At 43.4% G+C, this 62625-nt stretch overlaps 1 protein-coding gene across 6 annotated transcripts; it reads right to left on the bottom strand.

Moving 5' to 3' along the window:
• Window positions 1-5451: 5451 nt before the first annotated feature.
• Window positions 5452-47180, bottom strand: LOC112251171 (volume-regulated anion channel subunit LRRC8C-like). Of its 6 annotated transcripts, none has more exons than XM_024421972.2 (7): window positions 47023-47180; window positions 23223-23368; window positions 18305-18688; window positions 17540-18138; window positions 16812-17133; window positions 9415-9777; window positions 5452-9213 (listed from the first exon to the last, which is right to left on the bottom strand). In XM_024421972.2, the coding sequence occupies exons 2-7, from the start codon at window positions 23358-23360 to the stop codon at window positions 8647-8649; spliced, it is 2373 nt and encodes a 790-aa protein (XP_024277740.1). In that variant the 5' UTR covers window positions 23361-23368; window positions 47023-47180; the 3' UTR covers window positions 5452-8646. The 6 variants fall into 6 exon arrangements, with proteins under 6 accessions (XP_024277740.1, XP_024277739.1, XP_024277743.1 ...); XM_024421971.2 differs by having other exon boundaries at window positions 23223-23365; XM_024421975.2 differs by having other exon boundaries at window positions 18314-18688; window positions 23223-23365.
• Between the last annotated feature and the right edge of the window lie 15445 nt (window positions 47181-62625).

The raw sequence follows: 62625 nt of genomic DNA, 5'->3' as shown, positions 1-62625 counted from the left end.
CAGTTCACAGGAGACAACATTTATCACACTAATGTAGACTAGAAACAGGCCCGGTCCTGTCCACTCTGCTTCCCTAGGCGAGACCAACCTCCTCCTACACGCCCAGGAACACTAGAAAAGTCCTAGTAAGCAAAAAATGATGCTGAAAAGACATCTAAAAGGCATATATTCCAAAAACAGACATAAATTCTCCTTAGTTTGATCAGCTGTCTGGGTGGCTGGTCTCAGACGATCCCGCAGGTGAAGAAGCCGGATGTGGTGGTCCTGGGCTGGCATGGTTACACGTGGTCTGCGGTTGTGAGGTCGGTTGGACATACTGCCAAATTCACTTAGACGATGTTGGAAGTGGCTTATGATAGAGAAATTAACATTTAATTTGATGGACATTCCTGCAGTCAGCATGCTAAATACACACTCCCTCAAAACTGGAGACATCTGTGGAATTGTGCTATGTGACACAATTGCACATTTTAGAGTGGCCTTTTATTGTCCCCAGCACAAGGTGTTCCTGTGCAATGATCATGCTGTTTAATCAGGTTCTTGATATGCCACACCTGTCAGGTAAATTGATTATGTTGGCAAAGGAGAAATGTTCACTAAGAGGGATGTAAACAAATTTGAGCACAGAATATTTGAGAAATAAGCTTTATGTACAGTTGAAGTCGGAAGCCTACATACACTTAGGTTGGAATCATTGAAACTCCCTTTTCAACCACTCCACAAATTTCTTGTGAACAAACTATAGTTTTTGCAAGTCGGTTAGGACATCTACTTTGTGCATGGCAAGTGATTTTTACAACCGTTGTTTACAGATATTTTACTTACAATTCACTGTATCACAATTCCAGCGGGTCAGAAGTTTAAATACACTAAGTTGACTGTGCCTTTAAACAGCTAAGAAAATTCCAGAAAATGATGTCATGGCTTTAGAAGATTCTGCTAGGCTAATTGACATCATTTGAGACAATTGGAGGTGTCCCTGTGGATGTATTTCAAGGCCTACCTTCAAGCTCAGTGCCTCTTTGCTTGACATCATGGGAAAATCAAAAGAAATCAGCCAAGACCTCAGAAACAAATTGTAGACCTCCACGAGTCTGTTCCCTAGGATGAAGCAATTTACAAATGCCTGAAGGTACCACGTTCATCTGTACAAACAATAGTACGCAAGTATAAACACCACGGGACCACGCAGCCGTCAAACTGCTCAGGAAGGCGACGCGTTCTTTCTTCTAGAGATGAACATACTTTGGTGCGAAAAGTGCAAATCAATCCCAGAACAACAGCAAAGGACCTTGTGAAGATGCTGGTAAAACAGGTACAAATGTATCTATATCCACAGTTAAACAAGTCATATATTGACATAACATGAAAGGCCGCTCAGCAAGGAAGAAGCCACTGCTCCAAACCCGCCATAAAAAAGCCAGACTACGGTTTGCAACTGCACATGGGGACAAAAATCGTACTTTTTGGAGAAATGTCCTGTGGTCTGATGAAACAAAAATAAAACTGTTTGGCCATAATGACCATCGTTATGTTTGGAGGAAAAGGGGGACGCTTGCAAGCCGAAGAACACCATCCCAACTGTGAAGCATGAGCGTGACAGCATCGTGTTGTGGGAGTGCTTTGCTGCAGGAGGGACTGGTGCACTTCACAAAATAGATGCATCATGAGGATGGAAAATTATGTGGATATATTGAAGCAACATCTCAAGACATCAGTCAGGAAGTTAAAGCTTGGTCGCAAATGGGTCTTCCAAATGGACAATGACCCCAAGCATACTTCCAAAATTGTGGCAAAACGGCTTAAGGACAACAAAGTCAAGATATTGGAGTGGCCATCACAAAGCCCTGACATCAATCCTATAGAAAATGTGTGGGCAGAACTGAAAACGTATGTGCGAGCTAGGAGGCCTACAAACCTGACTCAGTTACACCAGCTGTCAGGAGGAATGGGACAAAATTCACTTTATTGTGGGTAGCTTGTGGAAGGCCTCCCGAAAATGTTTGTCCCAAGTTAATCAATTTAAAGGCAATGCTACCAAATACTAATTGAGTGTATGTAAACCTCTGACCCACTGGGAATGTGATGAAAGAAATAAAAAGCTGAAATAAATAATTCTCTCTACTATTATTCTGACATTTCACATTCTTAAAATAAAGTGGTGATCGTAACTGTCCTAAAACAGGGAATTTCTACTCAGATTAAATGTCAGGAATTGTGAAAACTTAGTTTAAATGTATTTGTCTGAGGTGCATGTAAACATCCGACTTCAACTGTACATGTGGAACTTTTCTGGGATAATTTATTTCAGCTCATTAAACATGGGACCAACTCTTTACATGTTGCGTTTATATTTTTGTTCAGTATATTTTTCTAGACATTTTAGTTTTTTAATGAAAGTGAAAATACATATTTTCCGGATGTTGGAAATATGTATTTTCCGGACGTTTAAATCAGGTTAATTTCCGGTTCTGAATAAAAGTTGAAAAGACATATTGAGTAGAGTACATTAGAGTAAGGCAGGATACAATGCAATCAATGACTGTATATATGAATGGACAAAGCCATTGATCACGTGACACCATTCACTCCTATGTGAAGACTCAATTGTGTATTGAAGCCAAATGAAGTTGGTTAAGATGGCTTCTCATAGAAACATAACATGCGTAGTTTGAGCTACTTCAGAAAGTGCCATTGCAGGCTAGCTCAGTGCTGCTCCCGCTCATTGAGTAACTCAAGTTGAAAGCCGACCAGGGCCGACTGCAGGCTGCCATTAGCAACTAAATCATAAATTATTATTATTACTTATTCTGTGTGAGGTTTTAAAATAATTTGTTCAAGGACATACATCGGATTAGATTAGAGGACTTTATTAGTCACATGCACAGGGTCACAGAAGTAATTGCAGGGTACAGTGATATTCTTAAACTCCAAGCTCCAACAGTGCAGGTCAAAAATATAATCTGGTGTATTAGAATAAATTATTGGTACCATGATTGTCTCGAAAACAAATTTTATGTACACGAAGATTGACCACTATTATTGACATTTTTCCATTCACTATAATGGGGGATGTTTTCTGATAACAATGTCTGCAGTACAAAAGTTGGCCTTGAACTTCCGTGGTTTGAATGAGGGGGCAGTCGCTCTCCCCTGAATACGGTACTATAATCTACTGTGCTGGACTGTTGAACTATACTTTATTGTACTTTACTGTGCTCTATTGTATGTTGCTGTATTATACTCTTATTTTCTTTACTGTACTGTAAATGTACTCTGATGTGCTGTACTTTGCTGTCCAAATTTGTGAAACATAGATTTATTTATTTAACTAGGAAAGACAGTTAAGAACAAATTCTTACTGTCATTGATGTCTATGATTGGTTCATATTTGGTTCGGTCAAATGTTTGAGCCAAATCACGATCGGTCCGGACACACCCAAGAAATACCCACATCAAACCACACCCCCAAGCTAACTCACGTTCGGCTTCTGTCATGGGCCGCCAGCATTTCTTGAAGAGCAAGCCAAATAAACAAAGTGAAATCAGCAGGTGAAGTTCCCCTTTAACCTTTTACTGCAGTGGGCTGAATCAGGGTCACAGCGAGTGTTTTTTGGTAGTCTTAAACAAATCTACTTTGAAACAAAAGTATACACCTCACACACATGGTTATTGGCTTAAAAAAAGAAGACACCTGTACCTTGTCAGATATAGAGTTGAAATGTACTACATTTTGTGAATTTTTATATACATCACAGATGACTGAAATATAACAACCCGTTTGACATAGAAACACTGGATGTTCTGTTTAAAAAAATAAAAAGTTTATTAATTCTGAAATTCTGAAAAATATGAATAACAGGCCGCCCATGAGGCCACTAAGTAATTCGACTGCAGGAAAGGGCTACAGATCATTTCCTGCAATTCTACACATTTTGCCTTTTTTAATGATATCAGAGTTGAGAGTGACAAACAAAATAAAAGGGAGCAGCTTACTGTAGGTCGGTGGATACACTAACTTACCAATCTAAAATATTTTAGCCAAACATGGGCTAATGGAGTGACTGTCAGTAACTGACATAACATGAAAAAACAGGTGATGCACAACCAAATTAGAAATTGTACTATTCTAACTCTCCACAGTAGGTTGAGACCCTGAATGAAAAACACCAAAAGAAAGATGCCCAGGGTCCCTGCTCATCTGCGTGAACGTGCCTTAGGCATGCTGCGAGGAGGCATGAGGACTGCAGATGTGGCCAGGGCAATAAATTGCAATGTCTGTACTATGAGACGCCTAAGACAGCGCTACAGGGAGACAGGACGGACAGCTGGTCGTCCTCTCAGTGGCAGACCATGTTTGTTTTTTTTACCTTTATTTAAATAGGTAAGTCAGTTAAGAACAAATTCTTATTTTCAATGACGGCCTAGGAACAGTGGGTAAACTGCCTGTTCAGGGGCAGAATGACAGATTTGTACCTTGTCAGCTCAGGGGTTTGAACTTGCAACCTTCCAGTTGCTAGTCCAACGCTCTAACCGCTAGGCTACCCTGCCGCCGTGTAACAACACCTGCACAGGATCGGTACATCCGAACATCACACCTGGGAGAAAGGTACAGGATGGCAACAACAACTGCCCGAGTTACACCAGGAATGCACAATTCCTTCATCAGTGCTCAGACTGTTCACAATAGGCTGAGAGAGGTTGGACTGAGGCCTTGTAGGCCTGTTGTAAGGCAGGTTCTCACCAGACATCACCGGCAACAATATCGCCTATGGGCACAAACCCACCATCGCTGGACCAGACAAGACTGGCAAAAAGTGCTCTTCACTGATGAGTCGCGATTTTGTCTCACCAGGGGTGATGGTCGGATTTGCGTTTATCGTTGAAGGAATGAGCGTTACACCGAGGCCTGTACTCTGGAGCGGGATCGATTTGGAGTTGGAGGGTCCGTCATGGTCTGGGGTGGTGTGTCACCATCTCATCGGACTGAGCTTGTTGTCATTGCAGGCAATCTCAATGCTGTGCGTTACAGGGAAGACATCCTCTTCCCAGGCTCATCCTGGCATGACCCTCTAGCATGACAATGCCACCAGCCATAGTGCTCATTCTGTGCGTGATTTCCTGCAAGACAGGAATGTCAGTGTTCTGCCATGGCCAGCGAAGTGCCCGAATCTCAATCCCATTGAGCACGTCTGGGACCTGTTGGATCGGAGTGTGAGAGCTAACGCCATTCCCCCCAGAAATGTCAGGGAACTTGTAGGTGCCTTGGTGGAAGAGTGGGGTAATATCTCACAGCAAGAACTGCCAAATCTGGTGCAGTCCATCAGGAGATGCACTGCAGTACTTAATGTAGCTGGTGGCCACAACAGATACTGACTGTTACTTTTGATTTTGACCCTCACTTTGTTCAGGGACACATTATTCAATTTCTGTTAGTCACATGTCTGTGGAACTTGTTTAACTCAGTTTAATCGTATGTTCATACAAATATTTACACATGTTGAGTTTGCTGAAAATAAAAGCAGTTGACAGTGAGAGGACGTTTCTTTTTTTGCTGAGTTTATTTGAACCAAAATGACGGAATCTTATAGCCCCGAGATCTCGAGTTACTGGTAGGTAGGTATGTGTGGTTTATCTACAAAAGTAAAAAGGTACAAATAATAACACGCAATAATGTGCATAATTATGTGGCTGTTAACTTGTATAATATGAATATCAATGCAATGACAATATACAAATACAATGTAAATGAGTAAAGTTATACATAATTAGTGCAGTAATGCAACAAATCTCATGGCCAAGAGGCTGCAATAGCATAGAAGACAAAAGCTAGAGCAAGCTAGCGGTGGCTACATAGGATAGCATATGGCAGGCAATCAAACAATATAAAGCTCACGAAAATATTTCAAGCAGCAATGCAATAGCCACAAAAAAGAGGCCTTAATTAGCATAATATAAACAAATGCTCAAAAGGTGTGTACAGTGATTTAAGGTGTGTCAATTAGCAACTACATGTAACAGAAAAAACAGATAAATTAATCAAAATGGTTACGTTACTTGGTGTTGGTACCATAGAGATAGTTAGAGGACGAAACATTGTAGATCCCATTATGTCGTCTGTGAGAGAACAGAATCCTTTCTGTGTTTGCAAACATTGCTGCACAAGGGTAACCGAACCTAGAAAGTGAAAAGAATCTGTGGATGTGCCCTTGAGCAAGGCACTTAACCCTAATTGCGCCAGGGTCGCCGTTGATAATGGCCATAACCCCACTCTCCGAGGGTGTATCAGGGAGAGTTGGGATATGCAAAAAACATTTCCAAAAGGAAAAATATAACCCACCATTTATTATATTGGTTGCAGAACACGGGGGAGTTCTCATAGAGCACCAGCAAAAGAAGCCTCCATTTACATGTTGCTTATGAGTACATTTCAGACTACTTTAAGATTAAAATTAGATTTTAAGACTCGTATGAATGTCTTGCTTAATATAACGTAAAAACTGCATTATACTTAAAAAGCTCAACTTCAACCAGTAAAATGGGTGTTAGCATTCTAGCTAACAACTGCTGGATCCAAATAGGTATTTTTGCAAAGGTCACAAACAAATATAATCTTAACGACTGCTCATGCAATAATCAAAACAACATTGTAAGTATACAAGAACCCAAAGTAGGGTTTTTGTTTAGACGTAAATCAAGATATTACTTATAAACAAAAATGGGCGCAGTTGACAATGGGGTCTTTCTGCCTCCAAGAATCCTGTGCATCCTTGCCTGATGTGAGTGTGTCATGTACTGAAGAGTGGACTATGGGCAGCGCCATTGAGGGTATCTCCATTTTGAAGTAGTACATTTTCTTCTTCTACTACTTGAAGTTAGGGCTGGGCATGGCCTAAAAATTATATCTCGATTTTTAAAAAACTTGTGGGTGATTTCCGATGTATATATCTTTCAATTTAAAAAAATGTTTTCTCTAAATATGCTTTGTTGTATTAATGGTAAAATACACTGCATTTTAAACAGTCAGCAAAATTATATTTAGGCTCAATATAAGCCTTCCACAAGCATAAGACCCACTAATAAATGCAGTATTTTATCAAAAACTACTAACAATTAACTATGTAACACTTATCATCAAAAAATATTCTCAGACAAAAGTCAGATTCACTCCAATGTTGGTCTTTGGACTCATCACAATAGTCCCTAAAGAGTTAACATTGATGCATTCAAAAGATATTCACACTATACCAGCAGATGCACAGTAGCACATACGCTAATATGCTCAAATATGCTAAAAATACTTTAAGCATGCTTTCCAGTGTGAGCTCACTGCCTCTATAATATCGGGCAGGCTCACATGAGAGGGAACAACTGTCGCTGGTCTACTTATTGTCCCCTATCCCACTCGCTCCACCCTCCCCGACCAAAAAAAAAAAGCGTGTAAGATATCTCCTTTCCCTAGTCTCTGGGGCACCCCTTCCGCAGGGTGAGGGCAATAAGTAGACCAGAGTGGCCCCACCTAGATCAGGAAAAATGTGGGTGTGGGATGTTTAGCTTCTCTGCCGGAATAGAAAAGAGGTGCCCTCAAACCTGCCCGTTTTTGTACCTGGCCATAGAGCTGGTTAGAGGGCACACCTGTCATGAATGCCATCTGTCCTCAAGTGACCATAGAGATGGCTAGAGGACACAACTGCCTTGAATGCTTCTCTCCACTTTTACCCCACAGACTAGAGAATTCTTAACGATTTCCATTCTAGTATGCATTCTAATTTTCTGATTGTAAGCCTGCAATCCATCCAGTTTATGTTGAATGAAGCATGTTAGACAAACTGCACAATACATTACAGTGTAATAAATACAAGAACAAGCAATCTAGTAATTGATATCATCTGATGGACAGTATACCTTAGCTTGGTCCCATATCTGTTTATGCTATCATTCCACTCCTTGCCACTCCATGTCTTCCAAAACATTCCAAGTACAAGCAGTCGAATGTTAGCACAAATCAATGACTGTATATATGAATGGACAAAGACATTCATCACATGACACCATTCATTCCTATGTGAAGATGCAATAGCGCATTGACCACGAAGATTGACATTTTTTCATTCACTATAACGGGGATCCTGTTTTTTGCTATCAATGCCTGCAAAACTGCAGTCAGCCATGAACTTCCGTGGCTTCAATGAAAGTGGGCATTTGTTGTCCTCTGGCACAAATAGGCTGGTACCAGGGCTTCGTATACCTTGCCTGTGACTAATTATATTGTTAAGAACCATTAACTTACAACATAAAGCCATATTTCCTTCTGTTATATAGCAACACTTAGACATAATACTCAAAAACATACACCAATGAATATCATAACTGTTCCCCATTACGAACTGAGGGTATAGTTTTTAAGAGTTTGATCATGATGAGCTAAGTATACAGTAAAATCTACCATTTTGGTCGACTATGATTGTCAGATTAAGACAAGATTGGCATTTTATTTTTGCACAGACATGTAAATTGGCTTGTCCAATGACCCATATGGCAGAAGCCAATCTCCTGTTTATGTAAGGCAGCTTGATGTGAAAGTACACCCCCTGGACAGGAAGCTAGTGTATGGCAGGGCCTTTTGCATAGATACTGTAAAGCATTTCACTCAGCCTTCATTTTGTCTCTGATATCCGAAGGCAAGGTTTCAAACAGGACGTCCTCTACCACTAGGCCGCCACGCTTCAACGCTCGGCAGAATCGCAGCTCTGGAGGTAGGAGCTCAAAATGGTTGCCCTTCAGTTCCAGGTGTGTCAATAGAACCAGGTATGAGATCTTTGGTGAGAGCAAAGACAGCATATTCTTGCCCAGCTTGAGGGTTTTGAGCTTCTTGCAAAAGAAGAGCTCGTCTGGGAGGTTCTCGATCTTGTTGCACGTGACAGAGAAATACTGAAGACTCTGTAGGACGCCGATCTCCGGCGGAATGAACCGGATGTCGTTGTTGGACAGGTCCAGGTAACGAAGCTTGTTGCATAAGAACAGGTGCGGGGACAAGATCTCTATCTTGTTGTGGCTGAAGTAGAGGCGCTCCAGGCTGCCAAGCTTCTTGATGTGCTCAGGGATGTAGCAGATACTGTTGTGCCAGAGTTTCAGGCACGTCAGCTTGTGGAGGTGCTGGCAGCTGACTATCTCCTCAATGGAGCGCAGGTTGTTTTCCTTCAGGTCCAACTCCTGTAGAGTTAAGAGTAAAACATTTTTATTATAAGTGTCATTCCACAAAATTACAGCAATTGGCCAAACATATATTTTTTTGTGTGACACTATGCAATCATAGCAGGCAGTTATAGTAAATCACGCCTGTAGGCTGACTACTCAGAGTTTTGAGACACTGTAGACGATCATATCAGGCAGTCATAGTATGGTATATCATACCTGTAGGTTCGTGAGGCTAAAGACAGCATGTGGGATGCGTTCCAGGTCACAGTGCACCAGCTCCAATTCAGTCAAGTTCACCATTTTCTTCAGGTTGTTGAGCATCACCAGCTTGGTGCCATCATTGTAGATGTACAGCCTCTGCAGGTGGCTGGACACATCTACGATGGACTGGGGGATCTTTGTAAAGTTACTTTTGAGCGAGAGTGTCTTCAGGTGCTTCAACTCCCTCAGGGACTCCAGACCCACATTCTTCGAAGCGTCAGGACTCAATGAGCCAATGAGGTAGAGTTCCTCTAGATTCCGCAGGTGGTACAGCCAATGAGGCAGCTCCCTGCTGTCATCAAACTTTACCCTGAGCACCTTAGATAGAGATAGATAGATACTTCATTAATCCCTGTGTGGAAATTAAATGTCAACGACAACAGCAGACAAAATACACATGGGTTGTTCCAATTAATTGAGTGCCTTTTGAGTCCCTTTGATATTTTAAGTATAAATTGTACACAAATGTTGAATTTTAAAAGCATCCCTGAGTCGCCTCTACACTGTTGATGTTGAGACTGGTGTTTTGCGGGTACTATTTAATGAAGCTGCAAGTTGAGGACTTGTGAGGAGTCTTTCTCAAACTAGACACTAATGTACTTGTCTTCTTGCTCAGTTGTGCACCGGGGCCTCCCACTCCTCTCTATTCTAATTAGACCCAGTTTGCTCTGTTCTGTGAAGGTAGTATACAGCGTTGTATGAGATCTTCAGTTTCTTGGGAATTTCTCGCACATTCATTTCTCAGAACAAGAATAGACTGACGAGTTTCAGAAGAAAGATCTTTGTTTCTGGATATTTGGAGCCTGTAATCAAACCCACAAATGCTGATGCTAGTCTAAAGAAGACCAGTTTTATTGCTTATTTAATCAGGGGAACCGTTTTCAGCTGTACTAACATAATTGCAAAAGGGATTTCTAATGATCAATTAGCCTTTTTAAAATGAATAACTAGGATTAGCTAACACAACATGCCATTGGAACACAGGAGTGATGGTGGCTGATAATGGGCCTCTGTATGCCTATGTAGATATTCCATAAAAAATCTGCCGTTTCCAGGTACAATAGTCATTTACAACATTAACAATGTCTACACTGTATTTCTGATCAATATGATTTTCTTTCAAAAACAAGAACATTTCTAAGTGACCCCAAACTTTTGAACGGTAGTGTACATTCAACACCGAGGCGCATACGCTGATTACTCACATAGATGCACATATTCCTTCAGGTTACAGACCTTGTACAGTGCCTTCAGAAAGTATTCACACCCCTTGACTTCTCACATTTTGTTGTGTTACAGCCTGAATATGAACTTGATAAAAGTATGTTTTGGTCACTGGAATACCCCATAAAGTGAAATTATGTTTTACATTTTTTACAAATTAATAAAAAATGAAAAGCTGAAATGTCTTGAGTCAATAAGTATATACCCCCTTTGCTATGGCAAGCCTTAATAAGTTCACGAGTAAAAACATGCTTAACAAGTCACAAAATAAGTTGCATGGCAATAATTGTGTTTAACATTATTTTTTTATGACTACCTCATCTCTGTACCCCACACTTACAATTATCTGTAAGTTCCCTCAGTCGAGCAGTGAATTTCGAACACAGATTCAACCACAAAGACCAGCCAGGTTTTCCAATACCTCGCAAAAAAGGGCACCTATTGCTAGGCGTATCAATACTTCCAGTCACTACAAAGATACAGGCGTCCTTCCTAACGGAGTTGCCTGAGAGGAAGGAAACCACTCAATGGTGACTTTAAAACGGTTACAGAGTTTAATGGCTGTGATAGGAGAAAACTGAGAATGGTTCAACAACATTGTAGTTACTCCACAATATTAATCGAATTGACAGAGCGAAAAGAAGTAAACCTGTACAGAATGCAAATGTTCCAAAACATGCATCCTGTTTGCAACAAGGCACTAAACTAATACTGCAAAAAATGTGGCAAAGCAATTCCCTTTTTGTGCCGAATACAAAGTGTTAAGTTTGGGGCAAATCCAATGCAAGACATTACTGAGTACCAATCCATGTTTTCAAGCATAGCGGTGGCTGCATCATTTTATGGGTATGCTTGTAAGCGTTAAAGACTGGGGAGTTTTTCAGGATAAAAAACAAAAACAGAATGGAGCTAAGCACAGGCAAAATCATAGAGGAAAACCTGGTTCAGTCTGCTTTCCACCAGACACTGGAAGACTAATTGTCACGCCCTGGTCAAAGTATTTTGTGTTCATCTTTATGTATTTGGTCAGGCCAGGGTGTGGCATGGGGTTTTTGTAATTGTGGTGTGTTTGTCTTGGGGTTTTGGTGGTGGTATTGGGATTGTAGCTTAGTGGGTTGTCTAGCAAAGTCTATGGCTGTCTGGAGTGGTTCTCAATCAGAGGCAGATGCTTATCGTTGTCTCTGATTGGGAACCATATTTAGGCAGCCATATTCTTTGAGGGTGTCGTGGGTGATTGTCCTTAGTGTCCTATGTGTACTCGTTGTTAGTTTGCACCAGATAGGCTGTTTCGGTTTCGTTTATTGTTTTTTTGTAAGTTCGTGGTTCTTTGTTATATTAAACATGGATCGCAATCGACACGCTGCAGTTTGGTCCGACTCTCTTTCATCACCACTAGAAAACCGTTACAGAATCACCCACCAACCAAGGACCAAGCGGCGTGGTAAACAGAGGCAGCAGCAACAGCAGCAGCAGGAGAAGCGACAGGTGCAGCAGGAGCAACAGCAGCAGCAGCAAAGGCAGCAGCAGGAGCAGAGGCAGCAGCAGGAGAAGCAACAGAGGCAGCAGCAGCAGCATTGGGAGAGGCTGCACTCTTTGGATAAATGGACTTGGGAGGAGATCCTTGACGGACAAGGACCCTGGGCAGAGCCATGGATGGAATTGGAGCTGTCGGCGAAGCAGAGTGCTGAGTCTGAGAGTGTGGAGGATGTATTGGACAGAGTAGAGAGAAAGGTGTGGGCTTGGCATAGCATGCACGGCATACCAGTGCCAGCACCACGCATCAGGCTTACAGTGTGCCTCGCCTGTTCAGCGCAGCCAGCGCTTTTCTCCTCTCCTGCGCTGCTGGAGTCTCCCGCCTGTTTAACGCAGCCAGAGCTTTCCTCCTCTACAGCGCTGCCGGAGCCTCCCGCCTGTTCAGCGCAGCCAGAGCCTTTCTCCTCTACAGCGCTGCCGGAGCCTCCCGCCTGTTCAGCGCAGCCAGAGCTTTCCTCCTCTACAGCGCTGCCGGAGTCTTCCGCCTGTTTAGCGCAGCCAGAGCCTTCCTCCGACACAGCGCTGCAGGAGTCTCCCGCCTGTTCAGCGCAGCCAGAGCTGCCAGTCTGCAGGAAGCAGCCAGAGCTGTCAGTCTGCATGGAGCAGTCAGAGCTGTCAGTCTGCATGGAGCAGTCAGAGCTGTCAGTCTGCATGGAGCAGTCAGAGCTGTCAGTCTGCATGGAGCAGCCAGAGCTGTCAGTCTACATGAAGCAGCCCGAGCTGCCAGTCTGCATGAAGCAGCCAGTCTACATGGAGCAGCCAGAGCTGTCAGTCTACATGAAGCAGCCCGAGCCGCCAGTCTGCATGAAGCAGCCAGTCTACATGGAGCAGCCAGAGCTGTCAGTCCGCATGGAGCAGCCAGAGCTGTCAGTCCGCATGGAGCAGCCAGAGCTGTCAGTCTGCATGGAGCAGCCAGAGCTGTCAGTCCGCATGGAGCAGCCAGAGCTGTCAGTCTACATGAAGCAGCCCGAGCTGCCAGTCTGCATGAAGCAGCCAGTCTACATAGAGCAGCCAGAGCTGCCAGTCTGCATGAAGCAGCCAGAGCTGTCAGTCTGCATGGAGCAGTCAGAGCTGTCAGTCTGCATGGAGGAGCCAGAGCTGTCAGTCTACATGAAGCAGCCCGAGCTGCCAGTCTGCATGAAGCAGTCAGTCTACATGGAGCAGCCAGAGCTGTCAGTCCGCATGGAGCAGCCAGAGCTGTCAGTCTACATGAAGCAGCCCGAGTCGACTGCCAGTCTGCATGAAGCAGCCAGTCTACATGGAGCAGCCAGAGCTGTCAGTCTGCATGAAGCAGCCAGAGCAGCCAGTCTGCACGGAGCTGTCAGTCTGCACGGAGCTGTCAGTCTGCACGGAGCTGTCAGTCTGTAAGGAGCTGCCAGTCTGCAAGGAGCTGCCAGTCTGCAAGGAGCTGCCAGTCAGCACGGAGCCGCCAGAGCGGTCAGTCTGTAAGAAGCCGCCAGAGCTGTCAGCCTATATGGAGCAGCTAGTGCCGCCAGTCTGCCCAGCGCCGCCAGTGCCCCCCGTCTGCCCAGCATCGCCAGTCTGCCCAGCGCCATCAGTCTGCCCAGCATCGCCAGTCTGCCCAGCATCGCCAGTCTGCCCAGCATCGCCAGTCTGCCCAGCATCGCCAGTCTGCCCAGCACCGCCAGTCTGCCCAGCATCACCAGTCTGCCCAGCGCCGTCAGTCTGCCCAGCATCGCCAGTCTGCCCAGCGCCGCCAGTGCCCCCCGTCTGCCCAGCGTCACCAGTCTGCCCAGCGTCGCCAGTCTGCCCAGCATCGCCAGGCTGCCCAGCACTGCCAGTCTGCCTAGCGTCGCCAGTCTGCCCAGCGCCGCCAGGCTGCCCAGCGCCGCCAGATCTGCCAGTCAACCAGACTCTTCCAGATCTGCCAGTCAACCAGACTCTTCCAGATCTGCCAGTCAACCAGACTCTTCCAGATCTGCCAGTCAGCCAGTCTCTTCCAGATCTGCCAGTCAGCCAGACTCTTCCAGATCTGCCAGTCAACCAGACTCTTCCAGATCTGCCCGTCAGCCAGACTCTTCCAGATCTGCCAGTCAACCAGACTCTTCCAGATCTGCCAGTCAACCAGACCCTTCCAGATCTGCCAGTCAACCAGACTCTTCCAGATCTGCCAGTCAACCAGACTCTTCCAGATCTGCCAGTCAACCAGACTCTTCCAGATCCGCCAGTCAGCCGGGATCTGCCAGAACTGCCAGTCGGCCAGGATCCGCCAGTCAGCCAGGATCCGCCAGTCAGCCAGGATCCGCCAGTCCATGATCCGCCAGTCAGCCAGGATCCGCCAGTCTTTCAGGATCCGCCAGAAGTGCCAGTCAACCAGGATCCGCCAGTCAGCCAGGATCCGCTAGTCTGCCAGGATCCGCCAGAACTGCCAGTCGGCCAGGATCTGCCAGTCGGCCAGGATCTGCCAGTCAGCCAGGATCTGCCAGTCGGCCAGGATCTGCCAGTCGGCCAGGATCCGCCAGTCGGCCAGGATCAGTTAGATCCGCCATTCAGCCAGGATCCGCCAGTCTGCCAGGATCCGCCAGTCAGCCAGGATCCGCCAGTCAGCCAGGATCCGCCAGTCAGCCAGGATCCGCCAGTCCATGATCCGCCAGTCAGCCAGGATCCGCCAGTCTTTCAGGATCCGCCAGAAGTGCCAGTCAACCAGGATCCGCCAGTCAGCCAGGATCCGCTAGTCTGCCAGGATCCGCCAGTCTGCCAGGATCCGCCAGTCTGCCAGGATCCGCCAGAACTGCCAGTCGGCCAGGATCTGCCAGTCGGCCAGGATCTGCCAGTCAGCCAGGATCTGCCAGTCGGCCAGGATCTGCCAGTCGGCCAGGATCTGCCAGTCGGCCAGGATCCGCCAGTCTGCCAGGATCAGTTAGATCCGCCAGTCTGCCAGGATCCGCCAGTCTGCCAGGATCCGCCAGTCTGCCAGGATCCGCCAGTCAGCCAGGATCCGCCAGTCTGCCAGGATCCGCCAGTCAGCCAGGATCCGCCAGTCAGCCAGGATCCGCCAGTCTCCCAGGACCCACCAGTCAGCCAGGATCCGCCAGAAGTGCCAGTCAGCCAGGATCTGCCGGAACCACCAGCCAGCCAGGATCTGGTAGATCCATCAACCTGCCTGAGCTTCCTCTCACTCCTGAGCTTCCTCTCACTCCTGAGCTTCCTCTCACTCCTGAGCTTCCTCTCACTCCTGAGCTTTCTCTCACTCCCGAGCTTCCCCTCAGTCCCGAGCTGCCTCAGTCCCGAGCTGTCCTTCAGTCCCGATCTGCTCCTCAGTCCAGTGGGGTTCTGGGTGAGGACTACTAGGCCATGGTCGGCGGCGAGGGTGGACTATCCAGGGACGAAGGGAGAGGGGACTAAGACATTAAATGAGTGGGGTCCACGTCCCGCGCCCGAGCCGCCACCATGGACAGACGCCCACCCGGACCCTCCCTATTGTTTTGAGGTGCGTTCGGGAGTCCGCACCTTAGGGGGTTCTGTCACGCCCTGGTCAAAGTATTTTGTGTTCATCTTTATGTATTTGGTCAGGCCAGGGTGTGGCATGGGGTTTTGTAATTGTGGTGTGTTTGTCTTGGGGTTTTGGTGGTGGTATTGGGATTGTAGCTTAGTGGGTTGTCTAGCAAAGTCTATGGCTGTCTGGAGTGGTTCTCAATCAGAGGCAGATGCTTATCGTTGTCTCTGATTGGGAACCATATTTAGGCAGCCATATTCTTTGAGGGTGTCGTGGGTGATTGTCCTTAGTGTCCTATGTGTACTCGTTGTTAGTTTGCACCAGATAGGCTGTTTCGGTTTCGTTTATTGTTTTTTTGTAAGTTCGTGGTTCTTTGTTATATTAAACATGGATCGCAATCGACACGCTGCAGTTTGGTCCGACTCTCTTTCATCACCACTAGAAAACCGTTACACTAATTTACCTTTCGCAGGACAATAACCTAAAACACAAGGCCAAATCTACATTGTAGTTGCTTACCAAGAAGACAGTGAACGTTCATCAGTGGCCGAGTTACAGTTTTGACTTAAATCTGCTTACAAATCAAAGTGGTTAACTAACAACGATCAACAACCAATTTGTCAGAGCTTGATTTTTGAAAAGAATAATTGGCAAAAAAAAAAAATCTTTACAAATGTTAGAATTTTTCTTCTATCACGTATTTTGTGTAGACCGTTGACAAAATATGACAATTAAATCCATTTTAATCCCACTTTGTAACAACAAAATGTGGAAAATGACAAGGGGTGTGAATAACTTTTGAAGACCCTATAACTAGGCCTAGGACCTCTAGACAAAGCGAGTGCATCTATATCCATAGGCTAGTTATTGGGTTCATAACAATACTTGACTCCAAAAACACTACAGTAAATACTACAGTAATGTCATCAAAAACACTACAGTAAATACTACAGTAATGTCATCAAAAACACTACAGTCCGCAAAACACTACAGAAATTACTATAGTATATACTACATGATAAACTGGGTGGTTTGAGCCGGAATGCTGACCCACATACTGTACGAGACAAAAATAGAATACAAAGTCAAGAGAAATAAAAAACCATGCCACACCAAATTCACTACCAGAAAAGCATACCTTGAGTTTCTCCTTGAGGAAGGAAGTGGCTGTGGTGTGGATCTTTAAGCAACACTGATACAGAGACAGCTCCTGGAGGTTTTCCAGCTGGGCGATGGAAGCTGGGATGGTTACGTTGTTGATGATCTCTAGCTTCAGGGACTGGAGCTCTGTCACCTCGAAGATGGTGTCCGGGAGCCCAGACAGCATGAACAGCTGCAGCTCCAGTCTGTCATTGTGGTTGGTCAGCAGTCTCTGACGCAGCTTCTCTGGCGTCCATTCATGGTTCAGGTTCAGCTGTTTCAGTTTGTTCTCGCTGACCTCAGACAGGAACACTGCGAACCTGAGAGAGAGACCGAAAGAGAGAATAAGATTACTTTATTGTCCAAAAAACAATGTAAAATGATGTGCAATGGAAACTTTTCTTCTGCTTTATTCAAATCAAAATCATATTTGTCACATGCGCTGAATAAAACAAGTGTAGACCTTAGCATGAAATGCTTACTTACAAGCCCTTAACCAACAATGCAGAGTATTTAAAAAGTACGTTTGAAAAATGTGCTAAATAAACTAAAGGAAAAATAGTAACACAATAACCCCTTCGAAGGGTTGGAGCAGAGGGCAGCTATGCATTAGCACATGAATAGTTGATTTTATAACTGGAGGCATTACATACTTATCAATAACAACAAAGAGCTGAATCACTTGAAAGAATTTACAATTGTCTAATTTAAGAAAAGGTTTTGCACCTCTTGGAATACAGTGGATCATACTGGTCGATCATGTGCAGCATGAAGGCAAAGTCATTCTTCACGTCTGGGATGTCATCGATTCCCGTTTCTTGCCTCACGTATTCAAAGGAGTACTCCTTCAGTGAGCGGTAGAAGAGCCAATAGGAAGTGTAGAGGCAGGTGAATCCGTACACAGCCACAAAGCACAGGTAACAGTACGACAACTTAGAGAACAGGTGGGCCATGGTGTGATTACAGGAGAAATGCTTATATCCCGTCATGTCCTGTATGTCCACACTGCACTTCACTGTGATCTGCACCTCAGAGACTAAAGCACTGTTATACGCGATGATGAGGAGGAACTTGAACACTTTGAGAACAGTCTGGCGAACATACATAACATAGAGGATGTCCCCCTCTTCGACATGCAGGCGGAACTTCTTCACCTTCTCAAATAGAGCTTTGGCCTGTTCTCCTTCCTTCTTATCCAGAGCGCTGGCTGTGGGCTTGTCCACTACGATCTTCTCTGGGATGGATTTGAGGGACTGGGTCTTTTCCAGGTTGTCCAGGTTCCCCTCTACAGACACATTGAGGATCGCCCTACTCTTCTTGATGTCCTTGAATCAATTCATGAATGAATGGATTAATGCATTTTATTTCAAATATATACAATATAGGACTGTTTTCCGGGATACAGATTGAGCCTAGTCCTGGACAAAACATAATTTTACGCATGCACACACCCACACACAGTAAATACATACAAGACATACAAACACATACCAACAATACCTTCTCCTCTGGGTTCTCTCCAGACACCTCAGACAGAGCTCTAGTAGTCCAGGGGGAGTCAAAGCACTTTCCCAAGATGGAGATGAAATGCTCTATCTTAGAGCTGGAGCCTGGGAACTTGAACCAGAAATTGCTACACACCATGAAGATGAGGGTGTGTATGAGGACTAGGTAAGGGAAGTACTTGGCGTACCAGTGCAGAGCTTTCTCATAGCACATCTGGTTGATGAAGCTATACTGCTGGAAGTCCAGGTTAGTTTTCCGGCCCATCATCTCGTGCACATCCGGCTGCACAGCAGTTTTATTTGGTAAGAGTATTGTTTGGTTGTACATGGTCATTTTTTGGGGAAGGCAGATGATTTTGTCCTGCCTCACCTGAAAGAAGACAAAGAACAAACAATAACTCCGTAAACCAAAATTGTTTCTGTGAAAGTTCCAAGAACATTCGTTAGGTCACGACAAATGTTCTCATAACAGAAAAACTGTCCAGTTGTGCTGATGATTATACAATGTTTGAATGTATTTAACCCTCTGTTTCCCATCATGTCCTTGTCGGAGATTGTTTGTATGTTTGTGTATTATGTATTGGTGCGCGACAGGCTCTTGTCCCCACTTTTATTTATCTTGTAATTTTGGTTATGGAGTTTTGTTAAGTCTATTAGACAACTCCATTTATACCAAGTTCGATTCTCCTGCGCATGACTTCCCTGCCACCTACACACACGCTATTACAGAATCTCCGACCAGGACATGATGGGAAACAGAGGGTTAAATACACATGTAATTCATGGGATTGGAACCAGGTGTGAAGGAAGACAAGACAAAACCAATGGAAAATGAAAAATGTATCAGTGATGGCTAGAAGACCGGTGATGTCGACCGCCGAACACCGCCCGAACAAGGAGAGGGACCGACTTCGGTAGAAGTCGTGACAATAACTATGCACTCTCCTCAAACAATTTCATGGTATTCTTTCATTGTAATAGCTGCTGTAAATTAGACAGTGCAGTTAGATGAACACAAATGAAAGCTTTCTACCCATATCAGATACTGTATGTCTATGTCCTGGGAAATGTTCTTGTTAATTACAACCTCATGATAATCACATTAGACTACGTTATCTCAACCGTCCAGTGGAGGGGACACCAATCCCATAGAGGAAGATAAATAGGTTACATGGGCCTATATATTTCAAATCATTTTGAAATAAATTCTACAGTATGTTCAATCAATTGAGTTCTATTTTGACAATAGGCTATGGTCTGTCATTTATGACTCAGTGTATTGCATGTGTAACATGTGCACAAGGATGTCCCCGATCGGTAATTTAGCGCATTCTTATTGGGTAAGCATTATAAGCCGCCTCGATATTTGAAGCCATATCTGGTAATATCTCTAGGAGCTGATCCGTCATCAGTATTGCAGCGTAAATCTAATGTTATGGGAAAATTTGAATGGAGTAAGCTGATCCGAGAGCAGCGCTGCTTTTCTTTTGATTTTATCAGTATCGACACATGGTCTAACGACACATTTACCGAACGTTCTCTCTATGTGGTGTTTGGGAAACGCATTTTACATCTTTAGCTGTTGTAGGAATGATGCATCGTTAAAAACACTCGTAAGCCTAAGTTCCATTGTTATCAGGAAACCAGGCCATGTCTCATTTTCTGCTCTGACGTCACTGGTAGAGATGTGACTCAGACAGGAAATAACCAATTAGTGCTTTAGCCAAACGCAGACTGAAGAGGAAGACACTCACTCTAATGCAATACTGTACCAAAAAATTCATTTGTTATGCTTTGACCTGCCATTGCATCTTTTATAAACACTTACAACATATAGATATTTTTTTTCTATTGAGATCATAAATGAATCATGGACCCAAGTTGTGGTGATGTAATTATAGTGAGAAAAAACAAATTTAATTTTTTTCTTCTTCAGCTTCGAAAGGTTTTACATAGATCAGGATCAGTGACATGTGGTTTATGGGACAGAGGAAATTAGCCTCCTGGTTGTGCTGCAGCAGTACAGGGCAGGAAAGGAAAGGAGAAACACAGTCAGGCCTGCTGAGTATAATCTCTGGAGAGAGGAGCAGCAGAATTATTTCTCTCCATATATACTCTCTCTCTCTCAATCTCTCATCTTGCTCACTTTCTCTCACTATCCCTTTCCCTCTCTCTCCCCTCTCTTACTCTCACTCATTCTCCTGCTCTGTCTCTCTCTGCCCTCCCCCTTCTCTCCCTATATGTGGTAGCTAGCGTGTAGAGCTATTCATTGGCTTCTCTGTTAAAATGTCCCTTTGGTGAAGGTTAACACTGGTTCTGCCAATCTAAACTCAGACACGCAGTCCCATAAAGGCAGGAAATGTATTAATTAGAGCTAGTACACTGTCTTATTTGACAAGGCTGCAGTTCACCAATATAAACTAATGGAAGTTATCACATGGGTGGTGTTTTGACAAACTGGTCCCAGGCAGTGGTGTAAAGTAATTTTTTTTGGAGTATCTGTACTTTTTATATTTTTGTACTTTTTTCCACTACATTCCAAAGAAAATAATGTACTTTCTACTCCATACATTTTTCTTGACACCCAAAAATACTTGTTACATTTTGAATGCTTAGCAGGACAGGAAAATAGTGTAATTCACGCACATAAAGATAAAATACCTGGTCATCCTTACTGCATCTGATCTGGTGGACTCACTAAACACGAATGCTTTGTTTGTAAATTATGTCTGAGTGTTGGAGTGTGTCCCTGGCTGACAGTAAATAAAAACTTGTCTGGTTTGCTTAATATAAGGGATTTAAAATGGTTTATACTTTTGATACTTAAGCATATTTCAGCAATTACATTTACTTCTGATACTTAAGTATATTTAAAACCAAATGCTTTTTTACTTTTACTCAAGTAGGATTTTACTGAGTGACTTTCAGAGGAGCCTCTTAAAGAAGAAGTTACAGGTCTGTGAGAGCCAGAAATCTTGCTTCTTTGTAGGTGACCAAATACTTATTTTCCACCTTAATTTGCAAATAAATCCATTAAAAATCCTACAATGTGATTTTCTGGATTTTTTCCCCTAATTTTGTCTGTCATAGTTGAAGTGTACCTATGATAAAAATTACAGGCCTCTCTCATCTTAAGTGGGAGAACTTGCACAATTGGTGGCTGACTAAATACTTTTTTGCCCCACTGTAGATGGAGCCCCTATGGGCACTGGTCAAAAGTAAGTCACTACTTAGGGAATAGGGTTAATTTGGGATGCAGCCCAGAATCGGCAGATCGAGCTCCACCATCTCCAATTGATCAGAGTGGTGAAGAGAAGTGACAGGTTATGGGGCAGCTGGAATCATGACTACATCCCAAATGGCCTCCTATTCTGTATTTATTGCATTACTTTTGACCAGTGCACTATAGGGAATAGGGTGCCATTTTGGACAAATCCCATTTGTTTATGAAGAGGGGGTGGGGCAGGCGTGTGTTCCCCATGTGTTTATGAAGAGGGGGTGGGGCCGGCGTGTGTCTCCCATGTGTTCCCCATGTGTTTATGAAGAGGAGGTGGGGCAGGTGGTGGGGGCCATGTTTGGTGCACGGTGTGGTCTGTGTGTGTTTCTGTGTGTTTGTTTGTGGAGTGCAGAAATTTCTTCCCCTTCCGCTGGTAAACTCCAGCCAGACTGCTGCTTATATGAACCTAACCTCCTCCCCAGGCTTGAATTGATGGGAAGTAAAAAATATAAAAAATAAAAAATGAAAATCACCCATCAAAATGAATGTTCTATCACAGCATACCTACTATTTTTGCAGTGCCCAATTTATTCTTAGTTCGGGGATATAAAGTTTTTATTTGAAAACTTTCTGAAATTCACAAACTCACTTCCTTGTTTAGCACATTACTTGCTATGCTCTCACATTGAAATCCACCAAGAGGGGGAGGTTCTAGATGGTGCTGGAGTGAAAGATCAGCCAATTAAAACCTGCAGATGTTTTCTCCAGGCCTGCCATTGACTGCCATTTAAGTCCCGTTCTGAGGCGCTCTGAAACCAGATGTCTCGCCAGAGAGAGCCCGCTGGTGGGTGAGATTAACATGAACCCAACATTGGGTTGTTTGTCACTGCAGGACCGGCCACAATAAAAGGTCTAGAGCTGTCACCCTAATTACTTCTTATTTACCATTTATTTTAATATCTGCTGTTCAGCAAGTCACTTTAAGACTTGATTTAAGCATTTCAACATATCTCGAATTATAGCTAGGTGGTACTAGCAGATGAAGTATACATAATATATTCTATAAAAACATGACTGTACTATACACAGAACATAAGGCAGACTATATGAACTACAAGAGTTAAACTTAAAATTACATAATTACAACCAGAAATCTGAAACATAACTTCAACCAGTTTTGACCTCTGGGTATAGGCGTATGCTACAAAATGTTTAGAATGCGTATGCACCTCATAGAAACAAGTGCTTGTTCATAAATACTTTATTGGAAGAGATTTTGAAGCTGTCTGATGCTACTGACCTGTCGGGTGCATCCGAACACTCCGATCATTAGCATGACCACAGAGAGGTAGTCTGTGCACTAACCTGTAGGGTGCATCCGAACACTCCGTCATTAACATGACCACAGAGAGGTAGTCTGTGCACTAACCTGTAGGGTGCATCCGAACACTCCGATCATTAACATGACCACAGAGAGGTAGTCTGTGCACTAACCTGTAGGGTGCATCCGAACACTCCGATCATTAACATGACCACAGAGAGGTAGTCTGTGCACTAACCTGTAGGTTGCATCCGAACACTCCGATCATTAACATGACCACAGAGAGGTAGTCTGTGCACTAACCTGTAGGGTGCATCCGAACACTCCGATCATTAACATGACCACAGAGGTAGTCTGTGCACTAACCTGTAGGGTGCATCCGAACACTCCGATCATTAACATGACCACAGAGAGGTAGTCTGTGAACACATCCCACCAGGGCTTCAGAACCCGGAACTGTGGCTGCTGCTCTGAGAACTGCCGGAACTCCGTCACAGGAATCATGGCTCCTGCTGGGACAGAGCTGACATTGGGATTGCTTGCAAACAATGCATTTGTAAATAAACAATGTATAGCTTAAAAATATGTTTAGTCCTTGCGTGCCAGTTATTACAACCATAGCTCCATTTATGAATTTAAGTGTGGTGACATTTCTCCATCCTCATCCCTTTGCTTTGGAGCAAACCAAGTAGCAGGGCAGATTTTATTCCCCAACAAATTAAGGATTTTGCCTTTAAGCCTCCATTTAAATCCCCTTGTCACTTTCCTTGAGGATTCTGACCTATACTTTCAATATTGTCACGTATACTCCCTCTCCAGCCTCTAGGTCATCAGGCTGCTGATTATCCCGCACACCTGTCACCATCGTCATGTGCACCAGCGCCTTATGACACAACTGGACTCCATCACCTCCTTGATTATCTTCCCTGTATCTGTCACTCCGCTTGGTTCTTTTCTCAGGTGTTATTGACTCTGTTTCATGTCGGTGCGTTGTTTGAGTTTGGCGTGTAGTGTTTTGTTTATTTTTTCAAACACTCACTCCCTGTACTTGCTTCCCGACTCTCAGCGCACTCGTTACAAATATGGCCAGCTTCCAGACTAGTTTGATAACGTTAAATATTTGACTGTACAACAACCACACTCAATAAACTGGTGTGATGTATCAATAAACTGAGGCATGATAAAAGCAACATGCATGCCTTGCCCACCTGAGGATCTGTCTTTTCCTGTGTTTAGGGGTGCCAAATCCACTTGTCGGTTAAATCTTGCTGGATTGATTACTATGATTTTACTCCTGCGACTCTTTCATACTTTTGTTTGTGACTGTCGTTTTTTTCCCGGTAACATTACGACCTCAGAAATGTTTAAGTAATGATCTGTCAAACACACCCCGGTAATGGCTGAAATGGGTTTCATGGAATACATTGGCTTAAAGTTGAATCCATAAGAACGCCAAAGCTTAGTCTAAGATTTAACACACCGTCTCGACACTTACTGTACATCACAAGAAAGAGAAGAAATAACTTTATTTTGATGGGTGTTCATTTGTGTAATTGAAAATAGGTACAATTTAATAAAGTTGATACAATTCGTCTACAAATTAGACAGAGCAAGTGTTTGGTAGTTGCAGCCAGGGACTTAGTGGAAGGGTAAATGCCATTTATGCCCCTTTTTATTTGAGAAATTTCATTTACTCGCCTTTTTATTTAGTTTATTATCGTTTACCCACATATTATTGCATTCCCGAGCGTTTATCAATGGTCAGAACGCTAATATTATTGATCTGAGTTCTAATTACGCCTGCCTCTGCAAACGAATGGAATCATGATTACGTTATGCTTGTTATACTACAGCAACTGAAATGACTGCAACACGCAGAGCTGCAGTTAGTTTGAGTGTGTGGCAAGGAATAAGTTAGCCCTAAATATTTCAAAAATTAAAAGTATTGTATTTGGAACAATACACTCACTAAACCCTAAACCTCAACTAAATATTGTAAAAAATTATGTGGAAATTGAGCAAGTTGAGATGACTAAACTGCTTGGAGTAACACTAGATTGTAAACTGTCATGGTCAAAACATATTGATGCAGTAGTAGCTAAGATGGGGAGAAGTCTGTCTTTAATAAAGTGATGCTCTGCCTTCTTAACAACACTATCAACAAGGCAGGTCCTACAGGCCCTAGTTTGTTGCACCTTGACTACTGTTCAGTCATGTGGTCAAGTGCCACAAAAAAGGACTTAGGAAAATTGCAATTGGCTCAGAACAGGGCAGCACGGCTGGCCCTTGGATGTACACAGAGATCTAATATTAATAATATGCATGTCAATCTCTCCTGGCTGAAAGTGGAGGAGAGATTGACTTCATCACTACTTTTATTTATGAGAGATATTGACATGTTGAATGCACCGAGCTGTCTGTCTAAACGACTGGCACACAGCTCGGACACCCATGCATACCCCACAAGACATGCCACAAGAGGTCTCTTCACAGTCCCCAAGTCCAAAACAGACTATGGAAGGCACACAGTACTACATAGAGCCATGACTACATGGAACTCTATTCCATATCATGTAACTGACGCAAGCAGTAAAATTAGATTTTTTTTAAACACATAAAAAACACCTTATGGAACAGCGGGAACTGTGAAGCAACACAAACATTGGCACAGACACACACACACACACAAATATATGATAAGATACGCACTACACATACACCTGGGTTTAGTACTGTAGATATGTGGTAGTGGTAGAGTAGGGGCCTGAGGGCACACAGTCTGTTGTGAAATCGGTGAATGTATTGTAATGTTATAAACTGCCTTAATTTTGCTGGACCACAGGAAGAGTAATGGAGATCCATAGTAAATACAAATACAAATGTTTGCCTGATACCCCCAGATTTGCATTGTTAGCAGCGCATTCATTCACCAACAGAAAACTGCCCACGGCACAGGCCGAGACGTGAAACAAACTACCTCAGCCCAGGCTAAAGCTGGCAAAATGTCCATCGACTCCTGCCTTGTCAACAGACATCCCTCAAACAAACCAAAAAATTGATATTTCAGTCAGGTGGCTAGCTAGCTAGCTAGTTCAAGGGCTCTAGCTACTGTTAGCCAGATAGCTAGCTAACATTAGCTATAACTAGCTGGCTAGAAGGAAGAAGTTAGAACCTAACATTAAAAGGAGCCTGACCTAAGCAGGAGCAGTTAACTGAAATTAAGATAGCTATAATCTTAACAAAAGACAGGATAAATAAATCCTCATAACAGAATACATTTGCTTTACTATCCAGGTTTCCATCCAATCGTTTTATGCGAGTAAAGTACATTCCGGATTTAAAAAAATGTAATGACATGTCTGATGGAAACAGTAAATTTTTGTTAAACTTTACAGATTGTTGACAAAACAAAATAGCCAGACAAGGTAATATCTTTTTGTCTGGGTAAAATTAATTATGCGAGAAATGCTTTTAATGTGCAAATATTGATATAATAACCATCATATCGAAGTAAACTTAGAGTCATGTGATGACGTGTGGTCCTCCCACCCCGAGAAGTCTCATAAGGCTAAAGATGAAAAAAGTTATGATAAACTTAACAAGGTGGTGAAAGTGCTAGGTGATGAGCTAGATGCTCCTTTCCAATAAACATTGAGGGTCTTATTCTGGTGACATGATCATCGATGCTTGGCTGGCATTTGACATATATACAGTGCCTTGCGAAAGTATTCGGCCCCCTTGAACTTTGCGACCTTTTGCCTCATTTCAGGCTTCAAACATAAAGATATAAAACTGTATTTTTTGTGAAGAATCAACAACAAGTGGGACACAATCATGAAGTGGAACGACATTTATTGGATATTTCAAGCTTTTTTAACAAATCAAAAACTGAAAAATTGGGCGTGCAAAATTATTCAGCCCCCTTAAGTTAATAGTTTGTAGCGCCACCTTTTACTGCGATTACAGCTGTAAGTCGCTTGGGGTATGTCTCTATCAGTTTTGCACATCGAGTGACTGAAATTTTTTCCCAATCCTCCTTGCAAAACAGCTCGAGCTCAGTGAGGTTGGATGGAGAGCATTTGTGAACAGCAGTTTTCAGTTCTTTCCACAGATTCGTGATTGGATTCAGGTCTGGACTTTGACTTGGCCATTCTAACACCTGGATATGTTTATTTTTGAACCATTCCATTGTAGATTTTGCATTATGTTTTGGATCATTGTCTTGTTGGAAGACAAATCTCCGTCCCAGTCTCAGGTCTTTTGCAGACTCCATCAGGTTTTCTTCCAGAATGGTCCTGTATTTGGCTCCATCCATCTTCCCATCAATTTTAACCATCTTCCCTGTCCCTGCTGAAGAAAAGCAGGCCCAAACCATGATGCTGCCACCACCATGTTTGACAGTGGGGATGGTGTGTTCAGGGTGATGAGCTGTGTTACTTTTATGCCAAACATAACATTTTGCATTGTTGCCAAAAAGTTCAATTTTGGTTTCATCTGACCAGAGCACCTTCTTCCACATGTTTGGTGTGTCTCCCAGGTGGCTTGTGGCAAACTTTAAACAACACTTTTTATGGATATCTTTAAGAAATGGCTTTCTTCCTGCCACTCTTCCATAAAGGCCAGATTTGTGCAATATACGACTGATTGTTGTCCTATGGACAGTCTCCCACCTCAGCTGTAGATCTCTGCAGTTCATCCAGAGTGATCATGGGCCTCTTGGCTGCATCTCTGATCAGTCTTCTCCTTGTATGAGCTGAAAGTTTAGAGGGACGGCCAGGTCTTGGTAGATTTGCAGTGGTCTGATACTCCTTCCATTTCAATATTATCGCTTGCACAGTGCTCCTTGGGATGTTTAAAGCTTGAGAAATCTTTTTGTATCCAAATCCGGCTTTAAACTTCTTCACAACAGTATCTCGGACCTGCCTGGTGTGTTCCTTGTTCTTCATGATGCTCTCTGCGCTTTTAACGGACCTCTGAGACTATCACAGTGCAGGTGCATTTATACGGAGACTTGATTACACACAGGTGGATTGTATTTATCATCATTAGTCATTTAGGTCAACATTGGATCATTCAGAGATCCTCACTGAACTTCTGGAGAGAGTTTGCTGCACTGAAAGTAAAGGGGCTAAATAATTTTGCACGCCCAATTTTTCAGTTTTTTATTTGTTAAAAAGGTTTGAAATATCCAATAAATGTCGTTCCACTTCATGATTGTGTCCCACTTGTTGTTGATTCTTCACAAAAAAATACAGTTTTATATCTTTATGTTTGAAGCCTGAAATGTGGCAAAATGTCGCAAAGTTCAAGGGGGCCGAATACTTTTGCAAGGCACTGTATATATATATATATATTTTTTTTTATCAAATCAAATTTTATTTGTCACATGCGCCAAATACAACAGGTAGACCTTAGTGAAATGTGAGCCCCTAACCAACAATGCAGTTTAAAAACAGAGAGAAATAAAAGTAACAAGTAATTAAAGAGCAGCAGTAAAATAACAATAGCGAGACTATATACAGGGGGGTACCGGTACCGGTTAGTCGAGGTAATTGAAGTAATATGTACATGTAGGTAGAGTTATTAAAGTAACTATGCATAGATGATAACAGAAAGCAGCAATGGTGTAAAGGGGGGCAATGCAAATAGTCTGGGTAGCCATTTGATTAGATGTTCAGGAGTGGCTTGGGGGTAGAAGCTGTTTAGAAGCCTCCTGGACCTAGGCTTGGCACTCCGGTACCGCTTGCCGTGCGGTAACAGAGAGAACTGTCTATGACTAGGGTGGCTGGAGTCTTTGAAAATATTTAAGGCCTTCCTCTGACACCACCGTTATAGAGGTCCTGGACGGTAGGAAACTTTGTCCCAGTAATGAACTGGGCCGTACGCACTACCCTCTGTAGTGCCTTGCGCTTGGAGGCTGAGCAGTTGCCATACCAGGCAGTGATGAAATCAGTCAAGATGCTCTCGATGGTGCATCTGTAGAACCTTTTGAGGATATGAGGACCCATGCCAAATCTTTCCAGTCTCATGAGGGGGAATAGGTTTTGTCATACCCTCTTCACGACTGTCTTGGTGTGCTTGGATCATGTTAGTTTGTTGGTGATGTGGACACCAAGGAACTTGAAGCTCTCAACCTGCTCCACTACAGCCCCGTAGCGTGCTCTGTCCTCTTTTTCCTGTAGTCCTCTTTTTCCTTCCACTCCTGCGTTGTCTTGGCTGTGTGCTTAGGGTTGTCCTGTTCGAAGGTGAACCTTCGCCCCAGACTGACGTCCTGAGTGCTCTGAGTACCCAGTCCCTGCCACTGAAAAACATCCCCACAGCATGATGTTGCCAACACCATGCTTCACGATAGGGATGGTGCCAAGTTTCCTCCAGATGTGATGCTTGGCATTCAGGCCAAAGTGTTTAATCTTGGCTTCATCAGACCAGGGAATCTTGTTTCTCATAGACTGATAATCCTTTAGGTGACTTTTGGCAAACACCAAGAGTGCTGTCATGTGCCTTTTACTGACGAGTTGCTTCCGTCTGGGCACTCTACCATAAAGGCCTTATTGGTGGAGATGGTTGTCCTTCGAGAAGATTCTCCCATCTCCACAGAGGAACTCTGGAGCTCTCTCAGTGACCATCAGGTTCTTGGTCACCTCCCTGACCAAGGCCCTTCTCCCCTGATTGCTCAGTTTGGCCAGGCGGCCAGCTCTAGAGTCTTGGTGGTTCCAAACAAATTTGTTTTAAGAATGATGGAGGCCACTGTTTTCTCAGGGACCTTCAATGCTGCAGAATCGTTTTGGAAACCTTCACCAGATCTGTGCCTCGACACAATCCTGTCTCTGAGCTCTATGGACAATGTTACTTGGTTTTTGCTCTGCCATGCACTGTCAACTGTGGGACCTTATATAGACAGGTGTGTGCCTTTCCAAATCATGTCCAATCAATTATATATACCACAGGTGGACTCCAATCAAGTTGTAGGGACATCTCAAGGATGATGAATGGAAACAGCATGCACCTGAGCTCAATTTCGAGTCTCATAGCAAAGGGTCTGAATACTTATGCAAGCATTTCTTTAAAAAAAATGTTTTGCTTTGTCATTATCAGGTAGTGTGTAGATTGATGAGAAAAAATATATTCAATACATTTTATAATAAGGCTGCAACATAACAAAATGGGGAAAATGTCAAGGGGTCTAAATACTTTCCGAATGCATTGTTTATGGAACAATTTCTGGCTCATTTTTCCAAAGACCAGCATGAAACTCTTTCTAAAGACTGACATCTAGTGGAATCCCTAGGAACTGCAATCTGGGAGGATTTCGCCTTATAATAAAAGTGACAGGCATTGAAAACAGTGGCAGGCTGAATTTTTTTATATTTTTTAGATGGTTTGTCCTCGGGGATTCGCCTGCCATATCAGTTATGTTATACTCACAGACACTGGAAACTTTAGAGTGTTTTCTATCCAAATCTACCAATTATACGCATATCCTTGCCTCTGGGCCTGAGTAACAGGCAGTTTACTTTGGGCAAGCTTTTCATCCGGATGTGAAAATACTGCCCCCTACCCAAGAGAGGTTAACAAGAAATTTATGGAGTGGTTGAAAAACGAGTTTTAATGACTCCCACCTAAGTGTATGTAAACCTCCCACTTCAACTGTAGGTACAATCGCCCCAGCGCCTCTGTTAGATGGTGTGCCAATACCAGTAGGAGACGGATGCACAGAAAACATTTTATTTCACACACACACACCAACATAGCAAGAGGGCCTGGTAATAGTGGTAGTGCTGGTGGTATCTGTAATGGACAGAAGATAGAGAGTATGCATGCAGAATAGGCATAGAGAAAGATATAGGCCTCTAGTGACCAAAAGGCCATTTTAGCATAAGCAGCGCCATTGAGGGCGTCCACCATTTTAAAATTGTCAAAGAAGTCAACTGGGTTGGGATTCCTATGGGTTGTAGCCTCATTGGTGCTGCCCATGCTGTCACAAATGCTATAAGGGTACAGATATAAAGATGAGTCCTCTATTTTAAACATAACACTCAATATAAACTATATAGCAGTGGGCTAGCACGTTAGGCCAGGGGCTTGTAAACTAGGTACAGTACAAGGCATACAGGGAAGCTACAATTAGCAAGGCTAACAGAGATGGCTACCAGGAAAAAGAGCTACCATTGACCAAAGGACTAAGACGGCACACAGAATGGCAATATACAATAGCAGATAGCTTAGGGCTAGTATGCTATGTGACTATGCTATGTAAAAAACAAAAGGCCATGGGGCAGCCATCACAACACAGCAGCCATCTTGAGGCCTATATGATCAGGCCTGGGGTGTATTCATTCTGCCAATTCTGTTGCAAAATGTTTCTTAAGCGGAAGCAAGCAGAATGAAACGGGGATGGACCTACCTGAATTTGTCCAATAGAAACTCGTTTGGCTTTGTTTGCTTCCATTTGGTTCTTAAACGGTAAACGATTCCCATAATGACTACACCCCCGAAGACCTACTGGCTGGCCTAAACATAAACAAGCAGTTTTAAATACACCCACACCCAGCAAAGTCCACTTACTATATCATGGACGCACACACTAACACTAGCGTGTGTTGTCAGAGTCCAGGGCACTGGAAAAAGGTCAGTTGGGTGTGTCCCAGCTGTTGGTGTGCAGGGCAGAGGTTTATAAGAGAGCTCCTCACTCTGCCACTGCTTGCTGAAGACTGAGAGAAAGTGGCAGGAATTGGGTATCTGTGACCCCAGATGACTGGCTGTGATTGGCTGACCCCACAGTTGAATAAGACAACCCTAGCAACCTGGCCTGGCAACAGAGGTGTGAAGTGCAAGTTTATGGCCCCTTAGGCTCCAGTGGGAGTGGGGGGCCTACTTTGAGCAGTTAGAAATCCCAAAGTTGTGCCTCTTTGGCCCAGTTTTTCTCTCTCTCGCAATTCAATTCAATTCAATTCAATTCAAGGGCTTTATTGGCATGGGAAACATGTGTTAACATTGCCAAAGCAAGTGAAGTAGATAATATATAAAGTGAATATATAAAGTGAAATAAACAATAAAAATTAACAGTAAACATTACACATACAGAAGTTTCAAAACAATAAAGACATTACAAATGTCATATTATATATATACAGTGTTTTAACAATGTACAAATGGTAAAGGACACAAGATAAAATAAATAAGCATAAATATGGGTTGTATTTACAAAGGTGTGTGTTCTTCACTGGTTGCCCTTTTCTCGTGGCAACAATTCACAAATCTTGCTGCTGTGATGGCACACTGTGGAATTTCACCCAGTAGATCTTTATGGGAATTTATCAAAGTTGGATTTGTTTTCAAATTCTTTGTGGATCTGTGTAATCTGAGGGAAATATGTCTCTCTAATATGGTCATACATTGGGCAGGAGGTTAGGAAGTGCAGCTCAGTTTCCACCTCATTTTGTGGGCAGTGAGCACATAGCCTGTCTTCTCTTGAGAGCCATGTCTGCCTACGGCGGCCTTTCTCAATAGCAAGGCTATGCTCACTGAGTCTGTACATAGTCAAAGCTTTCCTTCATTTTGGGTCAGTCACAGTGGTCAGGTATTCTGTTTTTTTGTTAATTCTTTCCAATCTGTCAAGTAATTACCTTTTTGTTTTCTCATGATTTGGTTGGGTCTAATTGTGCTGCTGTCCTGGGGCTCTGTAGGGTATGTTTGTGTTTGTGAACAGAGACCCAGGACCAGCTTGCTTAGGGGACTCTTCTCCAGGTTCATCTCTCTGTAGGTGATGGCTTTGTTGTGGAAGGTTTGGGAATCGCTTCCTTTTAGGTGGTTATGGAATTTAACGGCTCTTTTCTGGATTTTGATAATTAGTGGGTATCGGCCTAATTCTGCTCTGCATGCATTATTTGGTGTTCTACGTTGTACACAGAGGATATTTTTGCAGAATTCTGCGTGCAGAGTCTCAATTTGGTGTTTGTCCCATTTTGTGAAGTCTTGGTTGGTGAGCGGACCCCAGACCTCACAACCATAAAGGGCAATGGGCTCTATGACTGATTCAAGTCTTTTTAGCCAAATCCTAATTGGTATGTTGAAATTTATGTTCCTTTTGATGGCATAGAATGCCCTTCTTGCCTTGTCTCTCAGATCGTTCACAGCTTTGTGGAAGTTACCTGTGGCGCTGATGTTTAGGCCAAGGTATGTATAGTTTTTTGTGTGCTCTAGGGCAACAGTGTCTAAATGGAATTTGTATTTGTGGTCCTGGTGACTGGACCTTTTTTGGAACACCATTATTTTGGTCTTACTGAGATTTACTGTCAGGGCCCAGGTCTGACAGAATCTGTGCATACGATCTAGGTGTTGCTGTAGGCCCTCCTTGGTTGGTGACAGAAGCACCAGATCATCAGCAAACAGCAGACATTTGACTTCGGATTCCGCGCCAATTCGTTGATATATATGTTGAAGAGGGTGGGGCTTAAGCTGCATCCCTGTCTAACCCCACGACCCTGTGTGAAGAAATGTGTGTGTTTTTTGCCAATTTTAACTGCACACTTGTTGTTTGTGTACATGGATTTTATAATGTTGTATGTTTTACCACCAACACCACTTTCCATCAGTTTGTATAGCAGACCCTCATGCCAAATTGAGTCGAAGGCTTTTTTGAAATCAACAAAGCATGAGAAGACTTTGCCTTTGTTTTGGTTTGTTTGGTTGTCAATTAGGGTGTGCAGGGTGAATACATGGTCTGTTGTACGGTAATTTGGTAAAAAGCCAATTTGACATTTGCTCAGTACATTGTTTTCATTGAGGAAATGTACGAGTCTGCTGTTAATGATAATGCAGAGGATTTTCCCAAGGTTACTGTTGACGCATATTCCACTGTAGTTATTGGGGTCAAATTTGTCTCCACTTTCGTGGATTGGGGTCTCTCTCTCTCCCTCCCTCTCCCTCTCCCTCCTAGACTTCTAATCATTGCGCTAACGCTAGTTAGCATTGGCTCGCAAAATGAACTTCCTTCATACTGGATGCAGAGAAAAATGGTATCCATGAGTTCATTTGACTCTGGGGAAGAAGATAAAGGGATCCATTGCCAAAATCCCAAAGTATTCCTTCAGACACAAATAATCCAAACATATAATGTGCAATTTACTATATAAAGTCCATAGTTTCAGCTTAAAGCTGCAATATGTAACTTTTGGGTGACAGACCAAATGCACATAGAAAGGTGAGTTACAGATCTTCACAGTAAAGTCTATGAAGTGGTAGATGTGTTCTATGTGCACTATTTCTATGCATCCTGTTTTTAAGTTCAGTTTATTAAAATCTTTTACATTTAGTTTTTTATACTAGCTTTAAACAGCTAAAAATAAAATACTCTATTTTGGGTTGTTGCAGCAGTTTACATGGTACAATGATTATCTACACTTGTATTGTCACAGAAACTGAAATAAGGTGAAATATTACGTGCAAAAACAAAATAATCACCCATAACTCATAACCCATAACACAAGGGTGAAAACAGGCTGCCTAAGTATGGTTCTCAATCAGGGACAACGATTGACGGCTGCCTCTGATTGAGAACCATACCAGGCCAAACACAGAAATACCAAATAATAGAAAAAATAACATAGACTGCCCACCCAACTCACGCCCTGTCCATACTAAAACAAAGACATCACAAAGGAACTAAGGTCAGAACGTGACAGTACCCCCCCCCACCCCCAAAGGTGCGGAGTCCGCAAAACCTGAACCTATAGGGGAGGGTCTGGGTGGGCGATTCCGGCAGCTCCTGACTGGCGGGCGGCTCTGGCAGCTCCTTACTGGCGGGCGGTTCTGGCAGCTCCTGACTGGCGGGCGGCTCTGGCAGCTCCTGACTGGCGGGCGACTCTGGCAGCTCCTGACTGGCGGGCGACTCTGGCAGCTCCTGACTGGCGGGCGACTCTGGCAGCTCCTGACTGGAGGGCGGCTCCGGCAGCTCCTGACTGGCGGGCAACTCCGGCAGCTCCTGACTGGCGGGCGACTCTGGCAGCTCCTGACTGGCGGGCGACTCTGGCAGCTCCTGACTGGCGGGCGACTCTGGCAGCTCCTGACTGGCGGGCGACTCTGGCAGCTCCTGACTGGCGGGCGACTCTGGCAGCTCCTGACTGGCGGGCGACCCTGGCAGCTCAGGACAGACGGGCGACACCTGGCTCGATGCCCACTCTAGCCCGGCCTATACAAGGCGCTGCGATGTAACGCACCGTGCTATGCCTGCGCACCGGGGACACCGTGCGCCTCACGGCATAACATGGTGCCTGCCCGGTCCACCTCTCTCCACGGTAAGCAAGGGGAGTTGGCTCAGGTCTCCTACCTGACTTAGCCACACTCCCCGTGTGCCGCCCCCCAATACATTTTTGGGGCTGCCTCTCGGGCTTCCTTGACCGACGTGCCAACTCCATTCTCCGGGTATTCCTCCTCGCACTGTTCCAGAGAATCCTAGGCGGGCTCCGGCACTCTCCCTGGGTCGACCGACCACCTTTCTATCTCATCCCATGTTGTCACCTCCTCCAGATAGCGCTGCTCCTTACCACGCTGCTTGGTCCTTTGGGGGTGGGTGATTCTGTAACGGTCGTCGGTGGAAGAAGGTGAGGACCAAAGCGTAGCGTTGTACTTGTTCATGTTATTTATTTAAACTGAACACTATCAAACAAAGAAACAAGAAGCACAACCGAAACAGCTCCGTCAGGTGCAAAACACACTTAACAGAAAATAATCACACACAACTCAAGGGTGTAAACAGGGACAATGATTGACGGCTGCCTCTGATTGAGAACCATACCAGGCCAAACACAGAAATACCAAATCATAGAAAAAAGAACATAGACTGCCCACCCAACTCACACCCTGACCATACTAAAACAAAGACGTCACAAAGGAACTAAGGTCAGAACGTGACAGCTCCGTCTGCCCCTTTCTGCGGCGCCATTGTTTTGTGTCGCCTTCTGGGATCCGATCCATTGTCCTGGGTGGTGGACCAAAACAGAGGATCCAATTCGGGAAAGTCGTATTCCTGGTCGTAATGTTGGTAAGTTGACGTTGCTCTTATGTCCAAAAGTCCCACCCGGCTGTATGTAATAAGACTTAAGATTTCCTGGGGTAACAGTGTAAGAAATAATACATTAAAAAAAAAATACTGCATAGTTGCCTAAGAACGCGAAGCGAGGCGGCCATCTCTGTCAGCGCCGGATACAATCATAGCCATCACTATGGTTGTAATTCCGATAGTGTCCACAAGATGGCAGCAGTGTATGTGCAAAGTTTCAGATGGATAACTTGAAGTCCCCAGGTACATTAGGGCAAATCGTGAAGGAAACATTCGCATTCATATTCCATTTTTCTGCAAGAATATTGTCAAATCTGTATACTTTCCAACTATTAGTAGCTATATTATATGTTCAACGTTTGCAAAACAACCAGTTTTCATGACTTCATAACTGAATATCCTCATAATGTCCAAAATAAAGGTTAGAAGCTACATGTTATGACTTATACATGGTTTCCGGATTCTCCAGGGAAGCCCAGCGCATTGGCTATCTAGCTAGCTTTGTTTGACAAAGATACAGTCATTCAAGTGATGGCCGCCAGTGTCATCGGCGTGCCATGAAGGCATCGCTCTCTGACCAAATATGGTGTTCTATAGGATATACTATACCCCTAATGAATAAGTGAAGTCCTGTTACCTTCTAGTATCTCAAAGGAATAGATATGAACATGATTTGAATCTTAGAAACAATGTTTATGGTGAGATTTTCAGATTCATTTATTTGCAAATTGAACGAGTGGAAATACAAAATCAATCGTGCATGCTATATGGACCTTTTTAGAATATGAAAAATGAGTTTATCTAACAAAACAACACTTCATGTTATCTCTAGGACCCTTTGGATGATAAATCAGAGCAAGATTTCAGAATGTAAGTACACATTTCACCTTCAGAGGTGAATTTATCAAACCTATTGCGGTGAAAAAACTGTTTTGTTGTTAGGAGCTCTCCTCAAACAATAGCATGGCATTTTTATTCCCGCGGTAATAGGTACTGTAAATTGGACAGTGCAGTTATATTACCAAGAATGTACGCTTTCAGACGATTTAAGACACTTCTATGTACAGACATTTGTTGTTACTCTAAAATCTGCGATCTTGACATAACGCGCTGAATGATTTACAACCGTCCTGTGACGGGACGCCGATCCTTAATTAAGTATGATGCTACAAGCTTGGCACAGCAGAGAATCTTGTTTTTCATGGTCTGAGAGTCCTTTAGGTGCTTTTTGGCAAACTCCAAGCGGCCTGTCATGTGCCTTTCACTGAGGAGTGGCATCCGTCTGGCCACTCTACCATAAAGCCCTGATTGGTGGAGTGCTGCAGAATGGTTGTCCTTCTGGAAGGTTTTCTAATCTCAAAATGATGGCGGCCACTGTTTTCTTGGGGACCTTACTTTAAGGAGCAGTTCTCTCTTTGTGGGCCTAACCCCAAGAAGTACTGGAAAGCGGTTAAAGACCTGGAGAATAAACCCTCCTCCGCACAGCTGCCCATGTCCCTTAATGTTGATGATGTGGTTGTTACTGACGAGAAGCACATGGCTGAGCACTTTAATCACCACTTCATTAAGTCAGGATTCCTATTTGACTCAGCCATGCCTCCTTGCCCGTCCAACATTTCCTTATCTCCAAACCCTTCTAATGCGACTAGCCCCGGCGCTCCTACCACTTTTTCCCCTGCCCACAACAAAGTTTCTCCCTGCAGGTGGTCACTGAGTCCGATGTACTAAAGGAGCTCCTGAAACTTGAACCCCCAAAAAACATCTGCATCAGATGTACCTTTCTTCTTTAAGGTTGCTGCCCCTGTCATCTCCAAGCCTATCTTCAACCTTTTAACCTGTCTCTCCTTTCTGGGGAGGTTCCCATTTCTTGGAAGGCAGCCACAGTTCGTCCTTTATTTAAAGTGGATGATTAAGCTGATCCTAACTGTTATAGGCCTTCTATTTGGCCCTGTTTATCAAAAGTGTTGGAAAAACGTGTCAATAATCAACCGACTGGCTTTCTTGATGTCTATGTTATTCTCTCTGGTATGTAATCTGGTTTCCGCTCAGGTTATGGATGTGTCACTGCAACCTTAAAGGTCCTCAATGACGTTACCATTGCCCTTGATGCTAATCAATGTTGTGCTGCTATTTTTATTGACTTGGCCAAAGCTTCTGATATGGTAGACCATTCCATTCTTGTGGGCCAGCTAAGGAGTATTGGTGTCTCTGAGGGGTCTTTGGCCTGGTTTGCTAACTATTTCTATCAAAGAGTGCATTGTATAAAGTCAGAACATCTGCTGTCTCAGCCACTGCCTGTTGGCAAAGGGAGTACCCCAAGGCTCAATCCTAGGCCCCACGCTCTTCTCAATTTACATCAACAGCATAGCTCAGGCAGTATGAAGCTCTCTCATCCATTTATATGCAGATGATAGTCTTATACTCAGCTGGCTCCTCCCCAGATTTTGTGTTAAACTCTCTACAACAAAACTTTCTTAGTGTCCAACAAGCTTTCTCTACCCTTTATCTTGTTCTGAACACCTCCAAAACAAAGGTCATGTGGTTTGGTAAGAAGAATGCCCCTCTCCCCACAGATGTGATTAATACCTCTGAGGATTTAGAGCTTGAGATAGTCACCTCATACAAGTACTTGTGAGTATGGCTAGATGGTACATTGTCCTTCTCTCAGCACATATTAAAGCTGCAGGCTAAAGTTAAATCTAGACTTGGATTCCTCTATTGTAATCGCTCCTCTTTCACCCCAGCTGCCAAAATAACCCTAACTCAGATGACCATCCTACCCATGCTAGATTACGGAGACATAATCTATATGTAAATGGTGAGGGTGCTCTCGAGCGGCTACATGTTATTTACAATTCAGCCATCAGATTTTCCACCAACACTCCTTCTAGGACACATCACTGCAATCAATATTCCTCTGTATACACGTTGCAAGACCCACTGGTTGATGCTTACTCATAAAACCCTCTTAGACCTCACTCCCCCTATCTGAGATATTTACTGCAGCCCTCATCCTCCACATACACCTGTTCTGCCAGTCACATTCTGTTAAAGGTCCCCAAACACACACATCCCTGGTTAGCTCATCTTTTCAGTTCGATGCAGCTTGCGACTGGAATGAGCTACAACAAAAACTCAAACTGGACAGTTTTATCTCAATCTTTTCATTCAAAGACTCAGCCATGGACACTCTTACTAACAGTTGTGGCTGCTTTGCATTATGTATTGTTATCTCTACCTTCTTGACATTTGTGCTGTTATCTGTGCCCAATAATGCTTGTACCATGTTGTACTGCTGCCATGTTGTGTTGTCATGTGTTGCTGCCTTGCTATGTTGTTGTCTTAGCTCTATCTTTATGTGGTCTTGTGTTGTCTCTCTTGTCGTGATGTGTGTTTTGTCCTATATTTTAATTTAATTTACACATACAACCATTCAAAAGTTTGGGGTCACTTAGAAATGGCCTTGTTTTCGAAAGAAAAGCAAATTTTTTGTCCATTAAAATAACACCAAATTGATCCGATATACAGTGTAGACATTGTTAATGTTGGAAATTATTATTATAGCTGGAAACGGCTGATTTTTATGGAATATCTACATATGTGTACAGAGTCCCATTATCAGCAACCATCACTCCTGTTCCAATGACACGTTGTGTTAGCTAATCCAAGTTTCTCATTTTAAAAGGCTAATTGATCATTAGAAATTCCTTTTGCATTTATGTTAGCACAGCTGAAAACTGTTGTTCTGCTTAAAGAAGCAATAAAACTGTCCTTTTTTAGACTAGTTGAGTATCTGGAGCATCAGCACCTGTGGGTTCGATTACAGGCTCAAAATGGCCAGAAACAAAAAAAAATCTTCTGATACTCGTCAGTCTATTCTTGTTCTGAGAAATGACGGTGCGAGACATTGCCAATAAACTGAAGATCTCATACAACGCTGTGTACTACTCCCTTCACAGAACAGCGTAAACTGGGTCTAACCAGAATAGAAAGAGGAGTGGGAGGCCCCAGTGCACAACTGAGCAAGAGGACAATGAGGTGACTGTTTTTCTAAAAATCTGTTTTCACTTTGTCATTATGGGTTATTGTGTATAGATTGCTGAGGATTGTTTTTTACTTAATCCATTTTAGAATAGTCTGTAATGTAACAAAATGTGGAAAAAAAATATTAGAATAAACATTCTATTTCCATGATTCCAACAGTGAACCCATGTGTTTTCCTCTAAATTGTAAGTCAAATTGCAACATTTGGTTAAAAACAAGGCCCAGATTGCTTGCCCATATTGTGCAGCCCTATGTGGCAGTGTGGAAATTAATGAAAAGTATGACTTTTTTGGGGTTGAAGTTGAATTGAACAGTATAAAACAATCAGAATGGAGAAAGACCCATTGAAATCACTTAGAATGTATGTGTTGCTACCCTAGGGTCACGCACTGCTCATAAAGCAAATGTACAACTTTTATTATTAAAAAACATAAAATATCGTCATACTGTAATTTTTTGGGAAAATACTGTGATATAATATTTTGGCCATATCGCCCAGCCCTAATAGCATGTATAAGGAATCAGCTGAAGAATTAACAGATGTATCATATTCTAGAAAGAAGATTAGCAAACTAGATGGTCATTGTTTGACAGTAATTTTCATTTTGTTCTTGAATGTTTCAATTTGAAATCAGGACAAAGAAAAATCATGATATTGGAGATTTTCACGAAATGTAATCCATAGAAGGGTCCTTTGGAGGAAGGATTGTTGACATATACACTTAAGTGTACAAAATATTATCCATGACACAGACTGACCAGGTGAATCCAAGAGAAAGCTATGATCCCTTATTGATGCCACTTGTTAAATCCACTTCAATCAGTGTAGATGAAGGGTAGGAGACAGGTTAAAGAAGGATTTATAAAGCCTTGATACAATTGAGACATTAATTGTGTATGTGTGCCATTCAGAGGGTTAATGGCCAAGACACAATATTTAAATGCCTTTGAACGGGGTATGGTAGTAGGTGCCAGGTGCACCGGTTTGTGTCAAGAACTGCAACGCTGCTGTGTTTTTCATGCTCAACAGTTTCCCTTGTGTATCAAGAAGTGTCCACCACCCAAAGGATATCCAGCCAAATTGACACAACTGTTGGAAACATTGTCGTCAACATGGGCCAGCATCCCATTAATGTGTATGTAGTCTTTAGCACTAAACAACTCTATCAAAACATGTCTCGAGTGCTACAGCAAAATATTTTCGTACATCAAATAACACTAAAATTTTAGCACTTTCAAGCCCAAAAATGTGATATTTCTGTTATAGATGTTTCTATAAGCCAAAATATGAATTTATCTGTAGTGGGATTTAGAGCATCCAGACCAGGCCTGGTCTAAGGGATGGCTTACTCTGGAGATTCCTTCAATATTTTTGTAATTACAAGACTGCTCTGAAACAGAGACCTTGGTCTCAGCATGACTCTGTTTTAAAATAAAGGTTCAATTAAAAACAGCTGCACTGTTTTAAATAGACCACCATGCCAGTAAAAAACAATCATCTTTAACCAGGGTTGGTCAGCATACAACTTTGTCTGAAAGTCACAGACAGATTCTGAGTATTTCACTGTGGAGACTATACAGTACTACTAACATCTCTAATTGTACTTCACAATATTGAGTATGTTTACATGCAGAATAATAATTAGATGTTAAACCGATTGTAGCAGTAGGCCCAGTATTGAAATAGTCATGTTAACACCTTACCTTGCTTATCTTAATTGGCATATGGTTAAAATTGAAGTAAGCGTAAGCCGATTAAAACATCTAGTTTTCTAAGCAATCTTTCAAATTATTCGGACATGTAAACAGCTTAATTGGCATTCCAGCTGTGTATTTGATCTACACATATGCCAGCACCGTTGGCAAAGCCTCCCTTTTATGAGTGAAGTGATTTCGGAAAAACTGAAAGCATGCATCTTAGAAATAGTTTTCACATACAAACCTTATATGTCCCAACTCAGAATCAAAAAGGTTTCGCAAAAATAACATGGTCACTGTGGTAGAATTTTTATTTTGATTGCCGATGTTCTGCATTCATCGAAAGTCCCATCAGGTAGCCTGATTTTTATTATATGAATTATATTAATCTGACAATCCACAATAATCATGTTATTATGTGTTTGCTCATTGTTTCTTTGAAGAGTTCATGAGTAAAAGGACCACCAAGTTAAGGAGTAAAAGGACTACCAAGTTTACCCATTTCATGTAAAAAAAAATATGTAAAACTGCTATTGGGTAAACTATAGCTACTTGAATATAACGTTGAATCTCCCTTTCTCTTAAAATCAATGTATTAAGATGATTTGACGTTCATTTATTTTTTCAGTTATTGTCCATGGATGCTGGGTTACACTATAATACGACAATTGTGTCAGCGCTAGATCACACCCAGTCCCCAGTCAGTCCCCAGGATAACACATCCTGTTCAATATCGGTTCATTAGTTATTCATTAGGACCAGGGAAAAACACTGTAGAAAATATTAGTCTCTAGGGTCCCTTTGAGAGAATAGTGGAGTGAACTTGTAACAATAGGTCTTAAATGTTAACAATAATGCAATAACGTCAGACTTACGTAGGACAAATCTTTTAACAATAACTTGTACAATGGAAACCGGAAATATATTATAAGCTACAACTGGTAAATATTATTCAACTGCATAATGCAAACTGCTGAGCCTATTTTCTGATCTTAAAGCAGACTGTTATCCTTGTTCAACTTCAAAACACATACTATGAATGGTCTTTCCCAAAAAACAACCATAAACCATCCCCTCTGGACAGGATATTGACAAACTCAAAGGTGTTAGTATTAGGCTATACAGTATAAGGCTAATCTATGGTGTGAATTCTCTGCCTCGCAAAAATAGACACTCATTCTGCTAACCAGTTGATCATATACTCTGTGAAGCCATGGGGTGGAGAAGCAGAGGGGTAGGAAATGGGGAATAGGTGATATCATTATCCACTAGAGTAATCCCCACCACTTTCATATTTCTACCCTTTTAACAAAATATAGGCTAAGTGTGAGCAGTCAACTAATTGAGTTATGTGGTATATGCTAAACTCAATATCAGCACTCTTTAGTAGCAGTACCAGAGTGCAGAAGGCTCAGGTTACATGGGCTATAGACAGTAAAATCTTTATATTTCTTAAAATAACACGGTCTCTGTGGTAGAACGTTTATTTTGATTTCCCCATCAAGTAGCCTATTTCAGATGTGTCCATGTAAACAGGATTATTAGGTCAATTGCTGTTCTTGCAACGGATGTAAACATTAAAATCAAACTATCAAATGAATCTGACTATTCACAACAATCGTATTATTGTGTGCATGCAACTACACATTCTAACGAAATATGCGCTATGTAAACAACATGGACCTTTACAATCAATCATAATACAATAACAAAATGTGCCTTATGCCTAATTCACATTATATCTGAGCAGTCCGTTGCATGGCGCCGGATGTCATTAATTTCAAGGGGGACCGTCGCAACGGAGTCGTATCGCAATGTTTCAGTTGAAGGCTCTGTTGAGAAACGGATGCCGCATACATATAATTTTTTACAAACTTTGAGTTGTCTTTATTGCAGCTAGAGTCCGTCAAAAGAACAGGAATTACCAAACCACAGAACAAGATGAAAATGAGGTTTTCGGTGATGGCTTTATCGAATAAGTAGCCATGTGTAAACAATTACCCATTCCTATAAGTGAACACTAAATTAATAGTAATGTTAAATAATACACTTTGGCTGTAAAGCAAATTACAGTGCATTCGGAAAGTATTCAGACCCCTTGACTTTTTCCACATTTTGATACGTTATAGCCTTATTCTAAATAGCTTATGAAAAAAAATCATCAATCTACACACAATATCCCACAATGCCAAAGCAAAAATAGGCTTTTAGAAATGTTACACATTTCATAAAAATTTAAAACTGAAATATCACATTTACATAAGTATTCAGACCCTTTACTCAGTACTTTCTTGAAGCACCTTTGGCAGCAATTACAGCCTTGAGACTTTTTGGATATGACGCTTCAAGCTTGGTACACCTGTATTTGGGGAGTTTCTCCCAGTCCTCTCCACAGATCCTCTCAAGCTCTGTTAGGTTGGATGGAGAGCGTCTCTGCACAGCTATATTCAGGTCTCTCCATAGATGTTGGATCGGGTTCAAGTCCGGGCTCTGGCTGGGCCACTCAAGGACTTTCAGAGACTTGTCCCGAAGCCACTCCTGCATTGTCTTGGCTGTGTGCTTAGGGTCGTTGTCCTGTTGGAAGGTGAACCTTCGCCCCCAGTCTGAGGTCCTGAACTCTCTGGAGCAGGTTTTCATCAGGGATCTCTCTGTACTTGGCTCTGTTCATCTTTCCTTCAATCCTGACTAGTCTCCCAGTCCCTGCCACTGAAAAACATCCCCAAATCATGATGCTGCCAACACCATGCTTCACCATAGGGATGATGCCAGGTTTCCTCCAGATGTGAGGCTTGTCATTCAAACCAAATAGTTCAATCTTGGTTTCATCAGACCAGAGAATCATGTTTCTTATGGTCTGAGTCCTTTAGGTGCCTTTTAGCAAACTCCAAGCAGACTGTCATATGCCTTTTACTGAGGAGTGGCTTCTGTCTGACCACTCTACCATAAAGGCCTGATTGATGGAGTGCTACAGAGATGGTTGTCCATCTGGAAGGTTCTCCCATCTCCACAGAGGAACTCTGGAGCTCTCTCAGAGTGACCATCAGGTTATTGATCATTACCCTGACCAAGGCTTGTGGTTCCAAACTTCTTCCATTTAAGAATGATGGACCACTGTGTTCTTGGGGACCTTCAATGCTGCATTTTTGTGGTACTCTTCCCCAGATCTGTGCCTCGACACAATTCTCTCACAGAGCTCTACGGATAATTCCTTCAACCTCATGGCTTGGTTTTTGTTCTGACAAGCACTGTCAACTGTGGGACCTTATATAGACAGATGTGTGCCTTTCCAAATCATGTCCAATCAATTCAATTTACCACAGGTGGACTCAAATCAAGTTGTAGAAACATCTCAAGGATGATCAATGGAAACAGCATGCACCTGAGCACAATTTAAAGTCTCATAGCAAAGGGTCTGAATACTTATGTAAATAAGCTTACTTTGTTTTTTATTTGTAATAAGTTTGCAAAACTTGTGGCCGCCTACGGCTATTCTTCAACAGAAATGCGTAAAACTACGTCACAATGCTGTAGACACCTTGGGGAATACGTAGAAAGCGTAAGCTCGTTGATGGCACATTCACAGCTGAATTGGGACTCATTGGAACGCAGCGCTTTCAAAACCTGGGGCACTTCTGGATTGGATTTTTCTCAGGCTTTCGCCTGCAACATCAGTTCTGTTATACTCACAGACAATATCTTTACAGTTTTGGAAACGTTAGAGTGTTTTCTATCCAAAGCTGTCAATTATATGCATATTCTAGCATCTTGTCCTGACAAAATATCCTGTTTAAAATGGGAACGTTTTTTTTCTCCAAAAATGAATATACTGCCCCTAGAGTCGCAACAGGTTTTAAATGAAAAGGTTTAATTTTGCAATCTCCCACACCAAATGCGATCACTGACGAGAGGCTCTCCTCCATCATGTTCTGCATTGTGAGGCTTAGTCCCATGTGACTCAGTTGGTAGATCATGGCACTTGCAATGCTAGGGTTATGGGTTCGATTCCCACGGGGGACCAGTACAAACAATAACGAAAATGTATGCACTCACTACTGTGTGTTGCTCTGGATAAGAGTGTCTGCTAAATTACTAAAATGTCAATCTTATGCTCTCCGTAGCAGAAGATTGTATGAAGATGATGTACGGTGTAATGAAATAAGTCACAATGTGTACAGGGCTTGTCCCTAGTGATGTCCGTCCGACAGCCTTGGTTCTATAGTGGATGTCGATGGGTGTTTTTTAGGGCAGCTGTGTTCTTGTGGATCCAGGCTGCGTTCAGTACAAAAAAATCAGAATGCAACATTCAATTAAAACGGAAATAGTGCTGTTCTGAACGACTAGTTGAAAAATGGTGAGGGGTTGGGTTGTGGAACACTGTCAGAATGGGCATTGCCTTTTAAATACATCACTCATTGCTTCAAGCCACACCCCGCCACAAGAAAGGAAAAGGCGTACCTAGTCAGTTGCACAACGGAATCCATTCAATCTAAATGTGCCTTCTGCATTTAACCATACCCTCTAAATCAGAGAGGTGCGGGGGGCTGCCTTAATCGACGTCATCAGTGCCCGGGAACAGTTGCTGTTGGGGGTTGACTGCCTGGCTCAAGGGCAGAAAGGCAGACTTTTCCACCTTGCCGACTCGGGGATTCGAACCAGTGTACCTTTCGGTTAATGGCCCAACAACCTACCGAAACCCGATTATGACAATACTTTTTGGGGGGTTCAAGGTTATTGTCAATAATTGTCGTTACACTATTATACGATAGTCTATAATATAAGATATACATTTTTAAAAATAACATTCCCTCTAGACAGGATATTGACAAACTCAAGGAGTTAGTCATAGGCTATACAGTATAAGGCTAATAATCTATGGTGTGAATTATCTGCCTCGCATAATAAATAGGCACTCATACAGTTAACCAGGTATTCATATGGCCTGTGAAGACATTTCACAACTACTTTTCTCCTATTTTCTTTTTGAGAAGAGGGTTAGGAGATGCGGGAATAGGTGATATAATTATCCAAACTTGAGAAATCCCCACCACTTTTCATATTTCTTGCCTTTAAACAAAAGAATAAAGCCTAGACGATGTGTGGTCATAAAACTAATTGAAACATGTGGTGTTTGCCTAACTCAATATTAACACTCTTCAGTAGCATTACCAGCTAGTGCAGGAGGCTCAGGTTACATGGGCTATAGACAGGCGAAAGTTTAAATGTTTATCTATATCGCTTACCGGCAACAATGTGTAGGCTAATTTACAGTAAAACCCAAAAAGAGTCACAGATAATGTTACGAAATTTGCCCTATGTAAACAACATTGACCGTTACCATCAGTACAATAACAAAATAGTCCTTACCCTTGCTGTTCGTCCGCCTATAGGTACTGTTTTTTTAGTGTAACGGCAGCGATCATGTCATTGTGGACCAGTGCTGCGTTCAGTAGGCTACGAAAAATCGGGGTGCAACGTTCAACTTAACGGAAACGGTGCTGCTCTTTATGACCAGTTGAAAACCGGGGAGGGGTTGGGGAATGCTTTCGGAATGGCTGCTTCCCTTTAAATACGTCACTAATTGCTTCAAGCCACACCCCACCACACCCATCAAGCCAAGCAAATGTAGACCTGTCGAAAGTCTGTTCAAGAACGTTGAAGATCGTTTTTGGGAAACGTGTCTTCCATTATAAACAACCACGCAATATAGCAAACGTTTAATCTAACTGAACTCACCAGTGGCGTGTCCTCCGTTTTTTGTGAGCTAGCTAGTTCAATGCTAATGGAAAATTGCTTGTGGGGTAGACTGTTGTATTATCTGGAAGACCATCTCAGATTTGTTCCAGAAAAGGAAGGACTACCCTTGATTGGTTCCAGTTAGAAATAATCAAAGCTTTGGCAATGAAGGAAGTGATGTCAATAGTCAAGGCTGTGCACAGACCTTTTGGGGGGCAAGTTCTCAAACAAAAAAAAAGGTCACTCTTTGAGAAATTATTATTTTAAATTAAGAGGGGAAAGTAGCATGAGTTAAGTATTTAGCAAAAACTTTTTTGAACTGCAATAAATGCTGCACTTATTATTAACAATGACCCAACACAATTCCAGTCAAAATAAAATATTGTAAAAAATACTGTAGCCATCCGTTATACACTGTAAAAATAGAAAGTCTTAAAACACCATGATTGTGTATTGAAATCATGAAAAGTAGGGACTCTAAACTGAGATCTTGGGAGGGTGTTTGAATGTAAACCCAATGTAAGTGGGATTACACACAGAATGTGTTTTAAAACAGAAATGCAGTACTCTGAAACACCATAAGCGTTTTTAAGAAAGCTTTGTGAAAGCCCTTCTTGGAGTTTCATCGCATGTAAAAGAAAGCATAAAAACACAAAAACTGTTTCTCATACAATCAAAATACAAATGGTTTATAGCCTAAATGTTGATTGATGAGGCTCTATGGAGAATATTTTTTGGTAGAATACCACCTTTAATTATTTATGTTTTATTTTGACAGATCAGAAACAGGAGTGGCAGTACGATGGTACATTTCATAAACATTTTACCCACTCAACCACATAGCCACACTGTAAGAAATTATTCTGAGGTGAATTGAAACTGACCCCCCAAAACATAAAACATACATTGAGTGTACAAAACATTAAGAACACCTTCCTAATATTAAGTTGCACCTCCTTTAGCCCTCAGAACAGCCGCAATTCTTCGGGGCATGGACTCTATAAGTTGTCGAAAGCGTTCCACAGGGATGCTGGACCATTTCGACTCCAATGCTTCCCACAGTTGTGTCAAGTTAACTGGATGTCCTTTGGGTGGTAGACCATTCTTGATACACACGGGAAACTGTTGTGAAAACCCAGCAAAGTTCTTGACACACTCAAACCGGTGCGCCTGGCACCTACTACCATACCCCACAATTCAATCTTTTGTCTTGCCCTTTCACCCTCTGAATGGCACACATACACAATCCATGTCTAAATTGTCTCAACGTTTCCCACGCCAGTGAGGTTGGGACAGACAGCTGTTTTTATGGCGTTTCTATTGGATATATGGGATCATCAGATCATGATATGTTGTTCTTTCATTCTGAGGCTTGGTTATTATCGAGGCCTGGGAGATTTTGGAAAAATATTTTTTCAGATATTGTGAGGACATATTATCATTTGCAATGGATGTTGAAAAAATTAACTTTGTTAACTTACTGTGTGCGGTGAAGAAAAACTGAAAAGCTTAGCTTAATAGTGGTGAGTTAAGACAATCAGAAATCAGACATCCCCAAATGGGCACTTTCCTGCATTTGCACACAGCAGACCAAGTAGGCCAATTTCTATGCATGCTCAGGTGTGTGCTTCCTCAACGTTATCAGGACAGAGAAACCAGACACATGCCCGTTGCTCACATGGAGCACTCCAAACAAAAGACAATGCAAAAATTTACAAAACTCGTAAATGATGGATGGTCAGGAAATAAACCAAAACTTGATTCTCACAAGTGTAGCAGATTGTGAACTCTGTCATTAATACATTAACAGAAATTAATGTAACCAAATGATGGAGATTAACAATACATTTACTAGGCCTACTGGTGACAATAATGGGGCAGTGATAAAAATAAACAATCAAAGGGCAAACAATTCACACAATGAAAAATGAATGCACAAGAATTGACGGGAGACCGTTGAGTGCATTCTGGAGAGCTGAGAGCATGCATTCTGGAATGGAGAGAGACCCACCATATCTTAGCCACACGTCTCCCCTTCTTCTTGTCTCAACATTTTAAATTATACTCAAGACACACAGAGCCGGCACTGGGCATAAGAATGGAAAAAAACAATGTATGTATATTTTTAAGATCTCAGTCGGGGTCTCCACTTACTGTTGAGAGTTAGAATAGTAGAATACACAAGGTGTTAGTTCGAAATTGGGTTCCCTTGTCATGTCAGTCACTGACAGTCACTCAATTAGCCATGTCAGCTAACAATTTTTAGATTGGTAAAGTAGTCGAGCCAGCTATCTAAACTTGTAGTAATCATGGCCTGATACCTACCGGTTACGCAGGGCATGTGCCCAGGGGCCCTGACCCTCGGGGAGCCCTCATTAATTTTTGTAAGCTAAGGCAAAATGTGTAGAATTGCAGGAAATTTGCTTTATAACTGAAAACATGTCTCTCCACCGCATGGTGGTGCAGTCGCAGTAAATTAGCTGTAAAACTTAAAAATGTTTCTCTGTGCCCCATTGCAAAATGTAAATTTCTCTCTCCGCCATCAAGAGGGGGAGACCACAAAAATGTTTTACCCGCAAGGTGCCCAATCAAATCTCGCTTAGGGCCCCGAAAAGACATAGAGCCGGCCCTGAAAACACATTATCTTCACACATAGACAGCTCCAACTCAATAATCAGCTAGGCCTGTGGCATGTGCTCAGCACAGGTAGAGCCCCATCTGTGCACGTGCCCTTGGCCGGCCCGCCCATTAGGGGCAGATTGATGAGGGCGGCAGTTTGACTGAATAAGACACACCTCCAACAACACATAAAACCAGTCACTACAACCAGTCACTACACCCAGTCTCTACAAAGAACAGGCGTCCTTCCTAACTCAGATGCCAAAAAGGAAGGAAACCGCTCAGGGATTTCACCATGAGACAAATGGTGACTTTAGAACAGTTTCAGAGTTTAATGACTGTAATTGTAGAAAACTGAGGATAGATCAACAACACTGTAGTTACTCAACAATACTAACCTAATTAACAGAGTGAAAAGAAGGAAGCCTGTACAGAATAAACATATTCCAAAGCATGCAGCCTGTTTGCAATTAAGGCACTAAAATGTGTCAAAGAAATTAATTTTATGTCCTGAATACAAAGCATTACATTTGAATTCAACACAACACATCGCTGAGAACCACTCTTCAAATTCTCAAGAACGCTGGTGGCTGCATCATGTTACGGGTATGCTTATCATCGACAAGGTCTAGGGAGTTTTGTAGGATGGAAATAAATGGAATAGAGCTAAGCATAGGCAAACTCCTAAACGAAAACCTGATTCCGTTTGCTTTCCAACAGACACTGGGAGACAAATTCACCTTTCAGCAGGACAATAACTAAAACACATGGCCAAATATACACCGGAGTTGCTTACCAAGACAACACTGAATGTTCCTGAGTGGGCTGGTTACAGTTTTGACTCGAATCAGCTCAAAAATGGCTGTCTAACAATGATCAACAACTAACTTGACAGAGCTTGAAGATTTGTAAAAATAATCAATTGCAAATATTGTAAAATCCAGGTGTGCAAAGCTCTTAGAGATTTACCCATATTTAACTTGCGGTGCCGACAGAGATGGCTGCCTCGCTTTGCGTTCCTAGGAAACTATGCTGGTATTTTGTTATTTTATGTGTTATTTCTTACATTGTTACCCCAGGAAATTGAGGTTTTAATATATAAAGTCGGGAGTAACTATTAGATATAAGAGCAATGTCCAAGAAGATTTGTAAAAATAATCAATTGCAAATATTGTAAAATCCAGGTGTGCAAAGCTCTTAAAGACTTGCCCAGACAGACACACAGCTGTAATCGCTGCCAAATGTGATTCTAACATGTATAGACTCAGGGAGTTGAATACTTATGTAATCCAGATATATTCGTGTTTTATATTATATTCAATATATTCGGATATTCGTGCTTTTATATATATATATAATAATTTTTCTTACACTTTCACATTCCACTATGCATATTTTGCGTAGATCTTTGACACAAAAAAGACAATTAAATACATTTTAATCCCACCTTGAACACAAGAAAATATGTAAATAGTCAAGGGAGTATGAATACTTTCTGAAGGCACTGCGCTTTGATAAGAAAACAAAAAAGAGCTTTGATGTAAATATGGCATATTAACAAACATCCTAAAACCAGGACAGGTCAAAGTAAAATGGACAATATGGAACGGAAAATCAGGCTACTCACAACTGCTGTCCAGGAGGTTTACCCCGTGGGCTAAATTGTCATGATAGTCAAGGTTTCAAGCTAGTATCCATCCATTTTGTGACGAGATGATTGAATGTTTTTGCATTTCCTAATGTGTAAACACTTAGATTCCCATTGCAATTAGGCTCAGCAAAACTCCTGATAAAGTTGGGTAGCTGATATTTAGCTTAATTAAATAGCCAAAATTATTAGTCACAGGAATCAGGACTAATAAAGCCAATGGAACTGCCTGTTTTACAAATGGTAGGCCTACCACGTTGTCACGCCCTGGTCTTAGTATTTTGTGTTTTCTTTATTATTTTGGTCAGGCCAGGGTTTGACATGGGTTTATTATGTGGTGTGTTTTGTCTTGGGTTTTTTGTAGGTATTGGGATTGTGAATTAGTAGGGTTATCTAGAAAAGTCTATGGTTGCCTGAAGTGGTTCTCAATCAGAGGCAGGTGTTTATCGTTGTCTCTGATTCGGAACCATATTTAGGCAGCCATATTCTTTGAGTGTTTCGTGGGTGATTGTTCCTGTCTCTGTGTTTGTTTGCAACAGATAGGCTCAGTCACTTTGGTTTTTCTTTTTTCATTGTTTTGGAAGAGAAGAGAACGAGCGCCATTCTCCTTGCGGAGATGGTGCTAAATCCATCAACACGGTCGGTCCCTGGGATTGGGCTGGCCAACACGATTTGGTTTGCTTGGAAGGAAAAGGAGTTGGAGCCTTTAGGACGGGAAACTTTTGGAAGGATAATATTGATGGGGATTCTAAAGCTGACGGTGAAGGACGTGTTTTGTTTCCAAGGCAACTCATTGGAGGGAGCATACGACGTGGCACTATATACAGAGGAGAAACACGATGATATCCTGAGAAGGGCAAGAGCAGTGGGAGGTGAGAGGCCGATGAGCCACTATGAAATAACAAGCCTGGCGAAGAACAACTTTAGGGTTGTAACTGTCAACATTTACAACCCATACGTTAAGGACGAAGAGGTGAGGGCCTTTCTGGGGAGATACATGGATAACGTCTCCTCAGCAAGGCACCTCAAAGACTCCCTTGGGTTTTGGAATGAGAGGAGAGGCTTCCAGGCCCTCCTCAGGGAGGACCCAAAGGGACATGGTGGCTACCTCCATCCTCCTGCTATGTTCTCCCTAGGGGCTGACAGGGGGACGTTGTTTTATGCACGTCAGCCCCCATTTTGCAGGCGTTGTATGGCCTACGGCCACATTTTCGCCTCGTGCAGCACAAGAAAATGCCGATTTTGTGGATCTGAGGAACACGAGGCGAGGGATTGTGACAAGCCTAAGGCGTGCCACGGGTGTGGCTCGTCAGCACACCTGTGGCGGGGGTGCCCGGCTCGTCAGAGGTCATATGCATCTGCGGCTGGGGGGGAGCAGGAGCGGGGGATGGGGGAAGAAGAGGAGGGGAAGGAAGCACGCCTCATGACCAGAGTACAGGTCCAGAGGGGAAGGCCGCAAGGAAGGGGGAGGAGCAAGAAGCGGCGGATGGAAGAGAGAAGGAAACAGAAGGCACGGGAGTAGGAGAACCAGGAAAAGCGGCGGAAGAAGGCAACCGAGTGGAGGAACATGTGAGAGAAGAAAGCGAGGGAGGAGTGTTGGAGAAGGAGACGGTGGAAGAGCAAGTGGAGTGGGGGGAAAGTGCCCTGGTGGAAGAGATGAGGGGTATGGTGGAGGAGCTGGCGGGGGGGAGGGTGGTATCTCTCCACTGCCGCCATCACCAAAGAAGAGAATGAAGAGGGTGCGATTGGCCGACAGTGAGAGGGAGGGGATGGTCAAGAGAGTGATGGGGGTGGGAGAAACCTCTGGGTTGCTGCTGGTTTCCCCAGGCCCTCAACTTCTGTTGGGTGGGGACACACCTAACAAGACTCAGGACTGGGTACAGGAGGAGGTGGGGAGTTTTTTGTTTGGGGACTCAGCCTCCCAGATTTTTTTTTTCCAGCACTGGGGAGGGGGGGAGTGTGGGGGTAGACCCAGGGTGCAGGGCACCCTGGAGCCAAACACTATTCCTGCATCCTGGGTTGGTGAGATGGAGGAAGATGGGGGGGATGTCGAGAGTACGGATGGTGTTTTCACCGGTAGATATGGAGCAGGGGAGCATCGGGTGAGTCCCCTGTTTTAGTTTTTTTCTGTCTGGGTTTAGAATTTGAGTGTATTACATGTTTTATTTTATTCTTTCATGGGGTCTAATTTTACTTTTGTTAGTTTAAATGTAAGGGGTTTAAGGGATTTTGTTAAGAGGAGGGCGGTTTTTAGTTATTTGGAGGGTGTGGGGTTTGATTTTTGTTTTTTACAGGAGGTTCACCTGAGAGTTGGGGGATGTTAGTAGGTTTAAGAGGGAGTGGGACAAGGGGGAGTCGGTTTGGGGTATTGGGGGTGCACTCATCGGGGTAGGGATTTTGTGTGGGCACAAGGAGGTAAAAGTGGAGGATTCTTTTGTGGTAATGCAGGGGAGGGTTATAGGGGTGGATGTCACGATAAGGGATTGTAAATTTAGATTAGTGGTGGTGTATGGTCCACAAGTGGTGGCAGACAGGAGGGAGATGGTGGACTGTCTGACGCCCCTGTGTGTCACAAATAGGAAATTAGTGATGGGGGGGATTTTAATACAGATTTAGGAATAGGGGGGGATAGCAGTGCAGGCGCCATTACCGGGCTAATGGCTTGCCATGGTCTGGTTGATGGTGGTCTGCACACTACTCCGAAAATGGCCGGTCCTACATGGCGCAACTCCAGGGGGGTTGAGCGGAGGCTCAACTATATTTTTGTACCCAGGTCTTTGGGTAAGTTGTCTGGGAGGCTGTTGCCTGTTTTCTTTTCAGATCACGACGGGGTGCTCCTGCAGGTGGGGTCGCCAGTCTGCCTCTTTGGTAGGGGGTACTGGAAGTTAGATCGGGATGTGCTGGAGGAGCAGGCTTTTGTTGACGGGTTTTATGGTTTCTTTTGGAGGCTTGAAGGTCTCCGGTCCATGTGCGAGGGGGTGTTAGAGTGGTGGGAATTAGTTAAGGTGAGGATTAGGGCTTTTATAATAGGGTATTGCAAGAGGAAAAAAAGGGAGGAGAGGAGGGAGGTGGATCGTATCCAAAGGTTCATTGAACTCGAGTACGAGGCAGGCAACCTGGTGGGTCGTTTGACTGGGAGAGATCCGCAACCCTAAAGGCGCAGCTCAGGGAGTTGCAGGAGCGGAAGGCTCGAGCTTTCCTGGAGCGTGGGCATAGTGGCTTTCTAGAACACAATGAGACTTGTTCTGCTATGTTCTTTAAGTCGGTTAGGGCCAGACAGAGTAGGAAGGTAATGCATGGCGTTAGGGAAGAAAATGGTAGTATAGTTAGAGAACCAGAGGATATGGTCAGGGTGACAACTGATCATTTCCAAAGTTTATTTAAGGAAAGGGAAATAGATGTAGAGCAGGGAAATGTGTTTTTAGAACACTTGTCCAGGCGGTTGCCGGAGGACATTAGAGAAGTGATGGAGTCCCAGATTTCACTAGAAGAGGTTGAGAGCGCTCTTAGGAGGATGGGAAAAGGGAAGGTGCCTGGGATGGATGGGCTGCCGGCTGAGTTTTATCTCAAGTTTTGGGGTATACTTGGACCAGTGGTCCTCGAAGTCTTGAAGGCCATCCTTGAGACGGGGGTCCCAGGGGGATCAATGGCTGTTGGTGTGCTGTCACTTTTATGTAAGAAGGGGGAAGTAACAGACCTTGGCAACTGGTGGCCATTGACCATGCTGTGTGTAGATTACAAGCTACTTGCAAAGGTTTTAGCAGACCGGTTGCGCACAGCCCTTCCCTACGTCGTCCATGAGGATCAGACGTGCGGGGTAGAGGGACGCTCTATTAGATGGAACCTACAGTTAATCAGGGACTCCATCGCTTGGGTTGAAGATAGAGGACTGCCTTTAATGGTAGCAGCGCTAGATCAGGCGAAAGCCTTTGATCGCGTGAATAGATCCTTTTTATTCAGAGTGTTAGGTCGATTAGGATTTGGGGAGAAGTTCATAGGATGAATTCGTACATTATATGTCGGAGCGGGGGCCGAGTTAGTGTAAATAGTCACTTGGGTGACGTTTTTGGCCTCTCGTCTGGGGTCAGGCAGGGGTGCCCACTCTCGGCTCTCCTCTTCGTTCTGTACATGGAGCCTCTGGGGGCTGCCATTAGGGCAGACACAGGGGTGGAAGGCTTGTTGATCCCTGGAAGTGGTGGGCTGCGTGTTAAGATGACGCAGTACGCCGACGACACTTCCTTGCTGCTGTGCAAGGACTTGTGCCTGACAAGGTCCCTTGCCATCTTTGGGGATTTCACCCGAGCGTCGGGAGCGGTTCTGAACCATGCAAAGTCTTCCGTCAAGTTTTTCGGAAGATGACGCGGTAGAACGGATGTGCCTGGGGGGTTATCTCTCTGTGAGGGGGCCCTGAGGATTCTCGGGGTCCATTTTGAGACCTCCGGCTCAGCGACGCTAAACTGGAACATGCGTATCGCAGTGGTACAGAGGAAGCTAGCAATGTGGAAGTCTAGGTATTTGTCTTTTATGGGCAAAGTCCTGGTCCTAAAGGTGGATGTGTTGCCGTCTCTTTTGTATTTGGCGTACATCTACCCATTGCCGGCTTGTCTGAGGAGGCCTCTAGTGAGGCTTGTGTTTCAGTTCATGTGGAGTGGCAGGTGCGAGTGGGTCGCCAGGGCACGCATGCTCTGTCCCATCGGGGAGGGAGGTAGGGGGGTACCACATTTCCCTCTCAAGCTGGACACAATTTGTGTTTCTTTCTTGTTAATGGAGCTTGCTCATCCAGTGATACACCCGTCCGGTTACCTCCTGCGGGTGTTCTTCTCGTATCAGGCGAGAAGCGTAATGGTGTGGTCTAACACGGGTCCTCGGGCGGAACAGCTGCCGTGGCACTTTGGTCATTCGTGGCTGCTGCGCACCCTGAGGTTGAAGTTGCCTGAGTAGGTTTAGATCACAGGCACCTGTACGAGGAGGTCAGAAAGGCAGGGAGTCCGGCGCCTGTAGTGGGCATCTCGGAAGTGGTCTGGGAGGGAGTGCAGGCGCGGGGTCTGGACAACAGGCTCAAGGACATGAATTGGTTGAGCCTCCATAAGTGCTTGCCGGTACGTTCCATCATGTACCGGTATAGTTTGGTGCAACCCCCACCTGTCCAAGATCCTCCTGTGGCAGGGAGGAGACTGTGCGCCATGTCCTTTGGGACTGTGCCTTTGCCGGAGTAGTATGGGCTAGGGCACGGGTGTTGTTAGGTTTGGTAAGGGGGGATTTTGTATTGATGTGGGCCAGGTTAGAGAGAGGTGTAGGGAGAGCGAGAGATGGACGGATAGGGACAGGTTTCTGCTCTGGCTTCTCATGAGTCTCTTTAAACGGGGGCTGTGGGAAGCCAGGCAGAAAGAAGACAGGGAGAGATTGGGGGTGGAAGGGATAGTGAGGAGGGTGGAAGGAGATTTGAGGGGGAGGATGAAGAGGGAGGAGAGGAAGTGGGGGCAGCATGCTGCTCGGGAGAGGCGGAAGGGGGGTTTAGGGCTGGGTGTCATTTAGATTTGTAAGGGGATAGATTAGGGACCGGGAGAAAGGTAGTTTGTAGGGTGACGGGGAGGGAAGATGCTCCCCTGAGGTTTTGTTGGGGGTTTTTGTTTAGTTAAATTAGTTAAATTAAAATACCATTATTTGAGTATGTATGAGAATTATGAGTTGTAAAGAATGAATGGTATTGAAGATAATAAATGATTATTTTTTTTTTTTTTTAAATAGGCGGTTTAGGTTTTCACGGTTCTTGTTTTGTATTGTTCATGTTCTTTCTTAATTAAACATGTATCAAAATTACCATGCTGCATTTTGGTCCGATCCTTGCTACACCTCCTCGTCAGAGGAGGAGATCGTAACACACGTTGATGGGAAACACAACCAAGAAACACTCTGCGTGACCCTGATTCAGCCCACTGCAGTACAAGGTTAAATTAAATGGAATGGGTAAGCTATTGGTGGGAGAATATATAAATGAATATTGGATTTCTTGTTTGATCAAACTGCTGTTTCAGCAGTGGAAGAATGGTCAAGCTACACTACCTGATCAAAAGTATGTGGACAACTGCTCATCGAACATCTCATTCCAAAATCATGGGCATTAATATGGAGTTGGTCCCCCCTTTGCTGCTATACCAGCCAACACTCTTCTGGGAAGGCTTTCCACTAGATGTTGGAACATTGCTGCAGGGACTTTCTTCCATTCAGTCACGAGCATTACGTTGGGCCGATTAGGCCTGGCCCGCAGGTGGCGTTCCAATTCATCCCAAAGGTGTTTGACGGGGTTGAGGTCAGGGCTCTGTGCAAGCCAGTCAAGTTCCGATCACAACAATCACAAAAAAAAAATCTGTATGGACCTCGCTTTGTGCACGGGGGCATTGTCATGCTGAAACAGGAAAGGGCCTTCTCCAAACTGTTGCCTCAAAGTTGGAAGCACAGAATAATCTAGAATGTCATTGTATGCTGTAGCGTTAAGATTTCCCTTCCCTGGAACTAAGGGGCCTAGCCCGAACCATGAAAAACAGCCCTAGACCATTGTTTCTCCTCCACCTAACTTTACAGTTGGAACTATAGAGTTCTCCTGGCGTCCGCCAATGCCATATTTGTCCATTGGACTGCCAGATGGTGTGATTCAGTACTCCAGAGAACGCATTTCCACTGCTCCAGAGTCCAATGGCGACGAGCTTTACACAACTCCAGCCGATGACTGGCATTGTGCATGGTGATCTTAGGCTTGTGTACAACTGCTCGCCCATGGTAACCCATTTGATGAAGCTCCCGGCGAACAATTATTGTGCTGACGTTGCTTCCAGAGGCAATTTGGAACTCGAATGTGAGTGTTGCAACCGAGGACAGACAAGTTTTACACAATACGTGCTTCAGCACTTGGTGGTCCCATCCTGTGAGCTTGTGTGGCCTACCACACAGCTGAGCTGTTGTTAATCTTAGACATTTCCACTTAACAATAACAGCACTTACAGTTGACTGGGGCAGCTCTAGCAGGGCAGAAATTTGACGAACTGACTTGTTGGAAAGGTGGCATTCTATGACGGTGCCACGTTGAAAGTCACTGAGCACTTCAGTAAGGCCATTCTACTGCCAATGTTTGTTAAGGAGATTGCATGGCTGTGTGCTTGATTTTATAAATCTGTCAGCAACGGGTCTGGCTGAAATAGCCAAATCCACTTGTAGGGGTGTCCACATACTTTTGTATATATAGTGTATCTCTAGGAGCTGATCCGTTGTCAGTATAGAGGAATAATTATAATGCTAAGGTAAGATTTGAATGGAGAAAGCTGATCTGAAAGCAGCCCTGCCTTTCTTTCGATCCTATCAGTATCAACCCAATGTTGGGGAGTAAAACAGCCATCACTAACACCGAGAGGTTGCTGCCTACATACAGACTTGAAATTATTGGCCACTTTAATAAATGGATCACTAGTCACTTTAATAATGCCACTTTAATAATGTTTATATACCTTGCATTACTCATCTCATTTGTACAGTTCAAGTCGGAAGTTTACATACACCTTAGCCAAATACATTTAAACTTAGTTTAACACAATTCCTGACATTTAATCCTAGTACAAATTCCCTGTCTTAGGTCAGTTAGGATCACCACTTTATTTTAAGAATGTGAAATGTCTGATTAAAGTAGACATAATGATTTATTTCAGCTTTTATTTCTTTCATCACATTCCTAGTGGGTCAGAAGTTTACGTACACTCAATTAGTATTTGGTAGCATTGCCTTTAAATGGTTTAACTTGGGTCAAGTGTTTCGGGCAGCCTTCCACAGGCTTCCCACAATAATTTGGGTGAATTTTGGCCCATTCCTCCTGACAGAGCTGGTGTAACTGAGTCAGGTTTGTAGGTCTCCTTGCTCGCAAACACTTTTTCAGTTCTGCCCACACATCTTCCATAGGATTGAGGTCAGGGCTTTGTGATGTTCACTCCAATACCTTGACTTTGTTGTCCTTAAGCCATTTTGCCACAACTTTGGAAGTATGCTTGGGGTCAGTGTTCATTTGGAAGACCCATTTGCGACCAAGCTTTAACTTGACTGATGTCTTGAGATGTTGCTTCAATATATCCACATAATTTTCCTTCCTCCTCATCATGATGCCATCTATTTGGTGAAGTGCACCAGTCCCTCCTGCAGCAAAGTACCCCCACAACATGATGCTGCCACCCCCGTGCTTCACGGTTGGGATGGTGTTCTTCGGCTTGCAAGCATCCTCCTTTTTGCTCCAAACATAACGATGGTCATTTTGGCCAAAAAGTTCATCAGACCAGAGGACATTTCTCCAAAAAGTACGATCTTTGTCCCCATGTGCAGTTGCAAACCATAGTCTGGCTTTTTTATGGCGGGTTTGGAGCAGTGGCTTCTTCCTTGCTGAGCGGCCGTTCAGGTTATGTTGATATAGGACTTGAGTTAAACTGTGGAAATAAATACTTTTGTACCTGTTTCCTCCAGCATCTTCACAAGGTCCTTTATTGTTGTTCTGGGATTGATTCGCACTTTTTGCACCAAAGCACTTCACCTCTAGGAGACAGAACGTGTCTCCTTCCTGAGCGGTATGACGGCTGCTTCGTCCCATGGTGTTTATACTTGCGTGCTATTGTTTGTACAGATGAACGTGGTACCTTCAGACCTTCAGGAAATGGCTCCCAAGGATGAACCAGACTTGTGGAGGTCTACAAATTGTTTCTGAGGTCTTGGCTGATTTCTTTTGATTTTCCCATGATGTCAAACAGAGGCACTGAGTTTGAAGGTAGGTCTTGAAATACAACCACAGTTACACCTCAAATTGACTCAAATTATGTAAATTAGCCTATCAGAAGCTTCTAAAGCCATGACATCATTTTCTGGAATGTTCCAAGCTGTTTAAAGGCACAGTCAACTTAGTGTATGTAAAATGTTGACCCACTGGAATCGTGATACAGTGAATTATAAGTGAAATAATCTGTCTGTAAACAATTGTTGGAAACATTACTTGTGTCATGCACAAAGTAGATGTCCTAACCGACTTGCCAAAACTATAGTTTGTTATCAAGACATTTGTGGAGTGGTTGAAAAACAAGTTTTAATAACTCCAACCTAAGTGTATGTAAACTTCTGACTTCAACTGTATTTCAACAGTTTTTTTATACCATCTATTGCACTTTGCCTGTGTCGCTCTGTTATTGCTCACCCATAAATTGATATTCAATCTTTGGCAAAGGGAGTGGGATGCTAGTAGTAAAGGGAGGCAATTGTATCACGTGTACCGGTCAGTTAAGGATGAGGCAGGGAGTATGGGATGTAGGAGAGATGAATTTGTGTGGAGTAGAACCCTGTTAGGGCACACAGGTTTGAATGCCAAGTTGTGAATGATAGGGAGACATGAAAGAGATCTGTGTGATGAGTGTTTAGTGGAGGAAACAGTGGAGCATGTGTTGATTATTTTGTGAACTGTATGACATAGATAAATCAAATCTAATTTTATCTATCACATGCGCCGAATACAACATGCTTAATTACAAGACTTACAAGACCTTAACCAACAATGTAGTTCACGAAATATAGTTAATAAAATACTTACTAAATAAACTAAAGTCAAATCTAATCCATCAAAAAGTAACACAAGAAATGTACATAACAATAACGAGGCAATATACAGGAAGTACCGGTACCGAGTCAATGTACAGGTAATTTGATCGATGTTAAAGAGTCTTTTGGTCCTAGACTTGGCGCTCCGGGTACCGCTTGCAATGCGGAAGCAGAGAGAACGAACGACTTTGGTGACTGGAGTCTTTGACAATTTTTTGGGCCTTCCTCTGACACTGTATATACACTACCATACAAAAGTTTGGGGTCACTTAGAAATGTCCTTGTTTTTGAAAGAAAAGCTAATTTTTTTGTCCATTAAAATAACATCAAATTGATCAGAAATACAGTGTAGACATTGCTAATGTTGTAAATGACTATTGTAGTTGGACACAGCAGATTTTTTATGGAATATCTACATAGGCGTACAGAGGTCCATTATCAGCAACCATCACTCTTGTGTTCTAATGGCACGTTGTGTTAGCTAATCCAAGTTTATCATTTTAAAAGGCTAATTGATCATTAGAAAATCAAATCAAATCAAATGTATTTATATAGCCCTTCGTACATCAGCTGATATTTCAAAGTGCTGTACAGAAACCCAGCCTAAAACCCCAAACAGCAAGCAATGCAGGTGTAGAAGCACAGTGGCTAGGAAAAACTCCCTAGAAAGGCCAAAACCTAGGAAGAAACCTAGAGAGGAACCAGGCTATGTGGGGTGGCCAGTCCTCTTCTGGCTGTGCCGGGTGGAGATTATAACAGAACATGGCCAAGATGTTCAAATGTTCATAAATGACCAGCATGTTCGAATAATAATAAGGCAGAACAGTTGAAACTGGAGCAGCAGCACGGCCAGGTGGACTGGGGACAGCAAGGAGTCATCATGTCAGGTAGTCCTGGGGCATGGTCCGAGGGCTCAGGTCCTCCGAGAGAGAGAAAGAAAGAGAGAAGGAGAGAATTAGAGAACGCACACTTAGATTCACACAGGACACTGAATAGGACAGGAGAAGTACTCCAGATATAACAAACTGACCCTAGCCCCCCGACACATAAACTACTGCAGCATAAATACTGGAGGCTGAGACAGGAGGGGTCAGGAGACACTGTGGCCCCATCCGAGGACACCCCCGGACAGGGCCAAACAGGAAGGATAAACCCCACCCACTTTGCCAAAGCACAGCCCCCACACCACTAGAGGGATATCTTCAACCACCAACTTACCATCCTGAGACAAGGCTGAGTATAGCCCACAAAGATCTCCGCCATGGCACAACCCAAGGGGGTGGCGCCAACCCAGACAGGATGACCACATCAGTGAATCAACCCACTCAGGTGACGCACCCCTTCTAGGGACGGCA

This window comes from Oncorhynchus tshawytscha, linkage group LG05 (assembly GCF_018296145.1).
Source record: "Oncorhynchus tshawytscha isolate Ot180627B linkage group LG05, Otsh_v2.0, whole genome shotgun sequence".
In the NCBI taxonomy this organism is placed as follows: domain Eukaryota; kingdom Metazoa; phylum Chordata; class Actinopteri; order Salmoniformes; family Salmonidae; genus Oncorhynchus; species Oncorhynchus tshawytscha.
This window is presented reverse-complemented; position numbering and strand designations above follow the sequence as displayed.

Bases quoted from the DNA above. Each gene is read 5' to 3' on its own strand.
- LOC112251171 (XM_024421972.2), bottom strand. From the start codon at position 23,360: ATGATTCCTGTGACGGAGTTCCGGCAGTTCTCAGAGCAGCAGCCACAG. The intron at 17,134-17,539 runs GTGCAAAACCTT...TCTCTCTCTCAG, and splicing joins GATCCACTGTATTCCAAGAG to GTTCGCAGTGTTCCTGTCTG. The intron at 9,214-9,414 runs GTATGATATACC...TTAACTCTACAG, and splicing joins TTAGCCTCACGAACCTACAG to GAGTTGGACCTGAAGGAAAA.